The 72,089-nt window shown below is 34.1% G+C and overlaps 7 protein-coding genes and 1 long non-coding RNA gene across 9 annotated transcripts; 4 read left to right on the forward strand and 4 right to left on the reverse strand.

Moving 5' to 3' along the window:
• The first annotated feature begins 6,422 nt into the window (after positions 1-6,422).
• Positions 6,423-8,887, forward strand: LOC141685984 (protein FAR1-RELATED SEQUENCE 5-like). The gene is made up of 4 exons (XM_074491053.1): positions 6,423-6,582; positions 6,730-7,696; positions 8,244-8,502; positions 8,603-8,887. Exons 1-4 carry the CDS (start codon positions 6,555-6,557, stop codon positions 8,885-8,887), a joined length of 1,539 nt encoding a protein of 512 aa, XP_074347154.1. The 5' UTR covers positions 6,423-6,554.
• Positions 8,888-8,916: 29 nt separating this feature from the next.
• On the forward strand, positions 8,917-10,160 carry LOC141685985 (protein FAR1-RELATED SEQUENCE 6-like). The gene is made up of 2 exons (XM_074491054.1): positions 8,917-9,159; positions 9,573-10,160. The coding sequence occupies exons 1-2, from the start codon at positions 8,917-8,919 to the stop codon at positions 10,158-10,160; spliced, it is 831 nt and encodes a 276-aa protein (XP_074347155.1).
• Positions 10,161-11,466: 1,306 nt separating this feature from the next.
• On the reverse strand, positions 11,467-11,929 carry LOC141684104 (uncharacterized). The gene is made up of 3 exons (XR_012560541.1): positions 11,842-11,929; positions 11,591-11,758; positions 11,467-11,500 (listed from the first exon to the last, which is right to left on the reverse strand). It is a non-coding gene; the product is annotated as an uncharacterized LOC141684104 (long non-coding RNA).
• A 61-nt stretch (positions 11,930-11,990) lies between these two features.
• LOC141685986 (uncharacterized) lies at positions 11,991-13,012 on the reverse strand. Its single transcript, XM_074491055.1, has 4 exons — positions 12,889-13,012; positions 12,693-12,782; positions 12,053-12,579; positions 11,991-12,003 (listed from the first exon to the last, which is right to left on the reverse strand). Exons 1-4 carry the CDS (start codon positions 12,982-12,984, stop codon positions 11,991-11,993), a joined length of 726 nt encoding a protein of 241 aa, XP_074347156.1. The 5' UTR covers positions 12,985-13,012.
• Positions 13,013-16,646: 3,634 nt separating this feature from the next.
• LOC141683247 (putative RNA helicase SDE3) lies at positions 16,647-23,163 on the forward strand. Its single transcript, XM_074487942.1, has 5 exons — positions 16,647-16,802; positions 18,521-19,336; positions 19,412-19,585; positions 20,057-21,520; positions 22,300-23,163. Exons 2-5 carry the CDS (start codon positions 18,548-18,550, stop codon positions 22,873-22,875), a joined length of 3,003 nt encoding a protein of 1,000 aa, XP_074344043.1. The 5' UTR covers positions 16,647-16,802; positions 18,521-18,547; the 3' UTR covers positions 22,876-23,163.
• A 548-nt stretch (positions 23,164-23,711) lies between these two features.
• Positions 23,712-24,830, forward strand: LOC141684581 (non-specific lipid transfer protein GPI-anchored 5-like). Its single transcript, XM_074489622.1, has 3 exons — positions 23,712-24,204; positions 24,303-24,362; positions 24,489-24,830. The coding sequence occupies exons 1-3, from the start codon at positions 23,883-23,885 to the stop codon at positions 24,614-24,616; spliced, it is 510 nt and encodes a 169-aa protein (XP_074345723.1). The 5' UTR covers positions 23,712-23,882; the 3' UTR covers positions 24,617-24,830.
• A 14-nt stretch (positions 24,831-24,844) lies between these two features.
• Positions 24,845-27,099, reverse strand: LOC141684579 (uncharacterized). 2 transcript variants are annotated; one of them, XM_074489620.1, is made up of 3 exons: positions 26,947-27,099; positions 26,804-26,850; positions 24,845-25,657 (listed from the first exon to the last, which is right to left on the reverse strand). In XM_074489620.1, the coding sequence occupies exon 3, from the start codon at positions 25,632-25,634 to the stop codon at positions 25,071-25,073; it is 564 nt and encodes a 187-aa protein (XP_074345721.1). In that variant the 5' UTR covers positions 25,635-25,657; positions 26,804-26,850; positions 26,947-27,099; the 3' UTR covers positions 24,845-25,070. The 2 variants fall into 2 exon arrangements, with proteins under 2 accessions (XP_074345721.1, XP_074345720.1); XM_074489619.1 differs by having other exon boundaries at positions 26,804-26,860.
• Positions 27,100-27,239: 140 nt separating this feature from the next.
• Positions 27,240-28,015, reverse strand: LOC141684580 (uncharacterized). Its single transcript, XM_074489621.1, has one exon. It carries the CDS (start codon positions 27,917-27,919, stop codon positions 27,356-27,358), a length of 564 nt encoding a protein of 187 aa, XP_074345722.1. The 5' UTR covers positions 27,920-28,015; the 3' UTR covers positions 27,240-27,355.
• Between the last annotated feature and the right edge of the window lie 44,074 nt (positions 28,016-72,089).

The following is a 72,089-nucleotide window of genomic DNA, read 5'->3' on the forward strand; positions in this document are numbered from 1 at the left end:
TGTTTGTCGAAGATAGGAAGAGGAAGATGACTTAATCTCGTCTTCTTCCTGTTCTTCTTCATCCTCAGCTTTGTCAGGCTTCTTAGCTAGGACTAAGGCTGTTGATGTTAGATTTAGAAGCTTAGGACAAGATTGTAAAAGTTCTGATGTAATTTCAATTTCATCAATGTATTATTTTGATATATTAATGGAATTTGTTTTTGTCTTATGATCTTGTCTCTGAGAAATTTTGATACGCATTGATAAATCCTGATAAATATTCTGATGATCGTATAAATTGTGTCTGACTTTAAGTTCTGATAATGTTTTATCAGTACTTACTTAACTGATTGATTTTACTCATTCTCACACACAGTTTTTTTTCAGAATATTGATATTGCAGAGTAAAATATTTGAATTAGTGGGAACAGTTTCAATTTTAAATTAAAACTGATTCACCTTGATTAATGGAATCTAGGTAAGTGGAACGGTTTTTCCTTGAAAAACTGCAAGTGGGTGGTAATTATTCCTTATTTACCGTGCCCATTACTTTTTGCCTTCTCTATGTATAACAGGTGTCAAGGTATTTACCACTACTTTTAAATGCATGTCTGCCATGTGTCCTCAACGGTTACTTTTTGTGTATAAGTAAAAGAGAGCAAAGATTGTCAAATCTTTTATTTACCTTTATATTTTATCTCTCTCTTTACTTTTCAACTCTCTCATCTACTGACGATTTTCTTTTAAGAGGCATTTTCTCAAACACATTACAGGTTACCGATTTCTTTCCCAACATAATGGCACCCAAGGACATTCTCTTTGATGGAGCAAAGTTTGTTCCTAATAACTTCTCTGCGATACTAAACACTACAGAGGCACCCTCTGAACTTCATTTCATTCAGGACTTTCTCACTAGTTCTGATATTGGGTTTGCTCTAACTGAGCCTACATCCATTTCTGGAGTTCAAGTACTGGAGTTTTGGAGGAGTGAAGTATATGACAATGGTGGTGCTCAAGGGTCCCCAAGTATAATATTTTCATCAGGGGAAGATGAGTATGTTGTGACTTTGTCTACAGTTAGACAGGCATTACAGCTACCTGAGGACTGTGTTTATTCTACTGTTGATGACTCAGTTCTTCAAAACATGATGGTTAGTCTGGGATATGAAGGAACATTGACCAAGCTTGGACAGTTGAAGAGATCTTTCATAAGGAGGGAATGGAGTTTCTTCTTTGATTGCATTACCAAAGCTTTCGCCAACAAATGTTCAAATTTTGATGCAATTCCCATATTCAGCCAACAAATCGGGTATGCACTTCTAAATCACACTGATTTTGATTATGCACGAGCAGTCTTAGGTTTTATTGGGGATAGAATGACAGAAGATCGCAATACTGTATATTTTGCAAGATTTTGTCAGCTTATTTATAGTTTTTGTTGTAATCAGCCCCAAAATTTTGGTGATCTAATTCCATCTTTCAGAATAGCTAAGAGAGCTTTTACTGATTTATTATCTTCTGATAATAAAAAGGCTGTGTTAAGACCCCTCTTAATACCTTTATCTGTCAAACAAGCCTTAATCACCTATGATCCTGTTAAGTACACTGCACTTTATCCTGATGTTCAAACATCAGAACCTAGTTCATCAGCACCTACCACCTCTACTCAGCCACCTCAAACCTCTCAACCATCTCTCAGAACATATCTCAAGTCATATGTGAAGCCTACATCTTCTAAGCCAAAGAGAACAAAGACTGTTTCTCAAACACCTCAGAAGAAGAGAAGGATTACTTTGAGAGATGCATCAGATTCTGAAGAACAGATTCTTTCTTCAGAACCTGTGGTATATGAAGCTGAGAAAGCAACTTCTCAGAAGGATTCTGATATTGGGGGTTCTAAGCTTCTCAAAAGGCTTAGACGAATGACTGTTCCTGAAACTCCAAAAGAATCCAAATCAAACAAGAAATACAAGAAACAGAGGGCACAAAGGCCAGTTTCAGATGATGAGGAGGAAGCAGCTAAGGAAGGGGATCAGGAATCTCTGATCTCACAAGAAAAAGAATTTGATCCAGTTACTTCTTCTCCATCCACTCCATCTCAGGAAACAGTATCTGACAAGGCTAATTCCCCTTCTGTGTCTCTTGGTAATCAAGGCACAAGTGCTGATAATGCTGATCAACACTTAGTTGTGCCTGGAGTAATTCTCTTAGAAGCTCCAACAGCAACAAATCTTTTGCCAACACCTGTTACTGATGCTATTCAAACTCCGGAATTATCTAAGTCACCTTCTCTGCATCTAGACACTGATGATCAGACTTTAGGTGAGCATCAGGATATGGCTGTTGATCAGAACTTAGCATCAGATCAGCAACTAGAGGATGTTGAAGCCTCCATTGCTACTCACGCTGCTATTATATCAGATGATACTGATTCTATAAGTTCTGATGCTGCACATGCTGGAGATACTGGTGATGTTGCTCCAACTGCAGATACTGATGCAGCAGGTCCTTCAGGACATATTCCTCTTTCTAAGTCTGAACTAGTAAAGAAGTTTATTACAGAGGAACCACCAGTGCCTTGGAGTGAAACTCCTGCAGGTCAGGAGTGGACTAAGGAATGGAACTCAGTTTCATGTATTCCATCTGCGTTACATCTTACTGAGCACTTGACTAAAGCTGATGAAATGTTAAATTCTGATGATTTCAAAACCCAGCTTCGTGTCACTGCATTGAGTACTAAACATCTACAAGGTCTTCATTCAACCACTCATGCAGAAATACACAAGATTCAGGAGAACTTTATCAAGCAGGAACAAGTTTGGAAACTTGATAAGAAAAAGTTCTTTCAACCTTCTATTGACAGGATTGCTTATATTGAGAAGACTCAAGATCGTCAACAATAACAGATTGATCAAATTCTGCAAAATCAAGCTTCTCAGCAATCACAATTGACTGAAATCCAATCTTCAGTGGAATTGCTTATCTCTCTTCTACTTTCTGCTGATGCCAAAAAGGGGGAGAAAGTGATTAAGTCCAAATGCAAGGATGACAAGACACTGCAAGGAAAGGATGATGAAAAAGATGACCAAGGAAACTCTGGAATGGGTGGAGGTCATAGTCAAGGTAAAAGATTCTCATCAAGAAATGCTGAAATTGCAAGTCACAGGATAAGTTCTGATACTGGGAAGAGAATAAGTTCTGATACTGGTAAAAGAATAAATTCTGATGAACTTCTAGATCTTGATGAAGAAATGTCAAGACAGTTATTTCTTCAAGAAAATCCAGGAATGGACTTGGAAAGTTTAAAGGAAGAAGAAGCTAGACTTAAATCAAAGAAAGCCACATCTAAATCTGAAGCTTCTGGTAAAAAGTCACTTCCAAAACTGAAAGGTATTGTGATTAAAGAAAAGGCCCAAACTGAAGCAACATTTGCTAAATCACAACCAAAGATAGATCCAAGATCCAAGGGTAAAGAAAAGGTTGGTGAACCTGTTAAAGTTTATGTACCTCCTGTTGATGAAGAAATTACTGATAAAGAAGATAATCTTACTCTGACTTCAAGAAAAGTTCTTAAAACAACCTCTGACACATCTCAAGTTGTTCAGAGTCAAGAAATTATAACTTCTGATATTCAAAAGAAGCAAGTAACCTCTGACACAGCTCAAGTTAACTTGATATCAGAAGGAAGATCAAAAACACTCCTACCAGGATTTACTAAAGCAAAACAAACTCAACCTTTGAAGACTACTGCAAGTCGTTTTGAAGCTAGAGTAGTTACTGGAAAGGAAGCAAGAGATAAAACTGGATTGGGAAGTGCTGATGAAAGAAGAGTACACAACACTACCAATGATCCAACTTCCTTGAGTGAACCAGGAATTGGAGCAACTCCTGAAAGATTGAATCAACTGGAATCTGTACAAATGGTTTACCATACCTACTTGAAGGAACACATCTTGTTGTATTTCATGACAGATGGTAGGGTATATCATATAAGACAAAATGCCATTCCATTGAAGTATTTTGAAGAATTGGAGCATGTATTATTCTTACTTCAAGTGGATGACAGATTGACAGGGACTGCTGCAAACTATTTGAAAGAACAGATTCAGAGACAGAAAAGACTTTATTCTGTTAAGTCTGACAGCATATATGTTCCAAAGTACAGAAATCACAATGGTGATATTGTTGATATGAAGCCTAATACTGCACAGATCAGAACATATCTTGGTATTAAGGGGCTTGAGTTTAATCTAGAGTCTGACAAAGCCTATGTCATAAGACTAGATCAGGAGTTGAGAAAAGCAAAGATTAATGATCTCAGAGCTGCAATATTTCAAACTGGTGAAGATACTGTAGAGCTTAAAGATGTCAAACGGAGAATGATTGATGAACTCAGATATGCTGAGAAATGTTTGTTGAAGAATTATCTCAGAATAACTCCTGACATCAGAGAGATCAGAAAATGATGAAGCCAAGTCGAAGATCTACAACTGCTTAAATTCTGATGTGTATACAGACTAAAGTTGTTATCAGAAGTTGAATTGGTAAAAGCTTTAAGGACTTTAAGTTGTAGTTATCTTGTCTAATTCTCATGCATTTGTACTTAATGTTTTTGACATCATCAAATATCTGTTAAACTTGTATATTTTGCTAATTTACAAGTTGGGGGAGATTGTTAGATATATTTGATAATGTCATGGCTAATATGTTTTATGTTTAGATTTCAGATCTTATTTGAACAGGACAAATCAGTACTTAACTATTGATCAGTACTTATACTGGAAGTCAGGACTTAAGGGATATCAGTACTTATGTTATCAGGAGATAAGCATCAGGAGATAGATATCAGAATTTAAGTGCTGAAGGACGATCAGATAAGGACAGTAGCTGATTAAAGTTAAGAAGATCAAGATAAACATAAGAAGAGATATGCATGAATAAGGAATTCCGTAAAGAATGGAATACTTGGAAGAAAAGATATCTGATTGATATATATTAGGAAGCAGAATTATATTCCATATCAATTAGCGATTATCTTGTAACTGTGTAATATATAAACACAGACATAGGGTTTACACTATAAGTGTTATCATTATCGAGAATATTATTTACTGTAACCCTAGCAGCTCTCGTGATATTTTGTTCATCACTGAGAGATAACAGTTCCAGATTGTAACAGAGTTTATTGTTTCAATAAAGTTTGTTTTCTGTTACTTAAGTTCTTGAAGTTCGATTTGATTGTAATAAACACTGTATTCACCCCCTCTACAGTGAAAGTGTGACCTAACATAAAAAGATTGAAGGACTGCAAGATGAATATTTTCATGAAAGTCTCAAATTTGTTAATGTGGAGATGGTTAGTGATAATAGTGATGATGAAAGTGATCTGGAAACAGTGAATAAGGATAATGCAGAAAAATCCACAACTAATGAAGCACATAATTCAACATCTTTCGAGTTGCAAGGACATTATTTCTACAGAACAAGGACATTATTTCTACAGAATCTCCAAAGAAAAAACTTAACTTTTGCTGGAATGTTCAAATTCCACAGGCGTTTCCATCCTACATACTGTTGAATTTAAGACTGAGAAGAAGAAACTCCTGTCACATATGATAACCAGATTTTTACTGAATAACATTCATCTTTACTAAACATCCATGCTAATCGATCGTTTGTAGCATACTGAGGTATACGCATCTGCAGAATAATGGCAACATCAGTGCTAGAAAAAAGTCTACGCACCTTGTCCTCATCCCGTGCCCTTTAATTGAGTTTAAACAGATGACAGACTTTAATGTCACTACTCTGTTCCCTGCCCACGCTATCCACCTTAAAATCATGTTTATTATTTAACCATGGATCTGTAGTAGCATTTATACTTCTTACATTGCCCATAACTTATCGATAGCCCTTCTTTTAACTCTTCTTAAGCAACCCGAATTCCAGACCAAATAAAACTGCCCCAATCCTAGCAGCATCTAAAATAGTACTAGTTGGAAAATACTTTACTTTGAACACACGAGCAACAAGCGTATTTGATTAATTTATGAAACTCCAAATGTGTTTTCCCAAATAGCAATATTATAACCATGAAAACTGTGGAAACCCAGTCCTCCCTTTGATTTGGCCATATTCATCTTGTCCCAAGAAAGCCAAAATATGCCTTTTGAGCTGGATGAGTTAAATTTTTCACCAAAGCTAAAGCGTATTCATCATACATTTAAATTGAACTTGTAATATATATATAGAGGAAAGTTCAATGGAGTCCTAGTTTAATTGGAGACTTGGAGTCCTTAATCCTGACCATTCATTTCTGCTTAATCCTACGGTCATTATTTATAGTGTTTTTAATTCTTAATTAATAATTATAGGATTATAAAGATTCAGTATTGTCGTGACAGTTACATCAACGTGGTTATGGGATTCACTATTTTGTTTGTAGATATGAACTTACCTATCCGACTTTTTAGTATCCCACCTATTCTTATTCAACATCTAAACACTGGACTGGTTTTGCATTCTCCATTCTTTTACTCCTTGATTAAACCGTTGGTTTTTTTGGTTTAAAAAGCATGACTATGACTAACGTTGAAGAATCAGGTAAATCATCAGTAATTGATTTAAGCATAATCGTTTTTGATATACTATATTTTGAATGCAACATTCAAATGTTGCAGTATCCTAGTGTGTTTCAATTAAAGAACCATTTATAGTGTTGTATTAATTAATTTTTTGGTTAAATATTAGGTTCTCAATCCCATCCTCATATTGAAAGCTCTGACTCTGAACAATCGGAATGTGAAAAAGATTCCGAAGAATCAGAATGTGAACAAGATTCTGAACAATCAGAAGGGGAGACCAGTAGTGAAAGCTCAGATGAAGATTTGGAGGAATCAAATAATGAAAATGGGTGTGAGTCTACATGTTTTGTTTCCGTGGATGGTAGAGAACTTTGGACAACAAAATGTGACAACAAGCACAAACCACAAACAAATCAGTATTTTTCAACTTTTGAAGAAGCTGTTAAATTTTATAAGGAATACGGCCGCGCTTGTGGATTTGCTGTTCGAAAGTCGACTAAGAGAACTAATGGTCGTGGTACTTTATTGGCCAGACATGTTATTTGTAACCGTGGTGGCAATCCAGATAGGAACACTTGTAAAGTATCAAGTGAAACTATTGGGAACGGGCCGAAGAAAACCAGACGAACAACATCTCGTAGATGTAATTGCAAAGCTCGGATAGTTTTGAAACCTGTAGGAACCGGAGGTTTGGTTATAATGGGTTTTAACGAAGAACACAATCATCCTCTAGCATCTGGAGCTGAGAAAATGTTTTTAAAATGCAACAGGAATGTATCTGTTCCTCACCAGAACCTTATAATGGATTGTGCAAGAGTCAATATAGGTGCAACAAAAGCATTCTCTTTAGCAAAAGAACGAGCTGGATCATATGAAAAAGTGGGTGCTACGTTAACCGATTTTAAGAATTTTGCTAGAGACGTAAAAGCTCGTATTGGAAAGCATGATTCTGATATGATTTTGGCCAAGTTTAAATTAAAGAAGGAGAGCTCTCAAAATACATTTTACTATGACTATAAGGTTGATAGGAAGGGCCACTTGACCGGTCTTTTTTGGACAGATGCAATTGGGCAAGCAAATTTTGATGTGTTTGGCGATATAGTTTCATTTGACCCTACTTTTCGGACTAATAGGTACGTACATATATTTCTATCTTTTATTTACTTGCCAATGTACAATTTTATTAAATGAAAGTCTATACTAGTTTGTGAGGTATCCATTTCATTGACGTGTTTTTGTTCCTCAATTAAACTAGTCAGTGTAGTACGTTATAATAACTTGTACATAATTATGTACGATTATAACTTAGAACTTGAAAAGATTAAATTCTAAATATCCACTTTAATTTATATATCCTTCTTTAAATGGTCATCTATTCTTATGCTTCTTACCAGGGACATCATACATTAAAAAATTTGAAGGTTAGTAATATATTAGTGGAATGTTTGATGCTAGTTATTATCTTGGCAGATTTATATAACAGAATATTGTTCTATATGTGAATTATAAAGCATAAATACCCCATGCTCGCATACATATTTACATTTTAGCAGTACATGTGATTACAAACAATTGTACTTAGAATTATGTAATATTATAGAGTTTATTTTAAATGCTCCACTTGAGATGCACATTATATAGTATGATGTCTGATTTGTGTTGCTTCTGCTCATATGGCAGATATAACATGGTATTTGTACCTTTTACCGGTGTTAACAATCATTGGAAGAATATTACGTTTGCTGCTGGTCTATTGGCGAAGGAGAATTATAAAAATTTCAAATGGCTCATTAATACTTTTAAGAAAGTAATGGGTCGTGCCCCCCGTTGTGTAAGTACAGATCAGTGTGCTGCCATTAAAAAGGCTTTAAATAAGTGGTGGCGTCAAACAAAACATCGACTTTGTATGTGGCATATCATGAATAAGTTACCGACAAAGGTAAATTAAAATAATAAGTATGCATCTTTTAAATCATATGCTCATACATAAGTCTTATGTCAAGTTTTTTCATTATTTTTTTTTATTTTTTTTGATTAAGGTTGGTCCTGCTCTAGCTTCAGACAAGAAATTTATCCAGAAATTGAAGTCTGCAGTTTATTCAGATCATTTAACGCAAACAAAGTTTGTGGAACGTTGGAATGATGTCATTGTAGAATATAAATTAGAGTCTAATCCTTGGTTGACTGAAATGTTCAACAAACGCAATGAATGGATTCCAGCTTATTTTTCAGACATAGAAATGGCTGGTTTACTAAGAACTACTTCAAGGTCTGAGAGTTCTAATAGCTTTTTCAGCACTTCCATGAAGGCGGTCACACATTAGTAGAATTCTATTCTAGTTTTGAGAGTGCCATGGACAAGCAACGTCTTAAGAATGCCGAAGATGACAAGAGATCTGATCAAATACCTTTCACTGATACCTCAATGAGCATTGAAGTAGATGCATCTAAGTTGTATACACTTGAACTCTATTATCTTGTCAGGGAAGAGATCAAAGCAGCTTGTTATCATACTAGTATGCCAGATATTACAAGAGATAATGAGCATCGTTATTTTAAAGTTAAAGATGATCTACTACATGATAAAATTTTTGAGGTATATTTCAGAATAGTCATTTCTCTATGGAAATATCGTAATATACTTAAGTTTTCCTGCATTATTATATGAATCTTCAATCTTATTTATAATTCATAATTTTGAGTTTAATGTCTATGACCTATAGTATGTGTTCGTGCTATATTTTTGGTAGTTTTGTGAAATCTTAGGTCTTCACTCTTATTCATGTTTCTCAGTGGTTCTGATGTCATTCGACACTGCCTTAGTATAGCATCTGACAACACGTGATGCTATTTCTCACTTAGTCGACACGTGATATAGCTCTCTTCTGGCAAATTTGTTATGATATTAGTGTTTGAGCTACTTTGTTCCTTATTGTGAATAATAGAAAACAATTTTTTTAGAGTTTTGAATAATAATATATATCACCTCAAAGTTTGTCCCCTTCTCAGGTTTCAGTTAGACTAAGTGACAAATATGTGCAATGCAACTGCAAATTTTTCTTTCAAAGAGGTTACCTATGCAAACATGCATTTGCTGCTTTGCATCAGTGCGGTGTCAAGCAGATACCTCGTGAATTTGTAAAGCCACGCTGGACAAAAAATGCCTTGAAGCGTCACTCATTTCTCGGATCATCCCAAGTTGATGCTCTTTTGGAAAAGAGGGACAAAAAGAAGTTAAAAAGGACAAGGGCATGGTTTGAATTTCACAATTGTATGAATCATGCTGAAGAAGATGAGGAAAAGTTGGATTCAGTTATCACAGGCTTGCAAACAATTGCTTCTTCAATAACAAAAGATAGTGATAATAACATGGATCAGGGTAACGCTGAAAGAGTTGATAAGTTTATTGGCCCTATTCCAGATACGGAAATATCTGTTCAAATTCCACATGTAAGCAGAAACAAGGGAAGTGGCAGCCGGATTAAGAGCAGTCGGGAGATTGCAATTGAAGCAGGGAAGCGGAGGACGTGTAGTCGTTGTAAATTAGCAGCAGGCCACAATGCACGAAGTTGTCCACTAAACAAAGAATGTACTTAATAGATAAAAATTTGTGTTTGTACCGATGTTCATATGGAGTTTGGATGATTTTCAATATTGACTATTTCCTTTTTTTATTCATGTGCACACCAAAATATTTTCGGTAACTTTTAGTAATACCTAATTATTTATTGTTTTTGAATTTGATGCGATAATTGTTCAAAAACACAGATAATTATTTAACTAAACATACCTCCTCCTCAAAATGCTTATCAATTTCTAGCTCAACACGTGTTTGTGTGTTCTGCACCATATCAATTCCAAGTCCAAACATCTACAAGTATAGACCAGGTAATGTTAAATTTAACATGTCCCCCCATGAATTATATAATATATTTAATTTCTTAGAAATGAATAATGGATTAAATTTTAAATTTCACCAAATCTGTATTCTTTCTTGTCACTATCTCGATGTCCTCGCAATCACTTCTTTCTAATACAACCTATTTGCAAGTACGATAGATTAGAATATTAATCCCAATATGATAAATGATGTAAAAAATGTAAAGAAAAAATACAGTTATATCATTATCATTCACCTCTGGCTCAATGTCCTTCAAGATTCCTGCTCTTTCTAATTTCTTCTCATCATTCAAAATTACCTCATTTTCGAGTACAACATCCACTTTCCTGCCTTTGTACTGTAACACTTGTTCCTGCAGTACAATAATTTTACAAATCAAAAAAATTATATGTACGTTAACTACGAGGTTTATGTATAAATAAATAAGTATGAATTAATACTTAAATTGTGAAAACCTTATCATACATACATAAACTAATGTGTTTAATCAGTAAACTAAGTTGTGCTGGTGCAAAGAGATTAATATTTGGAAATCAATTTACAAAACAAGTGAACAGATTTTTCTACTCAAACATGATAAGAGGTTACCCCAAAATCCATGTCCATAATTTGTTCCTCTATATAAAAATTATCCGTGTCATTAAAAAATTCATCATTCTCAGCATTTGCCATCAAATTTACACCATTAGTGTGTACTGTTTGTTCCTGTAGCAAGATTTATTAAGAAACAAATAAATCAATTATCTGCACAGTACATAATCAGTATGTGCATTACGTAACTACGATATTTAATTTACATCAACATTTTTTTTAGAACCCATTGTATAAGCTTCTTCAATGTCAGTCATGTATTTCGTCCCATTATCGTTCTCCATATTATCTATGACAACCAAGTCTTGCATCGTCAACCCAATATTTTGTCCAGAATCCTGCAACTTGTTTTTACAAAGTGAATTTAAATTTATTTCAAACCACCCTTTAATAACATTATTTAATTTATTACCTCCCCTTCACTGCTTATCTTGTTATCTCTGACCTGCGTGCATGTAATTTGAAACAGGTTAAAAACATAACATTAACATAACACATATATTGAACCAAATAAAAGAATGACTTGCTTCCTTACATTTGTCCCATCACATAATTTAAGTAATATACCCTCTCCAAAACATTTTTTTTCTGTATCAACTTTTTGACGTTCGCGTATAAGCATGTCTGACCAAGCACGGTAAGCTGGATAGGTTGTAGGAACACGAACAGTGTCCCTGTTTCGTATTTTGCACACATACAAATACTAAAAAGACAAATAACTATTATTATCATATTACTACCATTTAACGTACACCATGTATACAATTTCAAACAACTGTAACTTACAATCAGAAAAGCCAATGGTCCTGCAAAATGCCTCTTTGTATTTGCAGCCCAATAAGTATGTGTCTTTTTTAACTTCTCAACTAGAATCTGACACCAGTTATATTTGCCACAGTTTTCAATATTTCCAGAAAATCTTAGTATATCTCTCTTTAGAAATAGATTCTGATTTGATTCGATGAAAAAATTATAAAGCATGACCAGGAAATTCCACTTGAAGTTTGTATCTGCTTGGCGATTTTCAAGAATCTTGTCTCTAACCATCAATGGTGAAATTTGGGAACTTACAAAACCAGAAAACTGTTCAGCCCAAATGTCACATACTGCGCTATCCTCATTGCATATAATTATTTCATCCCCAATTGGCAAACCCATAACACTATGCACGACCCGATCATCTATTTTAATAACCCCAGCTTTTAGCTTAACTGAACAAGATTTACCATCGAATGACTCAGCAATATTATAACCAAGATTGTGTGCATAATGCTCCATTCGAAAATGCAATAACTCACCAAATCCCGTTGATTTCACCCATTCCACTTGCGATTTTGACAAATTTCCTATAACATCTCTCATTATAGATGGAGAGAACTTTTTTTGAATATACCGCTTATATATCCTTACCTTTTTTTTCTTCTGGTTTGTCTTTGGTGTAATGCTCTTTGCCCTCCTTCCTACAACCTCCTTTGCTCTTTTTGAAAACAAACTTCTCTTCCTAACATTAGCACTTGCTTCAACCTGTATAGCCGCCAAATAAAAAAATACATTAATTTATATACAATACAATTTTTTAAAAAAATACTTCTATTTATTTTAAAAATAATGGTAGTTCAAACTTTTGAAGAACTTGCCTTATCTTTCTTTTTCAATGCATGTAAGTGTACCCCACTCCTAATTTGATCTTCCGTGTTTATTATACACAAACTTCTTTGATTAGTGTCCTGCATCACATCAAAAATATATCAAATTAGAACATTGAAGCTTAATTAGATTTGTAACAACATGCAATTTATCATTTCTGCAACATATCAGAGATGAAGTGAAAACCTCCTCTCCCCTCGTCCTTTTTCTACTTTTTAATTTAAGTCCACGTATGCCTTGGGGTACCTCATTTATACGTCTGTTCATACCGGTCTTCATCATTATTCGTGTCAACGTCAACTTACTGCCCCTAATACAATCATCTGCTGGAACTGATTTACATCTATTGTCAAATATTTCACCGGGATAACAAAACCATCATCTTCATCACTTAAGTCAAAATTTTGCTCATGTCTAAAGATTTTTCTTTCTCCTCCCACATCTATTTTATCTAGAGCATCACTACTGTTTCCTGCAACTACATTCTTACCGAATACACATGCATTACTGTCACGACTACTGCGGTACATGGACACCTTATTAGCTCTTTGAACAGTTCTTTTGCTTGATCCTGAACTTAAGTCAATGTATACATGCTTTTTCTTTGGCCCTCTGTACAGCCAAGGGCTTTTAATTAATCTCCCACTCCTCCTTTGCCCTGTAATGGAAAGAGTATACAAGTGTTAGTCTACAGTTTTTATAGAGAAAACTAATCACCAAACTTTCCCATATGTCCAAAAAAAGTACTGCAAGACTAAAATTTTGCTAAACTCGAACTACAATACATAATCAATTACGTATAAGGGTGCAGTACTTCTTTACACCCAAACAAAACAATGTTTAACAATTTTGGTTTACTAAATCTCACTAAACTCACTTAAAAGTACATTAATCAAATTAAAGTAGATTGGATTAACAATATAAAGGTGCAGGTGCAGTACGTGATGGGATATTGCAATTAATTGTGTACATGAATACTAAAATACCTTCGCTCATGCCTGCTCCAGTTCTGCAATTCAGTTTTGTTCCACAAAGAAATTAGTTATGCACTCTCTTTCCATCTCCAAGAAGAAGCTGTATAATGGGTTAGTGGATAAATTATAAATTGTAACCGCTATATGACATGAGCGCGGGGTTTTCTATAGAAATTGATGGTTATGCAGAACACTGCCCCAACATAAAATACATTTTTTACAAAAATTAGAATTATTTTCATTTAATCTGAACCATTGATTGAAATGTTAATCCAACGGTGTTTAAGCAAGTCTCCAAGGACTCCAAAAACATTATAACTCCATAGAACCCAACTCTATATATATATATATATATACTTGCCTATAACGTGCCATGCACGTATTACTTTTAATATTCAAATAAATTTTAATAATATATTTTATCTTGATGAACAGATTGTTTTTAACATTTGAATAAATTTTAATAATATATTTTATCTTAAAATTATTAATATATTAATATAGATTTCCAGTAACTGAAATATAAATTGAAAAATATAATAAGTTATAATAATAAATATTTTATGATAATTTGAGACTTCACTGAAAATAAATAATATAATATATAATATATAGTTCACGGGACTCGAACTTTGAATATGTAGAAATTGCTAAAATTAATGAATATAATTTTTTTAATAATATACGCTGTTGACAGAATTCGAACCCTGAACGTTTGAGAGCAGTTTATATATCAATATAATATTATTTTATTATTACACTCAACGGTTTTCATCTATCTATCTTTAGATTTGACGGTTGTTGTTTACTGTACCAAACAACCAACTAACTAACAAATAAAGAGTGCTTATAATAGTGTACTAACCTATAACCCGTGCCCGTGCGATGCACGAATTATTTTTAAATAACTTTTAACAATATATTTGATCTTAAAATTATTAATATATTAATATAAATTTTGAATATATGAAAAATAAATTAAAAACATAATAAATTATAACAATATATGTTTTATGATAACTTGAGACTTGACTGAAAATAAATAATATAATATATAATATGTTGTTCACATGACTCGAACCTGTAAAAATTGTTAAAAATAAAGAATATAAAAGTTTAAATATAATACACTGTTGACAGGATTCGAACCCTGAACCTATGAGAACAATTTAAATATTAACATAATATTATTTTATTAGTGTATCCAACTGTTCTCATTTATCTATCTTTAGATCTAACGGTTGTTATTTACCGTACCGAACAACCAACCAACAACCAAATAGAAGGTATTCTGCTTATAATAGTATATATATATATACATATATGTTAAGTTCTATAGAGATCACTTTTTTTTGGAGATTTTGGAAACCACTTATATTCTTTAAGTAAAATATTGCATAAAAATATTACAAAACATATTATTTTGTGAATCATGCTTTACAAAAATCCTTATTTAATTCAAAATCTTGAATATATATATATATGTTAAATTTTATGGAGATCACTTTTTTTGGAGACCTTGGAAACCACTTATGTTCTGTAAGTAAAATATTGCATAAAAATATTGCAAAACATATTATTTTGTGAATTATACTATATTTTATTCTGCAAAACATGTTAAGTTTACAGAACATTTTCTCCGCTTGCAAAATATACACTTTCTACTTATTAAACTTGAATGATCTTCAACAATTTTAATGAATTAGTGATACACGTAAAACATACTTCATAAAATAATATATTTTATAATATTTTGATTGCAGAACATATGTGGTCTCCAAGGTCTCCGATGAAAAATTGGTCTCCATAGAACTTCCCCCATCTATATATATTTGTATATATATATATAATATTAAAATGTCAAATCACAAACCACATTGCACCACGATTTATCAAAAATTTAAACCGCAACCATACCACTAAAAATAAAAATTGCATTTTGTGGTATAGTGTGAGGCGGTGTGGACGATTTTTGCGATTTAATGATCATTCCTAATAATTTTTGTTCAAACTGTATTCAATTGGGATTTTAAAGATTTTTTTTCGATTTAAAAATCTTAGGATATTCAGTTTGGATTTTAAAAAGTTTGATGGTATTCAATAGGGATTGAATTTTTGTTTTTTTAAAATCCAGGGGTATTCAATTTAGATTTTAAAAAGTTCATTAAAATCTTGTGGTATTTAATTGAGATTTTAAGAACTCCATTAAATTCTGATGATATTCAGAAGTCCATGGATTTTTTATATTTTATAAAATTGTAGATTTTGGTGGATTTGTTAGTGTATTTTATGATTTCGGAATCTTAGCAAATCCAAGAGATTTTGATGAATTTGTAGAAACCGCTAATCAAATCAGCAAGAGTTTACGAGATTTATTCAACAATTACGCTAAAATTCATATACAATTAAAATCAGTCAAAATCAGTAATAATCATTTAAAATCAATAATAAATTATTATAAATCCTCCAAATAATACACCATTTTTCAATCTCTTATTGTGTTGAGCATCGAGTGGGACGGAGTCATGAGGATCATTTTACTTACAATTTTTTTATATGAAAAAATACCGAAAATAAAAAACATTTAAATTTGGGTTTAATAGACCCCTCGAATTTAGAAAAAATGACAAAAATAGCTGATTTTTGAAAAAATTTAACAAAAATAGTCATTCTGAAAAAAGTGGCCAATTTTGGCCGATTGAATACTCCACTGTCAGTTGGGTATCCCAATTTGTATAGGATACTCCACTAGTAGTTGGGTATTTCATATATGGATACTCCTCTGCTTGGGTATCTTATATAAAGTGGATAGTCCACTGACAGTTATGTATCCCATCGGCTAAAATTGGCCAACTTTTCAGAAATTGGTTATTTTTATTAATTTTGTGTAAAAATAGGCTAAATTTGTCTTTCACCCTATAATTTAACGTTTGTACTTTACCCGCAAAATATATCTGTGCCTATATACACAAACATATGTGTGTGTCTATCTATACTTTAGTGTGTGTTTCTGAACTGACTGTCTGTCTGGGATCAGGTGGTTTGATGGGTTTCAGCAATTCAGCATACCTTTAAAACCCTGCTCTCAAGAAACTCAATTTTAAAGGCTTCAATTTCACCATAAAGGTGAAATCTTTACTTCAATTCTTTTCTTTTTTGCTTCAATTTTTGTACCATGATTATTGTATGTGCCAAAATCAAAACAATCTCAAGGGGGTTTCTGTTCTTTTTTGTTTATGTTGCTGCATTTATCTTTTGTTGCTTCATTTTTTTTGTTGTTGTTTATTGGGGATATGAGAGTGATAAAGTTTGTATCTTTATGTTTTTAAAGCTAAGTAGTGTATTTTTTTGTTGAAGATCCTTTTTTGTTTTGTGAAGGATGAAGAGGGTTAGCTGAATTTTTATTTAACGTGCTGCATTTTTTGATAGATGGGTACAATTGTGATCAGATTTTGTTGTTTAATGATGTGGATATTTTTTTGGGAGTTTTTTGATTTGTTGGTTGTGTTTCTTGTTTTGATTTTTCGTAAAAGTTGAAATGGGATCTTTGGTATATATATTCAAACATATACAGTTAGAGGGTTTGTCGGGGCTTGGTGGTTTCATTTGGTTGTGATAATTGATGAATTAGTCATTTGTCATATGTTTGCAGAATTCGGGTTTGATTTGGTAATTAATGTTTGTTGATTTGTATAATAATAATGGTAATGGTGTTCTTTGATACCATCATAATGTTGGTTGTGTTTGCTTGCTTTGATTTTTCGTGAAAGTTAAAAATGGGGGTCTTTATTCAAATAGATATCATTAGAGGGTTTGTTGGGGCTTGACGCTTTCATTCAGTTGTGATAATTTAGTCATTTGTCGTATGTTTGGAGAAGTCGGGTATGATTTAATGATTAATGTTTGTTGATATGTATATTAATAATGCTTCTCTTTGATACCATCAGAAGTTTTGTCGTTTAATAGTCTGTGATAAATTAATCATTTGTCGTATGCTTGCAGAATGTGGGTCTAAATGGATAAATTTATTTTTGTCGATTATATCTAATAATAGTACTGCTCTTTGATGCCATCACAGGGCTAGTTGGGGCTTCAAGATCTCTATCACTTGTGATGAATTATTAATTATTTTTGTTGTATGTTTGCAGAATTTAAGTTTAGGGTCACGCTCCTATTAGAACCCTTAGCCTAAGAACCCTTAGAACCTATACATCTTAGGTAAGAGTTCAACTGCAGAACTTTGCCTTATTTGTTAGGGTTCTGCAGCAGAATTTCACAATTATATTTTGAAAACATTTTGAAAATATTTTTTAGCATACACAACGATGCAAAAAATATGTATATAGGTTTAGATCATAATAGCCTATTTGAAATTTAAGGTTCTGCACCAGAATTTGCCTTATTTTGTACTGGTTCTAAGGTTCTATTTTAAGGGTTGGCTCTAAGTTGAGCGCAACCCTTTAAGTTTATTATATTTGGTTTGTCGAGGCTTGACGGTTCATTCAGTTGTGATAAATAAAAAAAATATTTGTCGTATATTCGCAGAATTTGGTTTTGATTTGATGAATAATGTTTGTTGAGATGTATAGAATTACAGTATTGCTATTTGATACCATCAGAGGGGTATGTCCGGATTTGACCGTCAGCGAAGAATTAATTTTTTGCTGCATGTTTGCAGGATTTGGGTTTAGTTTGATTAGATATTTTTTTACGATATATCTAATAATAGCACTGCTCTTTGGATAAATTATTCAGTTGCACTGTAGGAATATGAGTGAAATAGAGTCCAACACTAACATTCTAGCAAAATTCGTACACTCATACTTTCCAGTTGAGACTTGCAGGTTGGCTTCAAATTATCATCATTGGTGATGGGTGGTTCAGTTTATGAGTATGGTGAGGAACGGTCCTTCATCTCAGACAAGGGTAATATTGGATTCATTGATTTTGATAATGACATGGCAAGTTGCAAATACGATGTTAGTGCAGAAGGCCCGGTCAAAATATCAATCCCATTTCCATTAACAGATAATAAACCTCAATCAGGATATGTGGGAGATACCATTGTTGATAGAATCACAATTCTAAACACCACCAGCAATTCTTTAGAACTTTTTAGAGCTGAGATTTATGACTCAAAACCTGAGGAGTCCTTCACTCTTTCTCTGATGGAACCTCCTTCTAAATCTTCGGATGTTGAATATATCCAGCAATACATGGAGTCATTTTCACTGGAGGATAGAGTTCTACAACCTGGTAAACCTTTAACCATTTGGTTATCTTGCAAGCCTAAGGAACTGGGCCTGCACACAGCGGCTGTGCATATTACTACCGAGGACGACACGATAGAGCGGCTGGTATTTGTTCTTGCAGTAGATAAAGTTGCAGTCTCTTTGGCTGGTAATAAGACATTTAGGAGAGAAAGGAAGAAGAAGCAGTGGCAGAATTTGGTTACTAATGAATTTGTTCCTGGATCACGGCCTCCTAGAGCTTCCATCCAATATTTTAAAAATAAGCTTCCTGTTTACCCGATACCAAATGATGTTCGAGAGATTTTAGAACAAAAGCAGTTCCCAGAGCTTATTCAAGAAGGTCTGACAAAGGAGAATTATACCTCATACTTTAAGCATTTGGTGATTATGGAAGAAATACAAATGGAGGTACATTTCAAATTTAATGAAATAACCAAGTATGTTAGTGTTACTATATAAATTGAGCTTGGATTTGTGTTGCAGGATGACATGAGAGGTTATGACATGGAGCATGTCAGTATGAAAAGTAAGGGTTTCCGATTTTTGACCCTTGAGGTCCCAGGGCTTGCTGAAAAACGGCCATCACTTGTTTATGGAGATTCTATCTTTGCTAGACTCGCGTCTGATGATGAATACGACACCTCTCAGACGTATCAGGTTTGTCATACTGCTGGATTTTACTTCTTTAAAACTTGAACAAGATTGTAATAAGGCTTTAGTAGCAACTGATACCTTGAAGTATTTGTGCTTAGATCTTTATGCATACATATACATCTTAGTGACCTTGATTGTATATCATCTTATAACTTTGGTTGTGTCCTTAATCATGACCATCACCTCTTAGACGGGGTAACATTTTTGAAACTGTTGACGGAAGGAATTCAGTTTGTTTAAGGTACCTCAGTTTTGGAGGTTTACCGTGTATGTAGGTACAAATTATAACAATTTAGTTTTACTTGTGAGTTGTAATGGTGTTTATTAATGTGAATCATTACTAGTGTATTGCAAACCGATATTGTTGTGTTTTTCTCCTGAAAAACACTTTGTATTCTGTAGTTATGTATTATAGATGAATTAGTTTGCATTTTTCTCTGTACAGCATTGAACATCTTATCTTTTTTGGAACAGGGTTTTATCCACCGTGTAGAGGCTGAAGTTGTGTTCTTGAACTTTGAACAAGGATTTCACTCACGCTTTCGGGATAGCAATCTCTACAATGTACAGTTCACATATAATAGATTAAACATGCGAAGATTGTATCAAGCCATTGAAGCTTCCCAATGTTTAGAGGCGGAGTTTCTATTCCCGGATGATTCTCGTAGAAACAGAGTGATACAGACTAATCCTTTGGTGCCTATATCTCCTGTGTTAAATGAAGAGCAGAAAAGTGCTGTTCAGATGATTCTTGGCTGCAAAGGAGGAGCTCCCTATGTAATATATGGTCCTCCTGGCACAGGTAAGACTATGACTGTTATAGAAGCAGTTCTGCAGTTATATCAAACTTCAAAGAGTGCAAGAATTCTTGTTTGTGCACCTTCAAACAGTGCAGCAGATCATATACTAGAAAAAATCCTGGGCCAAGAAGCTGTTCAAGTTCAGAACAAAGATATCTTACGGCTGAATGCCCTTACGCGTCCTCTTGAGGATATTAAGCCTGACTATTTCAAGTTCAGCTATTATGATGAGGCAGATAGACTATTCAAATGTCCACCACTTATGACTCTCAGGCGCTATAAGATTGTAATATCTACATATGCAAGTTCCTCACTTCTTTTTGCAGAAGGCATCAAGAGAGATCATTTCTCTCATATATTTTTAGATGAGGCAGGCCAGGCTTCAGAGCCTGAAACAATGGTTCCTTTATCGAACCTTAGCAGCAGAAAGACTGTCGTTGTTCTAGCTGGAGACCCTAAGCAACTAGGTCCTGTAATCTATTCAAAAGATGCTGAAAAATATGGATTGGGAAAGTCATATTTAGAGAGGCTCTTTGAGTTCAAGTTTTATGACCAAAGTGATCATAATTATGTCATTAAACTTGTTAAAAACTATCGTTGTCATCCAGCAATATTGCATCTTCCTTCAAATATATTTTATCAAGGTGAGTTGATTGCTTGCAAAGATGATGATGCGAGGTTTTCCGTAGTTTCAGAAGATCTCCTTCCAAACAAGGATTTTCCTGTCCTTTTCTTTGGCATCCAGGGTTTTGATGAGAGGGAAGGAAGCAATCCTTCATGGTTTAATAGGATTGAAGCAAGCAAGACAGTAGAAATCATCCGAAACCTCACAGAGACAAAGGGGCTGAGCGAGGAAGATATCGGTGTAATTGCTCCATATCGTCAACAAGTCTCCAAAATAAAGAAAGCTCTTGAAGGTATTGGCCTGTCCAATATCCAAGTTGGAAGTGTTGAACAATTTCAAGGACAGGAGCGACAAGTTATTATTGTATCTACTGTCCGGTCGACTATAAAGCACAATGACTTTGACAGAACTCACTGCCTAGGATTTTTGAGCAATCCTCGAAGGTTTAACGTTGCAATCACCAGAGCAAGATCGTTGCTCATTGTTATCGGGAATCCTCATATTGTTTGCAAGGTAAAAATGTTACATTATGTAGGGTTACTTTTTTCTTATGTTCTACCGGGTCACTGGATATAGGGATATAATATTAATAAGTCTATTTTTGGTCATAGCTTGGCCCATATTGTTATGTACCATGTAGGTCTGAGTCGGTCAAAACTGCTATTCTGCTTATATAGAAGATCTGCCATAGCTTGGCCCAAATTGTTATTTACCATGTAGATCTGAGTTGGTCAAAACTCCTATTTTGCTAATATAGAAGATCTACCCTTGGCCCTGATAACAGACTGTTGGGTGCCTATTCAATTTGAACTAGAAATTATAGGAGTAAAAATTAGGTGGCCGTACGAGGGGGTAATAATACCAGTAAAATGGCAGGTCGATTTGTTTTTGAGTCACTAGATAGATCTCTTCATGAATGATTTTTGTAGGCAAAGGGTTGTGCAACCCTGTTAGCAAGAGGTAATGAAATTTTTTAGTGCTTCAAAGCTGTTGAAGTTTTCCGGTTCAATTTTGTAGTAGCTGATTCAAGTTCCTGCCTCTTGGGCGTAATCAGCACCCAGACACTGGTCGCTTTTGATGAAAACAATAATCATGGTTGGCCACTTCTTGAAATTAATAATACCATGAGTTACTCTAAATTCTCGAATAAAGAGTGGTTCCCTTGCAAGATATTCCCTTTTCTTGTTTTTATCAATTATATTTCACAAGCCTATTTTGCTGCACTATGAGATAAGCCAATCTTAGTTATATTAACAAATTACTGTGTGTTATCGTGTGATATATTATGATAGGATCCATACTGGAACAAGCTTCTTTGGCACTGTGTTGACAATGGTTCCTACAAAGGCTGCTTTCTTCCAGAAAGGGAGGACTTGCTTGACAATCAAACAGCCCAAGACAATTTGGTCGATGAGCCGTGGCAAGGAGAATGTTGTGAGCTTGGTAAACAGGAAGGGTTCGCCGAACTTTCTCAGGAGAATGAATGGGGAGAATCCTCACAGGGAGGAGGATGGAATCAAGTTAGTTGTGATCCTCCATGGGAAGGAGAATATTGTGAGACCCGGGACGAAACCTCTCAGGGAGGAGGATGGAATCAAGTTGATTGCGATCCTCCCTGGGAAGGAGAATATTGTGAGACCCGGAATGAAACCTCTCAGGATAGAGAATGGGGTGCACCCTATCAGGGAGCAGGATGGGATCAATCGACCCAAGTAATATGTGATCCGCCCTGGGAGGGAGATGGTGAGCCTGGCGATGAACTCTCTCAGGAAAAAGGACTGGCCGAACCCTCTGAAAAGGAATCTGGTGAAGCAAAATTGAAACCCGGTGAAACATCTGAATGGTCGGATGGTTGGACAATGCCTTAAGTAGAACGCTATCAGTCCTCTGAAGTATATTCTGGAACAGAATTATGGTTGGCCAATAGAGTAACGTGGACAGACTTGGCTACGTATAAATCGTTTGGTGTATGAAATGTACTTTAATCATGCCTGAACATAGATTTTACTTTTCAGATTTGTACTCTTTTCACATCCTTGCATTTGATAGATAAGTTATTATCTGACATTTGAAAGAACCGTGGTTTACTTCTGGTTTATGGGACTCATGGTTTGCTTGTGGTTTGATAAAATAGGATGAGCCTGGTTCATGGTTTATTAGTCTGGTTCATGGAACTTGGAACCACAATTCCATATGTTTGGATTAACATTTCGTGGTTAGGAATGAAAACTTCATTCCAATTAGATGTCTAACCATTCTCTCTTAATTCTTGAGATACTATATCATTCTCATTCCTCTTAAACCGCATTCTCGTACCCTTCATTGACTTTCCGGAATCTCATTCCATCAACATTTAAACACCTCCTATAATTTGATATTTCATAAATTATGATCTGATATTTAAAGTGTAAACATCAAAAGTTTTGTTTAGCATCAAAATTTAATCAGACCAGCCATATACTAATTTAAAACAGATAACAAATTAAATGACACATTTCATTAACTGAAAGTAGAGTATGTTAAGAACATCATATATCCTGATGTACTAAACTATCTGAAGACTTGGTGTATGTTGTTGAATTTGGTCACCTACAAACCAAATACTTGGTCATCAGATTAATATTTTTTTCAGGAGAAACACAACCAAAATGTCAATGTCTAAACACCGAGTCACTTCCATCGATCATATTTGAAGTCTCATATTATGACGTTGTTAGATTGCCAAATATGTTGGTCACCTACAAAAGGCCCTCTTGAAAGTTGATTTTTCTTCTCGAAAATCCCCTATTAAAACTCGCCCTCAATACATTTCTTTCCAACAATTTCACTGATCCAAAGATTCTACACTCCATCTTCATATATACATAATTGTCGAATGGCTCCCAGCAAAACAAGTTTTGCGCTGGCTATGGTCCTTATGGCCATTCTCTGGATTGGATCAACAGCTCAAACGTCGGACTGCACCAACACGCTAATTAGCCTGTCCCCTTGCCTCAACTACATTACAGGAAACTCCTCCAAGCCAGATTCAGGATGTTGCACGCAGCTCAGTAGCGTTATCAAGTCTAAGCCCGAGTGCCTGTGCCAAGTGCTCAACGGTGGCGGCTCATCTTTCGGTGTTCAAGTTAACCAAACTCAAGCTCAGACCTTACCTGCTATCTGCAATGTTCAAACTCCACCACTCAGTACCTGCAACAGTAAGCATCTTTTACCCCAAACAATTAGTTCCAACAACTTACTTATGTGCACTAAAATTGTTAAAATTTCTAATAAATTTGATCTTAAACATTGCTAGGCATTTCTCCAAATGGCGCCCCTGCAGGATCACCACAGTCTCCAACTAATACGCCTTCAGGTACAAAGGATACTAGTCGATCTGACCATGTTGATCATGAAAATGACATAATTAAGATATATTCAATTGATTCACTTTTATCTAAACATTTAGTCAACTTCACTTCTGTTTTCCATGATGACTCAGGCCCTGGATCCAACACCACACCATCAACAGATGGCGGTTCCTCATATGGAAGCTCTACTAAAGTGGCAATGCCTCTTCTCTTCTTCCTTGTTTTTGCCGCATCATATGCGTCTACCTTCACCGTATGATGAAGTCACCCCCATCTTTCCAGTACAATTGATAGGCGATCGGCCAAATTTTATATGATTTATTCTCCTCTTTTTGTTATGACCGATACTTGGAGCTGCACAGAGGATTCATATCTGTCTAAGATCTCCGCACATTTCTGTATAATGTATTATTTAATGACCCTCTTCAGGTCATCGTATTTTTTGATAATTACATGGCTGGTTTGTTGTTTTTTTTCTGGTCTACTGTTAGCAAGAAATGTGGCATCTTCCTTGTTATACAAGGTCAAATAACAAAGAACTACAGTTTATGAATATAAAGTACAGCTTAACCAGGCAAATAACAGAATAAAAACATATCGTATCCCTGGCACCACGATGAAGATAAACCCAGATCAAGAGTACAGATTGAACTAAGCAAAAAGAAAAAAAAAAGGATCATAGATTGCATTCGAGTCCAACTCAGAAAATGTAGTTAATTAACTTTGGGATCAGTTGAGAGAAGACTAAAAACGACCATATCTCTTGGCTTTTCCTTTATAAGCATATACTTTCTGAGAACACCTTCCTTCTGAAATCCAGCTTTCACCAACACTCTGTGCGAACCCACATTCTCTATATCAGCCCAAGCATCAAGCCTCTTCAAATGTGTCCGCTCGCGAAAAACAGTTGAAGTGACCATTTTCAGTGCTCTTGTGGCAATCCCTTTTCCCCAGTACTTGGAGGCTAGCACATATCCAACTTCACATCTACATGCATCATTTCCTTCAAACTCTGTCAACAGAATGTAACCAATGGCACGGTTGTTGAGACATATCGCTCTCATCCACGGATGAGGAATGACAGATTTAATCATGTAAGCCAGTGCCTCTTCCTTGGAGGTGCAAGTTTTCCATGTACAGAACTTGCTCACCTTTTCGTCTGTAGCCCATACCATAAAATCGTCTATGTCACTCAGATCCATCAACCGGAGAGTTATATCCGAATTGTCATCGTTTAATGCTGTCATTTCTTTTGAACTTTGTTGGTTCTCCTCCATTCAAATTTTGTTTACTTGGTATGCTGCAACATGAAGCCTACTTATAAATTTGCAAGCTGAGTTCCAAAGAAATTTCTAGGAACTTTGGCGGTATACAAAGTTGAACTTGAGGACCAAGTATTAGATATTATTAATAATAATAATAAAGATAGTCAAGCTATATGGCTGTATGACTATTTAAATATCAAGATATGCTAGTTCTCTTGCAACTTGGGGATCAAGAAATGGATCTGAAAGATGAGCATCTATGCTAGATGGAGAAATGGATTTGATAAATACAATAATTAAGCTAGATGGCAATATTTGATAATTTCTAGTTGACCAAGGACAGCATAGACAATGACGAAAGATCTTTTAGGTTAAGTATGTTGGTCGAACTTGGGTAAGTGAGTATTAGACATGGCATAAATCCGAGAGTAGAACTCGATATTTTTAACAATTTGCGATACAGATCCAAGAGATGGACTCGATTTTTTTTAACAATTTACGACAAGGGGACTCCGTTCTTATTTTGGGCAGAGTAGTAGAGACATGTTGTAAACACCCCAGTATCAATCAAGAAAAGTGGAGACTTGAGTTTAGTTCATAAAAAATACTACCACCAAGTTATGCATGATCTTTTACCAAGTTGTTCAATACGCATCTCAACTTGGAGTACTCTTTTTGTTGATTCTATTTACTCTAGTTTAGTACAGATCTGATATACTACTTCATTTTGAACTCCACTTCAGTAAAACTAAACAACCAATAGCAATCCAATGTTGCCATTCATTCCAAAATATCCGCTAATAGCACCCAAAGATCAGAACATGTAACTAATGTTGATTACTACAGCAAACTGCAGGGACATAAGGAGCTAATTTAGCTAAACCTCTCAAGCTTTACTGTTTGCATTCAATTTATTTCACCAGATTACTACAATTTCAAGAATGCAATCGTAGTATGAGTAATACTGGTAGGTGAACTGAAAGAACAAGTAGTTGCAGGACCACACACCAATATGAAGATCTCAACTTCACACTATTCCAACTTCTCATTTATAAAGCAAGCACTCAAACAAAGGCAGCTAGCTACAGGTAGAAATTATTCATGTTTAAGATTTCAACTTCAAATCACACACAATCACACAACAAAAATAATAAGGCTAAAGTTCAAGATCAAGATTTCACCTGTCAAGAAGAAAGTTCCCAATTCAGAAGAGCTGAAACCCCACCAGCTGAGAAATACTATATTTTAACAAAACTTTATAAAGCCCAAATATTAAGAAAAACTCCAACAGGAAACAAAGAGGAAAGCACACAGACAGACCAACCTGCTTTTTATTTCTCTGACAGAGAGGAAAAAATTGAGTCTAGCCTTCAGACAGACAGACTTGATTGCCTTTTCTAATGAAGATGCAGTGCTTTTTTTCTCAACTGACTAATGTTTTGTTCTAGCATTACTCACTGTCTCACTTGAAAATATACTATTATACTACATTTTGATATTGGATCCCAAATTGTCAAAAGTTAATAAGTGATGGTGCCTTTTGTTTTGCTCTACAACTTGTATTATCATTTCAACTTCATTCCACTACTTCAATTATAATTCTTGATATTGCAAACAGATAAGAATCTTAAGCCCACTGCATCCAAATCTTACAGAATATAATAACACAATCATCAGTTTCAATAATTCAATACAACCCCATAAAAATTACTAAAACAACAATAATACAAGAATCAACTTTGAGTGATTTCACTAGCAAGAATACTAAAAATAACCATATCTCTAGTCCTCCCCTTCAAAACAACATATTTCCTCAGCACACCTTCCCTCGTAAACCCAGCCTTCTCCATAACCCTCTGTGATCCCACATTCTCAACATCAACCAAAGCCTCCAATCTTTCCAAATGTGGCCACTCAACGAATATCATCGATACCACCATTTCGACAGCCCTAGTGACAATTCCTTTTCCCCAGTACTTTGAAGCCAAGACATATCCAAGCTCGCCTCTACAAACATCATTTCCTTGGAATGGCGTCACAGAAATGGACCCGATCGCGCGATTCTTGAGACAGATAGCTCTCCACCAGGGATGGGGAGTGACAGTGTCAGCCATGTAGTCTATAGCTTGTTGTTTTGAAGTGTAAGTAGGCCATGAACAATATTTGCTCACCCTATCATCAGTAGCCCATAACATCATATCATCTATGTCATTAACATCCATTAGCCTTAGACTTATATCTAAACAGTCTTCATCTTCTGCTAGCATTTCTTTTAAGTTCAACTGATTCTCCTCCATGTTGTGTATGTTTTTGTGGAGTGTGTCACCAAGTGAGGCCTAGCTACATAAATATAGAGCCACCGAAATTGCCAGGAAGCTTGGACTTGATTATTACACAGTACACTGATTGCTGCTTTTTTTCAATAACTTGTAGACCAAGCAGAAAATGACATAATATACTAAAGATTGACCAAAATATTGTTATTTATATTACTGGACTATGACGATATCACTCATGCGCGATGAAATAATTATTTCAAATGATAACCGAATATCTCATTCTTGTCCATTATTACATCACACCCAAAATACATGTACTCAACTTTTTTTTCCAGAATAAAAATATAAATGTTAAACAAAATTATAACTTTTATCTATACTATCTGTAACACCTCAGTCCCACATCGAGGAGATTTGTGACTTCTGTTCAGTTTATGAGGCAAAATACTACTACTATGTGCACCAACAAATCATCATCTTTTGGGGGCCTGTGGTGGGCTTGTCATAACCCAGGTTGGCTGCACTTGGGACAATATGCTTCGGTTTATTTCGGACTCGTAATCGAGACTTGACCCGGTTTTCGAAAAAGACTCAGGATTTGACCCGGGTTGTCACATATGGTATCAGAGCCGACTCTCGAAAGCTTGATGCGTCAAGTTGCCGAAGGTGGGGACACGAAAGCTGGTGGTATTATCCCACAATGGCAAGAGGTCCGGAGGTGGGGACACGAAGGCTGGTGGTATTATCCCACAATGGCAAGAGGTCCGGAGGTGGGGACACGAAGCCAGCCGGTATCATTTCATAATGGCTAGAGAGGCGAAGATTTGGACCTATGGGCTGTCTGTTCTGGTGTGACGAGAACGTCAGGAGTTTAAGTGGGGTAGTTTGTAACACCCCAGTCCCACATCGAGGAGATTTGGGACTTCTGTTCAGTTTATAATGCAAAGTACTACTACTATGTGCACCAACAAATCATGATCTTTTGGGGGCCTGTGGCGGGCTTGTCGTAACCCAGGTTGGCTGCACTCGGGACAATATGCTTCGGCTTATTTCAGACTCGTAATCGGGACTTGACCCGGTTTTCGTAAAAGACTCGGGATTTGACCCGGGTTGTCACATAACTGTAAACGGCCCGCACTTCCGGACCATTAATTCTAAATCGAATACTAATACAATTTACTAATCCAAAATTCTATTACAAACGCGCAGCTGAAAGCGGAAGTCCAAAATCAATCTACTCCAAAACGAAGTCCTCGAACTGGAATACTATCCAACTTGAACTCTAAACGAAACCTGAAATATTAAAAGAATGAGCGGCGAAGCCCAGCAAGTACAAATTGACTAACTATTTAACCGGAAAATAATGGGTGTTTTAATAAAACGATTTTTCTCAAAACAATAATGATTTTGTAAAATAATTTCTAAAAAATAGATCCAACCCAAAGTTTTATATTTTAAAAGTCAGAATTTAAAACAGAGCAGAATTTATAACAGAGTAAAACAGAACGAAACATAAAGGAACGATAATTCTTATAAATACCACAGTCTTGATCTACGGCCACACTTTCCCAGTAGTCGGCATATAATTCTTATTCTTATTTATCACACTTTGGCAGTGGTCGACATCTAAAGTTCAATAATTACGCGCCCTTAATAGATATCTAAAATTGCACATTTGTGCGCCTAATAAGGGTATCTAAGGCTAGTTCCGCAACTATAGCGTAAATTACGAACAAGTTCGAAAACGTAGAGACTGGGTTTCAAAAGATTCTCGTATTTTATTTCTTATATAGTTCGAAACAGAATTTTTATATCTTATACAAAAATCGAAAATCAGAGTATCAAAACTTTTCCGAAAATAAAAGTAAGTCAAAAAGTACTTGCCTCAAAACCTGATCAGATCTGAATTTACTCTTTTTGACCATCTAAACGATGTTATTTTGAAAAACCCCGAAACACGAAAGTTGTAGAGAACTAAAAGACCTCTCCGAAAAGTCTAGAATCATCGAATTCTGACTTACGATGAATTTTCTACGAATTTTACAAGATTGCTGATTTTTGTGAATAAAGCCCTACGAATTTTAATGATAAAAAAGGAAGATGAATATGATCTATTTATAACGATACAAAACCCTATATTTTAACCTACAAGTTATCAATATTAGAATCTGATCCAAATTTTAGGCCTGTTATTCTAATTCAATTTTAAATCCTAATCTTAATCAAATTTTAATATTTTTTTCTATTATTCTATTATTAATCAATATCTAAAAATTACATGATATTACATACTACTCTCCTTAAAAGAATTTGGTTCCCAAATTCACAACAATCCTAAAGTTCGTGACACATCTACTCGTTGATCAACCAAAGGTCAAACTATGGTTCACAAGATCGAATCCTAGGGAATGTATTAGTCGCATACCTAATACACTCTGAAGAATAACCTGCTCTTGATACCAACTGTAAACGACCCGCACTTCCGGACCACTAATTCTAAATCGAAAACTAATACAAAATACAATTTACTAATCCAAAATTATATTACAAACGCGCAGCTAAAAGCGGAAGTCCAAAATCAATCTACTCCAAAACAAAGTTCTCGAACTGGAATGCTATCCAACTCAAACTCTAGACGAAACCTAAAATATTATAAGAATGAGCGGCGAATCCCAGCAAATACAAATTGACTAACTATTTAACCGGAAAACAATGGGTGTTTTAATAAAACGATTTTTCTCAAAACAATAATGATTTTGTAAAACAATTTCTAAAAAATAGATCCAACCCAAAAATTTATATTTTAAAAATCAGAATTTAAAACAGAGCAGAATTTATAACAGAGTAAAACAGAACGAAACATAAAGAAACGATAATTCTTATAAATACCACAGTCTTGATCTACGGCCACACTTTGCCAGTAGCCGGCATCTAATTCTTATTCTTATTCTTATTTATCACACTTTGCCACTGGCCGGCATCTAAAGTTCAATAATTACGCGCCCTTAATAGATATCTAAAATTGCACACTTGTGCACCTAATAAGGGTATCTAAGGCTAGTTCTGGAACTATAGCGGAACTATAGCGTAAATTACGAACAGGTTCGAGAACGTAGAGACTGGGTTTCAAAAGATTCTCATATCTTATTTCTTATATAGTTCGAAACAGAATTCTTATATCTTATACGAAAATCGAAAATCAGAGTATCAAAACTTTTCCGAAAATAAAAGTAAGTCAAAAAGTACTTACCTCAAAACCTGATTAGATCTGAATTTACTCTTTTTGACCATCTAAACGATATTATCTTGAAAAACCCGAAACATGAAAGTTGTAGAGAACTAAAAGACCTCTCCGAAAAGTCTAGAATCAACGAATTCTGACTTACGATGAATTTTTTACGAATTTTACAAAATTGATGATTTTTGTGAATAAAACCCTACGAATTTTAATGATAAAAACAAGGAAGACGGATATGATCTATTTATAACAATACAAAACCCTATATCTTAACCTACACGTTATCCATATTAGAATCTGATCCAAATTTTAGGCCCGTTATTCTAATTTAATTTTAAATCATAATCTTAATCAAATTATAATACTTTTTTCTATTATTCTATTATTAATCGATATCTAAAAATTATAGGATATTACATGCTACTATCCTTAAAAGAATTTGGTCCCCAAATTCACAACAATCCTAAAGTTCGTGACACATCTACCCGCTGATCAACCAAAGGTCAAACTATGGTTCAGAAGATCGCATCCTAAGGAATGTATTAGTCCCATACCTAATACACTCCGAAGAACAGCTTGCTCTTGATACCAACTATAAACGGCCCGCACTTCCGGACCATTAATTCTAAATCGAAAATTAATACAAAATACAATTTACTAATCCAAAATTATATTACAAACGCGCAGCTAAAGGCGGAAGTCCAAAATCAACCAACTCCAAAACGAAGTCCTCGAACTGGAATGCTATCCATCTCGAACTCTAGACGAAACCTGAAATATTAAAAGAATGAGCGGCGAAGCTCAGCAAGTACAAATTGACTAACTATTTAACCGAAAAATAATGGGTGTTTTAATAAAACGATTTTTCTCAAAACAATAATGATTTTGTAAAACAATTTCTAAAAATAGATCCAACCCAAAGTTTTATATTTTAAAAGTCAGAATTTAAAACAGAACAGAATTTATAACAGAGTAAAACATAACGAAACATAAAGAAACAATAATTCTTATAAATACCACAGTCTTGATCTACGGCCACACTTTTCCAGTAGCCGGCATCTAATTCTTATTCTTATATACCACACTTTGCCAGTGGTCGGCATCTAAAGTTCAATAATTACGCGCCCTTAATAGGTATCTAAAATTGCACACTTGTGCGCCTAATAAAGGTATCTAAGGCTAGTTCCGGAACTATAACGTAAATTACGAACAGGTTCGAAAACGTAGAGTTTGGGTTTCAAAAGATTCTCGTATTTTATTTATTATATAATTCGAAACAGAATTCTTATATCTTATACGAAAATCGAAAATCAGAGTATCAAAACTTTTCCGAAAATAAAAGCAAGTCAAAAAGTACTTACCTCAAAACCTGATTAGATCTGAATTTACTCTTTTTGACCCTCTAAACGATGTTATCTTGAAAAACCCGAAACACGAAAGTTGTAGAGAACGAAAAGACCTCTCCGAAAAGTCCAGAATCAACGAATTCTGACTTACGACGAATTTTACAAGATTGCTGATTTTTATGAATAAAGCCCTACGAATTTTAATGATAAAAACAAGGAAGACGAATATGATCTATTTATAACGATACAAAACCCTATATCTTAACCTACAAGTTATCCATATTAGAATCTGATCCAAATTTTAGGCCCATTATTCTAATTCAATTTTAAATCCTAATCTTAATCAAATTTTAATACTTTTTTCTATTATTATATTATTAATCGATATCTAAAAATTACGGGATATTACACTATCTCCACTGTAATATAATAATCGAATTGAAATATATTTTGGTTCAACGGTTATCCTTCTATTTTGATTACTAAAAATAAAAAAATAATAGTATATACATCCTAAACTACTAAATTGCTAAATTACTAGAATTACGACCAAAAATTTATCCTACTAAAATACGAACAACTTATTCCTTATTCTTTTATTATTTTGATTAAAAAACTCTAATTAATATATAAATATATTAAAGTTATCATATAATTGAATAAACAAAATTTTAAAATTATTTGAATATTAACAAATCAGTACATCGCACTGGATTTAAGTTATTAGTATATATTAAAGGACATACAAAATGTTGAACGTCTAATCAATATACTTCGTAATATTCTCCTAAAATTTCTGTAAAATCTTTCATTAAGATTTTTGAAATCAACTTATCATTATATTCTCCTAAAACTTCAACTTTCTATTTAAGGCTCTGTTTGAGATTGCTGTTAAAAATTGTTGTGATGTTAGAAAAAGTGCTGCTGAAAAAAGTGCTGTCATAAAAATCAGATGACTGTCTGGTATTTTTTTTGATACGTATATGTTTTGATGCAAAAAATTAAAAATAATGATGCTTTTGGTAATGTTTGATGGTGAAATTAGCATCTGCTTCCCGCAACAGTTGAAAAACATTTTTTTTCTAAAAGTACGGGGGGCTTACTTTTTCTAACAACAGCTTTTAGGCCAAAAACACTTTTCCGAAAAGCAGTTTTTAAATTTTACTAAACAGTTTTTTAATTGTTTTTCAGCGAAAAGCTCCTGTTGCTGTTTGCAACAGCAATACCAAACACACCCTAAATCAACTTATCATCTTGATATTCTCATAAATTTTATTTTTACTACAATTTCTCCTTTTTATCCTAAAATCAACTTACTATATTCTATTTTTTAATCTCTGAACTATTATAATATGGATACTTATAAATATTTATCAGCATCATAATATTCTCCCAAAGTTTATACAACATCTTCCATTTAGATTTTTTAAATCAATTTTGTCATCATAATATTTTCCAAAAACTTCTACTTTTTACTTAAATCAACTTACCATCTTCATATCATTTCTCCTATTTTTCTTAAATTTAACTTACTATATTATATTTTCCTGATTTTTCTTTTTAATTTTTAGCCTATAAAATATTATAAAGATAAGTATCTGTAAATACGTTTTCTCAATATTTTTTTTTAAAATCGTTATATAAGTATATTATATATTATATATGTTATAGTAAAGGACAACACGAGCGCTTGCGCCTCTAATATATATTGTTGTAATTTTCTGAAATTTTTATATTATTAAATAGAAAAAAATATTATATTAATTATTGACTAATAAATAATATAATTTTATGATATTATATTTATGAATAATGAGAGAGCGACTCATTGGAGTAAACATGTTTAACAAGAGAACGACCTTTTAAACTTTTTGATTTATTATATTTATTTATCATTCATTATTCCATATCAGATAAAAAATATAAAAAAGAAAAAAAATTAGAATATTATTTTAGAAGGTCGCCGCGAAACGCGCGTTTGTAAATTAGTTTGAAATAAAGGAATATAGCAGGACACTTTGAATAGGTCAAGTTAGGCTCCTGCTACGACCCAGGGCCCAGATAGGCACCAACTCACAAATATCATATTTGACGTTTTGCAATAATTTGGTAAAAGGCCGGCCCACCAATTACGGCCCCCTAAAGTCTAAGCCGCTTCACCCCTAAGCCCTAATTGCTACACTGCCCCTACTCTTCTTTCTATCACTTTTATTTCGTCGGGTCATAAATCAAATCATAGATTATGAATTTTAATAATTTCTTATAATCGTTTGTTTTAAAATTCATACTTATTCCGTTTTCATATGATTACATTTCTGATAAGTAACTGAAGGTGACATAAAAAATAATTAGATTTATCAAAATGTCAATTTTGTATCGATTACAAATTCAGATCTGAAATTTTCATTTGATATAAAAACTTTTGAGTTTTATAATCATTATAATTATATATTTGTACACCTCAATATACTTTTATAGAAATTTAATCCATGGTTATTAAGAGTGGTAAGCTTAATTTCTATTTTACTTAAATAATTAAGATATTCGCTCGATATACTCTTATTTTCTATGGTTTCAATATTTTCTCAAAGTAAGCTTATATCTATATTAATATTCATTTTCTATATTGGCTACAATAAAAAAAAAGATTATTTAACTACCAGAAACCAAAGATTTAGTTAAAGCTAGATTGTGCGATGAACGGAAATAAAAAACACCACAATTTGCATTATAAATGTTTCCGTTATGCAAAATTTTCAAATTTATCACACGGTGATATAATTTTCTTTTTGCAGCCACATTTTTAACACAAGTTTACAAGACACTCGAAATAGGGCTGCTCATGGGTTACGTAACTCGCAAAATTCAACCTAATCCTAAACGGAGCCGTTTAAATTTATGGGTTACTTGAGTTATTTTTTATTTTGGCCGTTTATAATGAGTTGTGTCAGATTTTACCTATTTGAAACCCTAAATCAATCCAACCCGGTTTTATTATTAAGCCCAGCCCATTTCAAATTTATTACACCCCTTGCCATTTCAATTTTATTACATCCCTAAAAAACCCTTGGAAAATATCCATATGTTAATAATTACAATATACAACTTATAAATCTAACAGTGACAACCTTACTTCTCACCTTAAAATGCTTAAAACTATATAATTCATACAATCAATTTTATAAAACTCTACTTGAAGTTAAAAGAAAATCAGAATAATACATATATGTCCGGAAATATTTAGAAAAAGAAACCTGAAAACGTTGCAAATAATTATCAACTAATTAGGTAATTATAAATTATATCATTCTGTTTAAGATTCATGAGAATGGTTTGGTTTAACTTTACTTGTATATCCATACATATCTTTGGTTATATAATTATATTCGCGTCCTGAGTTTATATAACACAACAAATATAGTTGCATATCGTTAAAATGATTATCGTCATTTTATTTATTTCTCCTACAAAGATAAAGTGTTTGGCATGCTACTATCTTTTTTAGTTGTGTTTACAATGTGTATTTTCACCTTCACTTAACGTGTAACAGAATAATGGAAGTACTTCCCTAATGCAGACTGTTGATAAACACAATGCGAAAAAGACACTTGCAACCTGATCAACCCCAACCCTAACAAACCCAACCCATCGCACAATTAATAGAGTTGAGTTTTAATTTTTTTTTGAGATTGATGGTTTGATATTTTATAACCCGTACTAAATGGGTGAGGTTACTAAATGGGTGAGGTCGTTAAAATGTTCAAATCAACCCAATCCAACCTATGTGCAACCCTAATTCTAACCCGGGCCCGTCATAAAGGGCGAATAGATATATTATCAAAGAGTAAGTACAGGTTGAAATTAAAAATATTGTGGTAATAGTTATAATTAGAGATTTAAAAGTATGTTTTTTATGTTATAAATTAAATATTTTATTTCATGATTCAAATATTTTCAAATACTTATTTTTTTTTCTCTTTTAAATTTTATTTTAAGTAAACTAACATTAATTTAATATATGATTATTTAATAGTATGATAAGTATAGCTATAATTATCTTTTGTACTAAAAATGTGATCAACTATTCATTTATACTAGTATATAATCCGTGCGATTCACGATGATATTTATCATTATATATTATAAATTATAATTTTAACATATTTTTAATGGAATTCGAATCTTACACTGTATAAAATATTTTGAGATTAGATAATAAATTTAATATGTTGTTGGTGAGATTCAAACCTTGCATCTCCTTATACAATTTTTTTTAAGATTATATTCGACGGTTCTCCTCAAGTGAATCTTAAATATTTAATGGACACTGAATTGATAACTTGGACAATTTGATGAATTCGGAGAGTCTATCCAAGTGTTTGGGAACTTGGGTAATTCGTTGATTTTAGATAGTTGATGAAGGCAGTTAATGCAGGCGATTGATACAATTGATGGAGATTAAGTTGTATGAACACAACACGAGTAAACGTTGAAGACAAATGATATGTGAGAGTTGTGCGGCCACATGTGTTTTGTGTCCGGCTACAATTTGTTTCATGTTCTAAATATAAAGTTATTTTTTATTTTTAGGTATCTTTTTAAAATATAATAAAGGAATATAATATAAGTGCCCTATTTTAAATATAATAGAATGACCAAGTACCAAAAACCAAATTTTAAATGTTTCGTCTTTAATATAATAGTATAGATATTTAGTTAAAAAATTTATTCATTTATATATTATATGATTAACTATATTTAAGCATCGGGTCTATGATTTTACAAAGTTAATCTTTTCTATATATATAATATTAACCTATAACATGTGCGATACACAGGCTAAATTATAAGATTTGTAATTTAATTGTTTATATAATAATTAAAATATATGTATAAAATATAATAATTTTTATTAAAAAACATTATAATAAAATTAAATATATTATTAAATATGTATGATTGAAATTATTAATATAAACATTATTTATATTACGTTATTGACATATAAAAATTTTAAGTAGTTAAAATATTAAATTTCTATTTTTCATTTATCTCGAATCGAACAATTCTCATATATTTGATTTAAAATTTAAGACTCCTATCACACATCTATACTATCTTTTTACCAAAGCACAAAATTACTATTTTCAACTAAAATTCATTATCCTTTTCAAGTTTGGTAAACTAAAATAACTCATTTTTTAAATATATAATGGGAAATTAAATTTAATACAATCATTTAAATAATATTTAAATTATTAACACTTAAAAATTCTTTTTCAGCTAAACTATGTTGCATTTTTCAAAATTTTCTAACAAAACCCCTTTTTTCGAAAAATAGTTCTATCAAATAATATAAGTAATAATTTTATAAATATTAATAACCAACTAATTACCATTTTGAGCTAAAATATATCATCAATTTATTTCAAATTAATAAAATTATATTAAATTTGCAATTCAAATTATATTAAAAACTATTTAATTTTTTGTGGATCACATTGGTTCTAACCTAGTCTATATTATATTATATATTATAATAGACGAAATATTAAAAGTTTGGTAGTCGGTCGGTCGTTACTTACTGAAATTACTTAATTAGCCTTAATTATTTATTCTATTTGGTAAGTTAGTCGACTGGTCAATTTCAATTTTTATTGATATTGGAGTCAACTTCCTCTTTCGATTTAAATTCTATTTCATAAATATCCAACTCTATATTATTATTAATCGATGTTAAAGTCAACTTATTCTATCAATTAAAAACTCTAATTCATAATTCATATTTAGGTATATATTATTCTAATTGATATTTTGAACTAAAATAAATTTAAGCAAAATAAATATTATTAGTTGAATTTAGTCGATATAATGTGCATCGGGTTAAGAAAAAAAATATCACTGATCCATCTAAAAAATTATACTATTGAACTAGGATAAACGTAATAATACATATCAGTCATCCAAGATAATTAAAATATAATTCAACCAACTAAAATAAAATCATATATATTAATTATTCGGACTAAAACAAAATTATCTTATTAATCCGGACATAAAAAATTAAAATTACACTAAATTTAATTAGTTGAATTCGGTCGGAGTAATGGGCATCGGGTTAAAATAAAATAAAGTAAGCCAATAATACGAGATAAATCAAATTAATATCAGAGTAAGCATAATTCGTATTTTATTGATATGAACCAAAAATTAACTTTTAACTAAACATAATAATTATTATTTTTAAAACACATATCAATAAACTATACCGTTAAATCAGTACTATTGTCTTTTTCAAATAACTCTTATAGTTTATCAATTTAGTAATAAACTTTCTAAAATAATATTTTTATTAAAGTTCCAACACAATATGAATATTGTATTTTTATTCCCAAAAAATTATTAAATCGCTATAATATTTTAAAAAACATATGAACATATATGTGTATTAATATAATTATCATGAAGTCATATTATTTAAAAAGGTATAAATAAAAAAAATTAATGAACAGATTTAAAAAATTCAAGTCAAAATATTTTTGCTTAATTTTTTTATAATTTTAAAAAATATTTGTATATTCATGCATCGCACGGGTTTTAAGTTAGTATTATTAAAACTGAAATATTAAAATTTTTATAATACAATACACTTATGGTGTAATACTTGCACCTTTATTATATAATTATATATGTATATAAGGAGGGTACCGAACATCTACTTTTATTTTAATGTTATTGGTGTTGCAAAGAGTTTATCGTGTTGCATGTATTCTGAGTCGTGCACGAGCACGAGTTTTTAATAGTTATGTGTATTTCTTATTTGTTCCTTTTTTTTATTCGTGTGTTTTTATTAATTACGAAATGGGGTTGATTTTTTTAGAAGGGGTATCCAACCAATCAAATTATTCCAAGTTTGCTTATAAGAATAGATTACAGATAAAAAAGAAAACTCGTAATTTTATAAATCGATTAAATTTAGGGAATTTGACAAATATACCAATTTTTAGATATTTAATTAAATTGTAAAAATATCATCTCATCACAATTAAACATCTATATGTGTTTGTAAAGAGACCTGCCTTACACTTTTTAATCAATCTTCACTTTCAAGGTACACTAATCAATGCATATCTACTGATCTCCCCTCTTTCTATACACCTTAATTCTCTTCAAAATGTCTGAAACGACGTCGCGGGGAGACGATTGGACTACCTTCATTCCCGACGGCGTCGAAATATGAGTTGCGGCAGCACCTCCGGCGACTCCGACGGTTCTGGCGGTTCCGTACGGCGGATATGATCGGAATTGGATGTTTCACGCGGTCGAGTTTTGGAGAGGCTTCGCAGAGATTAGTGTGGAGTTTAGAAAAGGTGTGAGAGATGTGGTGAAACAGAGTGTGATGAGAGATGGTTTGTTTCTTGTGAAGAATTTTGGACCGTCTGTTATGAAAGTGAGAAGGGAGTTGAAGTAAATATTGCGGAGATGTCGTAGTAGATGGAGGTGGAGAAATGGATGTAACGGGTGATGATGGGGGAGTGTTAGTCGCTAAACACGCGCTAATAATACACGCAAGTTTACGAGTTCACAAGTAGTATAAAATCTTTTCTAGTTCGTTCCCACAGAGACTGACTTTGGTTAACTAATTAATTAAGGCACTTAAACAACAATGTATGGTTATTATTCAATGCTAAGACGATAACAAATTGAAGTTGATTATAACTAAGAATTAAACTAACAATTTTAGCTTAGAGAATTAAATTGACTGAATTAATATATATGACAAACATGGGATTCTAACTTCATTAAATACTTCATTCTATAGCCTTATTGTTCTCAACCTTAGCATGCAATGGTGATGACACTAATCAGATAACACGAAATTGATAAACGCCAACTTTCGTTGCACGGATATCATACTACCAGGCATCCACAAAAGAGATAGAAGCTAAATAGACACCAATTATATTGAGACCCTATATGTTTATAGAATTTTATAATATAACGGTTTAATAACAAGTTATCTATCTTGGTTACATAGGGCAAGTAAGATGGTTAAAATTACCCACGCATCATGCATAACACATACATGAACCTATGCTAGCATGACAAGTTCTAAATCCTTGAATTCACTTTCGCTTCATTAAGAATTAACACACTATCTTATAAGTTCGCGACGCTCATAAGACGAATATGCACAACCAATACTAGGTTATCATACAATCACTACACACTAAGGCATCGAAACAAATTAACTAAAGAAATCCATAAATAAATCCGTTGGAACCCCACGATAACGATTAGCCCATAATCAGACTCATCATCAACGTGGGTTCCGATGAAAGCATGGTATAACAAACGTAGTCTTTATAACGAATAAATAAAACTAAGTACAAAACAAGATTAAGGTTCACAAATAAGAAAACTAGCATCCAAGTTACAACTTAGAACAAAGATTCACAAGTAAAAACAAGATCTTCTCCGTCTCCGTTGAATCGTGCTAACACGGTCTTCTTATGGCTCTCCTTGATATGTCTCTGGATTGATATCTTATTAAAAACGACTTAAAGTTGCTTATATAGCAGCCCTAATCAGCAGAGAAGTCTTCCAATTCAAATTAGAAAAGAATCAGAATTCTGCACCCCGACTTGGCGCAGCCGCACGCTTGATCAGCGCAGGCGCGCTGGCTTTCTGAACTTCGAGTGCGACCGCATGCTTGATCAGCGCGGGCGCACCGGGCTTCTGCCAGAAATTAACTTTTTCATTTTTCTTGCAGATTTGAGCTGGCCTTCCACGAGCTTTTATTCCAACGCCACCTTAGACACCAAATTAGCACCAAAACAATGCTAATTCACCTGATTACCTAGATAACGCCTGAAATGCAAAAACACTAGAAAGCACGTTAAAACACTTAACAACTTGAGTACAAACGCATCAATTCAAAGTTTTACGGAGCGTAATAGAGTGTCATAAATGTCACTCAACAGGGAGTGGTGGGGGTCGGAGGTGGCTTTGTTGAGTTAGTGGTGAGTGAGTTTGATTGTTTTTAGTTGATTTTGGGGTTGTTTTGGCCCCGCAGGGGCATTCATTTTTAGCCATTTGCAACCACCTGGACAACATTTTTTACAACTAAATGTAATTTTTAACAGATTTTTTCAAATTTGCATTTGTGGTTGCATATTTGGTTACTAGCAGTTGCAGATATGGTTGCAAATGCAACCTCCGTATTTTTGCAAATATTTTTTGAAAGATAGTATTTTTACAATTTATTTTAAAAAATGACAATATTTTTACAAAAAAATTGTAAAACTTGGGTATTTATGAAAAAAGCCCTTAAATTCTACCTAATCCAAGTAATTGTATTTACCTTGCTTTTAATATATTCTAGTATGAATTTAATATTATTTTATTTTAGTCCAAAAGAATAATAAATGTTATTTTATTTTTTCCCGATATTATTAAATTGACCAACAAATTAGCTTTCAATTATAATTTTATTTTAACCGTGACCCACAGTCCATTATACTTACAAACAAATTATCCTTTGATATTAATTTGCTTAAAATTAATATACTAAAATATAAAATACTGAAAACACCATACTAAAAAATCTTAACTAGATATTCATTACGTTTATTATATGTAAGGATATAATTGAGATTAATATATGTTTAAAATAAATAGATCATAAAAATAATTAAGTAAGAAATATTAGGTAAAATTAACATTTATAATTAAGTGAGGGTAATCAAGTAAATGTACCGAACAAAACTTTTAATATTCCGTCTCCAATATAATAGTATCGATAGATACCGATACTATATAATTAAAATTGAAATATTAAAATTTTGATAGTTGTTCAATTGTTAGACACGGTACTCATATTTCAGTTCCTATACTTTACTCCGTTTATTTGATAATTAGAATTTATTTAACTCTTTTTTGTTACTTGAACTTGATACTTAACTAATTTACAAATCTATTCTAATCAAATAGATTTAATTGTTTATTTAAACGTAATTCTCTTCTATATTTATTAATCTTTTGTTTTAAATACCACGTAATATAACATTTCTTTATTTAAATTAGGTAGGTACTTAAATTTGTTTTAAATTTGTGCACGACAAATGCTGTGTTATTTGAGTCAAAAACCTTTTTTTTCTTATAAGTAGTTAGGCAAAAGAAGTTTTCTTTAATTTAGGACAATGTTAACATATTTTTTAGAAGATGTTTATCAACCAACCAAATTATCCTATATTTTGCCTATAATAGTATATCTCTTCTATATATATTAGGAGAACATGAGGATAATATCGATGAGATTAAAAAATTTCATTGAAAAGACTAAATTACCCCTGATTTTAATATTTATATAAAAGATGTGATTTGTGGTAATCGAACTCGAGATATTTCAATCACCTGTATAACCTCATACCACGACACCATATTGTGACATGTGTTTTTTATCATACACATAATATGTAAGTGTGCTAAATAAATATTTTATTTAACTTTAAAGATAGTTACTTGATTTCCGCAAAAAAAGGATAAAACTTAAATATTTGTACAGTTAATTTTAAAGAATTGAATTCTAGATATAAAGTTATGCATAGTACATAAATGGATTATTATCTTATTTGTTAATCATTTTTTAGTTTGAAAATATATCTCATATATTTTGAACATATTTTTTACTATAAAAAGTAATTAAAATGTACATATATAATTTTTAAAAAAGTATTAAAAATAGAATATCTTATATATAAATAAGCTATATTGGTATTACATATTTATATAAGTTCGAATTATAAAGAGTCAATGCAATTTAGTTTATTTTGAATTTGAAATCAGAACTTGACCCATTATTTAAAAAATATTCAAAATTTGACTACATGGACCGACCGAAAAATATCGTCAAATTCTATATTCAGTAAATTTAAATTACAAGCTCGGCGTGTATATTTTACCAATAATGTGAATTTTTTCAATATCTTATGTTAATATAAATTAATGTGTTTGAGGTCTTTATAAGATCAAGTCAATTGATCATTTATATTAAAATTACTAACTTCACTGATAACACATTATTATTTTTGGGATTTGTCCCGATTTTAGGAATATTCGAAATTTGATATGAGATCTCATGAGATTTGTTAAAACTACGATGATATATTAAATCTATTTATTTTTTATTTTTCACTTAAAAAAACTAGCTTTTTAAAAAGAATTCTTTTAGATAAGCAATATTCATTGATAAAGATAATATTGTACACATATTTTGAATTATTTTAATATTTTAAATTATTTAAATAAAAGTTATATCTATACTATATTGTAGCATTTGATTCAATGTATTTTATATTATTTAAAGAAAAAATTATATATTGTTCAATAATTTGAAGGAATTAACGAGTTCAACTGATATTTATAAAATTTTATCGAATTAAAAAATATTTAATATTAGGAGAATAGTATACAATGTTATCAAATTATTATATAAAGAAATATAAGAGTCGTACTGAAAGAAACTTAAAAACAGTTTAAATAACGATATAATTACAATTTTTCCTTCGAATTCTTGAAAAAAATCATGAATATCAATAGTGAGTCTTAAAAATATATAATTTATTTTATGTTAAAACCATGATTGATACTCGGTTGCGTAAAAAATAGATATGGATTGTTTGTCAGTGATAATGTGAATACCATATATAAATTATGTTAGATATATTTGAGATGTCATCTCAAATATGATTTGTGTTTAGTTTTCAGAACTTAACAACATGACATATCAGGACTTACTGAAATCAGAACTTACTGAAATTAGAACTTACTGAAGTCAGAAATTAATATCAGAACTTAAGGTGTCAGAAGATACATATCAGTACTTAAGTGCGGGAAGGCTTTCAGATAAGGAATGCGGCTGATTTACAGGAGAAGATGTGGACTAAAACAAAAGAAGATATGCATGAAGAGTTAGATGACTAGAAGACTTGTAGAAGATATCTAATTGATATATTTTAGGAGATAGAATTATATTCCATATCAATTAGAATATATCTTGTAACTGTGTACTATATAAACACAGCTTAGGGTTTACACTATATGTGTTATCATTATCGAGAAACATTATTTATTGTAACCTAGCAGCTCTTAGTGATATTTGTTCATCACTGAGAGAGAACAACAGTTCATATTGTAACAGAGTTTATTGAATATACTTGATCTTTGTTACATACTTATGTTCAAATCGATTTGATTGTATAAATACTGTATTCAACCCCCTTCTACAGTGTTGTGTGACCTAACAAGTGGTATCAGAGCTTTTCTGTTAACACACATACAGTAAAGATCCAAACAATCATGTCTGAAGAAACACAAACCCCAACTAAGCCCATCAAAATTCAAGAAACTCAAAACACTCAAACCCACAGTCGATATGAGACTATTAGGGTTCCCATACTGAGACCTTCTGAGTATCCCATATGAAAAGTGAAGATGACTATATTTCTGGAAGCTACAGATCCAGAATACCTCGACAGAATTAATGAAGGACCATATAAGCCTACCAAGCTCTCTGTTGCAGTTGCTGATCAACCAGCAAAGTCCATACCAAAGGAGAAAGGTGATTACACAGCTGAAGATATCTCATTTATTGCCAAGGATGCAAGGGTAAGGCATTTGCTGCATAGTGCCATTGATAATGTCATGTCAAACAGGGTAATTAGATGCAAGACTGCAAAGAAGATATAGGATACTTTGGAGACAAGATGCCAGGGAACTGATGTAATCAAAAAGAACAGGAGGAATATACTCACTCAAGAGTATGAGCACTTTGACTCAAAAGCTGATGAGTCATTAACTGACTTATATGACAGGTTTATCAAACTCTTGAATGCTCTATCACTGGTGGACAAGGAATATGATCTTGAAGATTCAAATCTAAAATTCCTTTTAGCTCTTCCTAAAAATTGGGATTTGAAGTCTACTACCATAAGAGACAACTATGACCTTACTGAAACTACTCTTGATGAAATTTATGGTATGCTCAAGACTTATGAACTTGAGATGAATCAAAGGAGTAAGATGCATGGAAGAAAGTCAAGGACAGTTGCTCTTAAAGCTGAGGATGAATCTCCTAAAGTGGTTGCCTCAAAGAGGGGCAAAGGAAAGGCTCTAATCATAAAGTTTGATTCAGAGTCATCATATTCTGATGATGATGATTCAGAAACTGAAAGTTTACCTGAAATGGATGTTGATGCAGAGATGATACAACTGTGTGCTCTTATGGTAAAGGGTATCACAAAGATAGCCTACAGAAAATTCAGAAAGGGTAAGAAGTTTTCCAGGAAAGGTGGAAGTTCTGATAAGAAAGGATTCAGAAAGTCTGAAAGCAAAGGAGGAAAGTCTGACAGAAGAGACAACTCAAATGTCAAATGCTACAATTGTGGTAAAAGCAGCCACATATCTCCTGACTGCAAGTAAGGAAAAAGTGACAAAGGTAAGGCACTTGTCACAAAGAAGAAAAGCTGGACAGACACTTCAGATTCTGAAGATGAGGTGAACTATGCCTTGATGATAAATGCTAATAGCGGTACTGAAACTGCTGAATTGAAGGTACCTTAAACAACTTATGCTTTTCATACTGATGATATTACTGAGTTGAGATTATATCTTAAAACCATATTCATTAGTTATAGAGATTAGACTTTAACATGTGAAAGATTAACATCTGAAAATCTTGCTTTTAAAAATAGAAATGACTATTTAGAAAAAGATTTAGTTTTTCTTCATCAAACTAAGAAAGAAAGAGATGAGGGTTTGTATGTTAGAGATGAAGTACTAAAATTGAATGAATCTTTAAAAACTGATTTAGAAAAGGAAAGAGAGATCATCAGAACTTAGACTAACTCTGGCAGAACAACTCAGGATATAATACGTAGTGGAAACTGGAAAGAGGGCTTAGGGTATGGAGATGATAAAAGTGAGAAAGGAACTGCGCAAATTGAGTCAATTATTGTTCAACAAACTGCTAAGCCAAAAGTTAATCCTGTTAAGTTTGTAGCAAAAACTGTAATGTCTGATTCTGAAAAGATGAAAGACTCTAGGACAGAAGTAAAAGAAAAGTCAACTTCTGACAAATTAAAACAGGATAAACCAACTGAAGTTAACATAGGCTTAATGATAAAGAAGCAGCTTAAGTATAAGCTGAATGAGATTAGAAATGTGAACAAGGTAAAAGAAGCTAGGAAAAATAGGAATGGAAAGGAAGGTGTGAATAAAAGAAATAATTATATGCCTGTTCCTAATGCTCCTAGAAAGAAATGTTATAACTGTGGAAACTCTAACCATCTTGCTTCTTTTTGCAGGAAAAATAAAGATATAAACTCTTTACCTCCTAGATCAGGATTTAAGAGTCAGTCTGTTAGGTTTAAACCATAAAATCCTTGTTTTTATTGTGGTAGTTTATGGCATTCCATTTATAGTTGTAAGGAATATCATATTTTGTACTATGATTATTATCAAATAAAACCTTCTTTGAAGAAAGTTAGTATTATTCCTTCTAGTGTAAAGTCTGATGCAAAGTCTGATATAAATTCCGATAAACAGAATGTTAGCATAAACTCTAAAATTAAATCCGCTGCAAATGCTAACAAACTTAAAAAGGCCAAAGGATCCAAGCAAGTCTGGGTCCTTAAAACTAACCAATAGTGGTCTTTGTGATTGTAGGGCAACAGGAAAAACATCCTAGTTCTGGACAATGGATGTTCATGATATATGACTGCAAATAAAGCCCTGCTATCAGACTTTATGGAGAAAGCTGGCCCAGGAGTTTCTTATGGAGATGACAACATGGGAAAAACTCTGGGGTATGGCAATATCAATCTTGGGAATGTCATCATTGAAACAGTAGCTCTTGTCTCAGGACTTAAACACAATCTGCTAAGTGTAAGTCAAATCTGTGGCAGAGGTTATCATGTGGATTTCTTTGAAGAACACTGTAAAGTTATAAGCAATTCTACATGTAAAGTGGTTTTAAAAGGTTACAGACATGGTAACATATATGAAGCCAGACTTTCAACAAGTTCTGATGGTTCTGCAATCTGTCTGTTGAGTAGAGCATCAATTGAAGAAAGCTGGAATTGGCACAAATGACTCTCTCATTTAAATTTCAACAACATAAATGAGCTAGTAAAGAAAGATCTTGTAAGAGGACTGCCAAAATTAGTATTTGCTCCTGATGGCCTTTGTGATTTATGTCAAAAGGCAAAACAAAGAAAATCTTCATTCAAGAGCAAAACCGAATCTTCAATTCTTGAGCCTTATCACCTACTGCATGTTGATCTATTTGGTTCAGTCAATGTCATGTCTATTGCAAAGAAGAAATATGCTATGGTTATAGTGGATGAGTTCGGAAGATACACTTGGGTGTATTTCTTGTATAAGAAGAATGAAACTGCATCTACTCTAACTAATCATATCAAATAGCTGGATAAATTGGTCAAAGATTCTGTTAAAATAATAAGAAGTGATAATGGCACTGAGTTCAAGAATTCAATCATGGAAGAGTTCTGCAAAGAGCATGGAATAAAACATGAATTTTCTGCACTTGGAACTCCACAGCAAAATGGAGTTGTAGAAAGAAATAACATGACTCTCATTGAAGCTACACGAACTATGCTTGATGAAGCAAAGCTGCCAACCTACTTTTGGGCTGAAGCTGTGCAGACTGCTTGTTTTACACAAAATGCTACACTTTTAAACAAGCATGGAAAAATACCATATGAGATGGTGAAGAAAAAGAAGCCAAATCTGAAATACTTTCAAGTTTTTGGATATAAGTGTTTTGTTCTTAAGACTCATCCAGAACAGCTGTCAAAATTTGATCTAAAAGCTTATGAAGGAATTTTTGTTAGATATCCACTTTCCACAAAAGCCTTCAGAGTCTACAATTTAAGAACAAGGGTTGTCATGGAATCTATCAATGTATCTTTTGATGATAAGAAGATTACTGGACTTGAAGATTTCAATGACCATGATCAACTGAGATTTGAAAATGAAGATTTAAATTCTGATTCTGTAAATTCTGATGGCTTAAATTCTGATCCTGTAAGTTCTGACGGATTAAATGTTAGGTCACACACACTGTAGAGGGGGTGAATACAGTGTATAATATAATCAAATCGAACTTTAATATCTTAAGTAACAGAAAACAAACTTTATTGAAACAATAAACTCTGTTACAGTATGGAACTGTTACCTCTCAGTGATGAACAAATATCACGAGAGCTGCTAGGGTTACAATGAATAATCTTCTCGAATATGATAACACTTATAGTGTAAACCCTATGTCTGTGTTTATATACTACACAGTTACAAGATAATCGCTAATTGATATGGAATATAATTCTGCTTCCTAAAATATATCAATCAGATATCTTTTCTTCCAAGTATTCCATTCTTCACGGAACTCCTTCTTCATGCATATCTTTTCTTATGTTTATCTTGATCTTCTTTCCTTTAATCAGCTACTGTCCTTATCTGATCGTCCTTCAGCACTTAAGTTCTGATATCTAACTTCTGATGATTATCTCCTGATAATATAAGTACTGATATCCTTAAGTCCTGACTTCCAGTATAAGTACTGATCAACGGTTAAGTACTGATTTGTCCTGTTAAGTAAGATCTGAAATCTAAACATAAATTATATTAGCCATGACATTATCAAATATATCGAACAATCTCCCCCAACTTATAAATTAGCATAATATACAAGTTTAATAGATATTTGATGATGTCAAAAACATTAAGTACAAATGCATGAGAATTAGACTAGAAAACTACAACTTACAGTCCTTAAAGCTTTACCAATATTCAACTTCCTTCTGATAACAACTTCAGTCTGTACAAATATCAGAATTTAAGCAGTTGTAGATCTTCGACTTGGCTTCGTCATCTGATCTCTCTGATGTCAGGAGTTGTTCTGAGATAGTTCTTCAACAAACATTTCTCAGCATATCTGAGTTCATCAATCATTCTCCTTTTGGCATCTTTAATCTCTGCAGTATCTTCACCAATTTGAAAGATTGCAGCTCTGAGATCATTGATCTTTGCTTTTCTTATATCCTGATCCAGTCTGATCAAATAAGCTTTATCAGACTCAAGATTGAATTCAACAGCCCTGTACCCCAGAAAGGTAGTTATAATCTTAGCAGTGTTGGGCTTCATTTCAACTATAACACCATTGTGATCTCTGTACTTTGGAACGTATGTGCTGTCAGACTTAACAGAATAAAGCCTTTTCTGTCTCTGAATTTGTTCTTTCAAATAGTTTGCAGTAGTTCCTGTTATTCTGTCATCCACTTGAAGTAAGAATAGTACATGCTCCAATTCTTCAAAATACTTCAATGGAATGTCATTTTGTCTTATATGATAAACCCTACCATCTATCATGAAATACAACAAGATGTATTCTTTCAAGTAGGTATGGTAAACCATCTGTACAGATTCCAGTTGATTCAATCTCTCAGGAGTTGCTCCAATACCTGGTTCACTCAAGGAAGTTGGATCATTGGTAGTGTTATGTATTCTCCTTTCATCAGCACTTCCCAATCCAGTTTTATCTCTTGCTTCCTTTCCAGTAACTACTCTTGCTTCAAAACCACTTGCAGTAGTCTTCAAAGGTTGAGTCTGTTTTGCTTTAGTGAATCCTGGTAGGAGTGTCTTTGGTCTATCTTCTGATATCAAGTTAACTTGAGCTATGTCAGAGGTTACTTGCTTCTTCTGAATATCAGAACTTACAATTTCTTGACTCTGAACAACTTGAGCCATGTCAGAGGTTGTTTTAAGAACTTTTCTTGAAGTCAGAGCAAGATTATCCTTTTCATCAGTAATTTCTTCATCCTCAGGAGGTACATAAACCTTGATAGGTTCACCAACCTTTTCTTTACCCTTGGATCTTGGATCTATCTGCGGTTGTGATCTAGCAAATGTTGCTTCAGTATGTGTCCTTTCTTTGATCACAATGCCTTTGAGTTTTGGAAGTGGCTTTTTACCAGAAGCTTCAGATTTAGACGTGACTTTCTCTGATTTAAGCCTGGCTTCTTCTTCCATTAAACTTTCCAAGTCCATTCCTGGATTTTCCTGAAGAAATAATTGTCTTGACATTTCCTCATCAAGATCTAAAAGTTCATCAGAACTTATCCTTTTACCAGCAGCAGAACTTATTCTTTTCCCAGTATCAGAACTTGTCCCGTGACTTGTGATTTCAGCTTTTCTTGATGTGAATCTTCTACCTTGACTATGACCTCTACCCATTCCAGGGTTTCCTTGATCATCTTTTTCATCATCCTTCCCTGTCAGTGTCTTGTCAGTCTTGCATTTGGACTTAATTACTTTCTCCCCCTTTTTGGCATCAGCAGGTAGTAGAAGAGAGATAAGCAATTCCACCGAGGATTGGATTTCAGTCAGTTGTGATTGCTGAGAAGCTTGATTTTTCAGAATATCATCAATCTGAGCTTGTTGATGATCTTGAGTCTTCTCAATATAAGCAATCCTATCTATGGTAGGTTGGAAGAACTTTTTCTTATCAATTTTCCAAACTTGTTCCTGTTTGATAAATTCTTCCTGAATCTTGTGTAGCTCTGCATGAGTAGTTGAGTGAAGACCTTGTAGATGTTTAGTACTCAATGCAGTGACTCTAAGCTGAGTTTTGAAATCATCAGAATTTAACATTTCATCAGCTTTAGTCAAGTGCTCAGCAAGATGCTTTTCAGTTGGAACACATGAAACTGAGTTCCATTCCTTAGTCCACTCCTGTCCTGCAGGAGTTTCACTCCAAGGTACTGGTGCTTCTCTGGTAACAAACTTCTTAACCAGTTCAGACTTTAGAATAGTCTGTTAAGGAGCATGTCCTGAAGGACCTGCTGCATCAGCATCTGCAGTTGGAGCAGCATCACCAGTATCTCCATCATTTGCAGCATCAGAACTTAAAGAATCAGTATCTTCTGCTAAAACAACAGTGTGAGTAGCAATGGAGGCTTCAGCATCCTCTAATTGCTGATCTGGTTCTAAGTTCTGATCAACAGCCATATCCTGATGCTCACCTAAAGTCTGATCATCAGCATCTTGATGCAGAGAAGGTGTTATAGATAACTCTGGAGTTTGAACAGCATCAGTAACAGGTGTTGTTGAAGGATTAGTTGCTGTTGGAGTTTCTAAGAGAATTACTTCAGGCACAACCAAGTTTTGAACATCAATATCAGCACTTGTGCCTGGATCAACAGGAGACACAGATGGTGTGTTAGCCTTTTCAGAAATAGCTTCCTGAGATGGAGTTGATGGAGAAGAAGTGACTGGAGCAAATTCCTTGTCTTGTGAGATCAGAGATTCCTGATCCCCTTCCTTAGCTGCTTCATCTTCATCATCTGAAACTGGCCTTTTTTGTGACGCCCTCCAAACCCGGGGTCTAGATTTGGGGGTCACTTGCCACTAAATTATAATAAAATAATCACAGCGGAATAATATAATAAATACGACCCCTTTACCTGCACTAGATCGATCACAGGTTATAGTATGGAACAGGCACTACTACAAATCAAGTGTTATTACAACCATAAGTCTAATTAGTTTTACAGATTATTCAAATTTTATTACAAACCTCTAGACTATCCAAGCGTCCCAAAACAGTCTACCTGGAATACACACCACTATTTACAAGCACTCGACTTCTGGTCAAACTTGGGACTCAGGCCTGCTCTGGCTTAGCTGAAATATTAGAATAATAAACAAGTATGAGCGAAAGAAATGCTCAGCAAGCAGTATCAAGTTTGTAAATGAACAACAATAACAATATCTGAGTAAAATCAGAAGCTGATATAAACTTTAAAGTTTAAGCGACAGTTTAATAAAACATAATTATGCACTATGCTGTTCCTGATGATCAGTCATGAAACAACACCGGTATCCCGCAGCCATACCGTAAATATAGGTATCGATATCCCGCAGCCATACCGTACCTATTGGATATCCATGAAGAAGGCATATATTCGCCTAGCAAGATATTACACTTTCGTATAATAACTCACGCTGGACCGGTGCCTCGGCCCCTTATGCTAACCAAGAATCAATTCACGAAACAATTTTTGATTAAAGGAGTCGAATCAATGACATCCTTATCTATTCAACTCCCCATGTCACATGGTTCGGAGTTGTCTAAACAACTGATGGCGAAATAACTAGAACAATTAGTTATTTGCTAATCTCAATTCAATGTTCCACTGTATAGAGTGATTTATAGCGAAATACATAAAACGTTTAACTATTCTAAACTGAGAATAGTATGGGAATCGAAGGAATAAAGTTCGGAGTCAATATCAATTGAATGATAAATGAAAATAAAGGTACTTGCATAATATAATTCAAAATAAACGTCACTTGAAGGATAAGTGAGGTTAATGTACTTGCCTGGTATGCTCAATAACCTCTTACTTTAACTCTGTTTCTAACTGCTGGCTACTATCTCCGTCTAACAATTGACTGCGCTCCTTGCTACTCGATTCTATAAACAAAAAGACTATCTTAAGTGACAGAACTAAACTCAATCGACGTAACTATACGTCTTGACATCTACCCGACCGTTTATAATTAACATGGCATTTTAAAACTGTAAACAAATAGCATATATATCACGTAACACATAATCATGGTATTCATATAACACGTACTCACATATTTTTCATGTAACACATAAGTCAGATCATTAAGAGGTACGTCTCAGTGTGTTCAGAATGAAAATCAGTTCAATATTAGCATTTACCGATCAAATATCGACTCAAACTGATGCATAAATCAAATGACATTGCAATACAAAAGAAATTAGGTCTCAAAAGTATTTTTATTGAAAGCGCAATATTTTTCTGAGTCTGTACGCGTTCGTTTCATGTTAAACGGATGAACGGTTTGTTTATAAAATATCTTGTCCCAACAACACGTAATTAGGTTTTGTAAAATTACATATCCTCGTTCGACGTCTCCGATAATTATAGGTTACGTTCCCGTATTTTCGGAATTAATTTCCCGAAAATCGGGCAGCGTCTCCTTTGTTTATCGGCCTGCCCGTCGAACATCCCGACGTCGAATCAATCACAATCAAGTCCAAACCAACTACAATCCAATTCATATATTCTCCAACACAAATTAAATATAATTAATTATATTTTATATTTTTATTCATATTTTATAGTTATTTATAGAATTTAGGACTCAGAACATCGTCATCACCGTCCACCGTCGGCTCGCCGAGGCTCATCGCCGACGGCGGAAAAATTCGTCGGTACCCGATAAATTCGGGTTTCCATACGAACTTCTCCGATAAATAATTAATTTAACAGTACCAACATAACAATTAATTTCATCACTAATTTCACTGAAATCAGAAAATTCTGAAACCACAACACGCGGCTCACGCGCGGCTACGGCTGGAAAAATACAGCAAAACCAAGCAATATTACAGCAACTCCCTACCACCACTCGCACATACGCGCGGTGGCCGGAAATTTGCACAACAACAGAGTTGCAGGTCACAATCACAGAACCAAAACAGGATAGGCCGGAAAGAAGAAGCAAACAATAGCAAACTGGAAGAACAATCGAATACAACACCATCTAACACCACAGCCATTCAATTGATACACACACACGCGCAGACACAGCATCGCCCAGACCACCCAGCCGGAAAAGAGGCCGGCGGCGGCTGGAAAGAAATGACAGAGACAATAACAAGGACCCCAACATCAACCAATCCAGGCGCATATACACACATAATAATATGTACATACAACAGAAACCACCAAGAAGATCTTTCCGGCGGCACTTTACCGGAATAGGGGCGGAGTTCGGCGAACGCAGAAGAAACCCGAAGCAAAGAACCGAAATGGGGGTTTAATAATTGTATATATTTGTTTTTATTCCTCAGCCCACTAAATTACATAGTACACCTGCTAGTACAAGTAGTACAATTTTCTATTAGTCAAGTACGTACTATTGGAAATTACGAAAATTCTGAGACTTGATTCGTTTAGAAATTCGAATTTAACGGATCGAGGTGCACGTAAAATAACTTCAGGAATTTACAAAAATTGCTTTATAAGGTTACAAATATCCCGAAATTTATCGAAACATAAATTTCGAAATTTAAAACAATTTCTGAAACGCAATTTATAACCACTTTTATCAATTATACGAATCGATGCGCGGGTAAAACTAACTCCGAAAATTCCAAAAATAATTTTAAAACTCTCGGAATATTCCAAACATAAATAAATATTAGTTTCATAATTTTTGAAGAATTTTGGAATTAAATACGGATTTTACAAATAAATGAAATCATAAAATCATTTAAAATTAAATACTCACTGAAATATTGATTTCTAAATTTTATAAACTTTTAAAAATAATAAATAAAATTATGAAGTATTAAAAATAATTTTAGAGATAATCAAATATTTATGAAAGTAATTCTTTGACAAAATCACTTTTAATTATAAAACAAAATAACACAACTAATTACACCAATGATACTCGAACACCAATAATCTCATCTAATTAATAAAGATATTAACAAAAGTAATATCCAACTGACAGAACCCATACACATAGTTTATTTTGTAATTACTGGGAAAATAATTAATAAATCCATAATGCATTATAAAATCATACACCGGTCCAAAAATTACCAGAAAATCCCGAAAACACGTAAAATACAATCACACGTATAAAATCAAATAAAACAGGTATCCTAATGAAGATGCTGATAATTACGCGTCCCGATTGCAGATAGATTCATATAATTGCAGTTTAAGCATATTTTAATCAACCGAAAAATTTTCTGGCCCATACAGAAACATACATAACAGTTATAACATCTCATATCATAGCAACAATTACTTTAAATTTATAAAACACACAATATTTATTTATTTAACATATAATATTCACATAATTTTCCGGATATTACATCCTTCCCCCCTTAACAGGATTCTGTCCTCAGAATCAGCCTAGGAAAACAAATGAGGATACTTGGATCGCATTTCACTTTCCAATTCCCAAGTCGACTCTTCAACCTTGGGATTTCTCCACAAGACTCGCACTAAAGATACAGACTTATTCCTAAGTACTCTTTCTTTCTTATCTAAAATTTGCACTGGTTGCTCTATAAAAGACAAATCTGGCTGGATCTCGATCGGCTCGTATTCAATCACATGATTCGAATCAGACAAATAACGCTTCAACATTGACACGTGGAACACGTTGTGAATATGCTGCATGTGAGGTGGTAACGCTAATTCGTAAGCAACCTTTCCTACACGCTTCAAAATCTCAAAAGGGCCAACATAACGCGGACTCAGCTTTCCTTTCTTTCCAAATCTTGATAAACCTTTCCAAGGAGAAACTTTTAATAACACTGCCTCTCCAACTTCAAATTCCATATCTTTTCTGGTAGGATCAGCATATTTGCGTTGACGATCTTGAGCTGCTGTTAATCTTTTCCGAATGAGTTCTATTTTCTCCTTCGTCTGTTGGATCAATTCTGGACCCAAAATCTTTCTTTCACCAACTTCTTCCCAACATATTGGAGATCTGCATCTTCTACCGTACAAAGCTTCGTAAAGCGGCATTCCAATACTGGCATGATAGCTGTTGTTGTAGGAGAATTCAACTAATGGTAAATGCTCGTCCCAACTACCTTCAAAATCTAGTGCACATACCCTTAGCATATCTTCAATAGTCTGAATCGTTCTTTCACTTTGACCGTCTGTCTGCGGATGATACGCGGTACTCATGTTCAGCTTCGTTCCGAGACAATCTTGAAAACTTCTCCAAAATCTTGAGTTAAATCGAGGATCTCTGTCTGAAACTATGGATACTGGAACTCCGTGTCTTGTCACAATTTCTTTAAGATATAACCGTACCAATTTATCCATTGAGAATCTCTCGTTGATAGGAAGAAAATGCGCTGACTTCGTCAATCTGTCGATAATAACCCAAATAGCATCATGATTCGCCCTGGTCCTCGGTAATCCAACTACGAAATCCATCGCTATATGCTCCCATTTCCATTCTGGAATGTCCAATGGTTGTATCAGTCCACTGGGCCTTTGATGTTCCGCTTTGACTCGCTGGCAAGTGTAACATTTACTTACCCATTCTGCAATTTCCTTCTTCATGCTTGGCCACCAAAAGTTTTCTCTTAAGTCTCTATACATCTTCGTACTTCCGGGATGAATTGAGTATCTGGAGTTGTGAGCGTCTCGAAGAATTTCATCTTTCAGCTCGGCTATATTGGGTATCCATATTCTAGAAGAAAATCTTAATATCCCTTTATCATCCTTTTGACTTCCTATTTCTTCTCCTGTCAAACTGTCTCGTTCATGGCTCATTACTTCTTCTTGACATCTTCTTATCTTCTCTAATAATTCTGGTTGAAAAGACATTACACACAACACCTCTGTAGACATACTTGGAATACTAACCTCTATTTCCAGCTTCTCAAATTCCCTGATTAATTCCTCGGATGAAGTTATCATGTTCAATCTTTCTTTTCTGCTCAGCGCGTCGGCTACCACATTTGCTTTGCCTGGATGATAGTTAATAGTACAGTCATAATCCTTGATTAGTTCTAGCCATCAACTCTGCCTCATGTTCAATTCCTTCTGGGTAAAGATATACTTCAAACTCTTGTGGTCCGTGTAGATCTCGCACTTTTCCCCATAAAGATAATGCCTCCAAATCTTCAATGCAAATACTATAGCTGCCAATTCCAGATCATGCGTTGGATACTTCTCTTCGTGTGGTTTCAACTGTCTTGAAGCGTAAGCTATCACCTTGTCATGCTGCATCAGAACACATCCTAATCCTTTGTACGATGCGTCACTGTAGATCACAAAATTTCCTTGTTCATCTGGCAAGACTAGTACTGGAGAAGATACTAATCTATTCTTTAATTCCTGGAAACTTTCTTCGCATTTCTCATCCCATTCAAATTTCTGATTCTTCCTGGTGAGCTTTGTCAATGGCGTAGCTATCTTTGCAAAATCTTGCACAAATCTTCTGTAGTAACCTGCCAATCCCATGAAACTTCTTACTTCCGTTGGTGTTTTTGGCCTCTCCCAGTTGATTATGGCTTCAATCTTTGCTGGATCCACTTCCACTCCTTTATTGCTAATCACGTGCCCAAGAAATCGTACTTCTTTTAACCAAAATTCACACTTGGAAAACTTTGCGTATAACTTCTCCTGTCGCAGTATCTCCAGAACTATCCTCAAATGTTCTACATGCTCCTCTTCTGTTTTTGAATAGATCAAGATGTCATCTATGAACACGATCACGAATTTATCCAAATACTTCTTAAATACTCGATTCATTAAATCCATGAAAGCTGCTGGTGCGTTGGTTAATCCAAATGCCATCACTAGAAACTCATAATGCCCATATCTGGTTCTAAATGCGGTCTTCGGAATGTCTTCAGGCTTGATCTTTAGTTGATGATATCCGGATCTTAAATCAATCTTAGAAAACCATACAGCGCCTCTCAATTGGTCAAACAAATCATCGATCCTTGGTAACGGATACTTGTTCTTAATGGTTAGCTTATTCAGTTCTCGATAGTCGATACACAGTCGCATACTCCCATCCTTCTTTTTGACAAACAGTACTGGTGCGCCCCATGGGGATACACTGGGTCTTATAACTCCTTTCTCCAAAAGATCTTGCAGCTGAAATGCCAATTCTTTCATTTCCACTGGTGCCATCCGGTACGGGGCTTTAGAAACTGGTTCTGTTCCGGGTGCTAGATCAATTGCAAACTCAATTTCTCTGTCGGGAGGTAATCCTGGTAGATCATCTGGGAAAACATCTGAAAATTCATTGACAACTGGAATCGCTTCTAGTGCTGGAACTTCTTTACTGGTGTCTATCACATGGGCCAAATATGCTTCACAATTCTGACACAATAACTTTTTCACTTGAGCGATCGCTAAGAGCTTCTTCTCTTGCCTATTTCCTCGAAATATTATCTTCTTCTTACTATCCAAAGTCTGAAGTCTCACTTTCCTATTCTTATAATCAATCTGGGCGTTATTTTCTGACAACCAATCCATTCCTAAAATAACATCAAATTCTCCCAACTTAAAAGGTATTAAGTCGGCATAGAAATGATGTCCTCCTATCTTAATATCGCACTTCGGGCACACTCGGTCGACGGAAACTTGATCCTTATTAGCTAACTCTATCATTAATGCTTGTTCTAACAACTTAACTTCACAATGCAGTTTATCGACAAAACTTTGAGAAATAAATGATCTTGTAGCTCCAGAATCAAATAAAACTTTAGCATCTATGGAGTTGACTGGAAGCGTACCTGCCACCACGTCTGAACTCTGAACAGCATCCTTCATAGTCATATTGAATGTCCTAGCCTTTGACTGGTCCTTTGTTGGTGGTCCTTCAATCCTTGGCACACCTTGAGATGATGGTCCTGCAATCCTTGGAACATTTACACTTTGTACTTGCTCTTTGCAGTTGTTGGCATAATGTCCTGTCTTCCCACATCGGAAACACGTAACTTCTTGCATCTGATTGCGGCACTCATAGGCATGATGTCCCTTCATATTACACTTGTAGCACACAGAATTAGCTTTACAAATCCCAGAATGTTTCCTGCCACAAAACTTGCAATCTAGCATGGGTGGACGATTGGACCTCTGCTGATTTGAATTCTGAAAACGGTTGACTGGTCCTCCATTTCCTGATTGTGGTCTCTTGAATTCCACATTCCTATTACCCTGAAATCCTGGCCTTTTGTTGAAACGGCCCTGAAAATTACTTGACTGCTGACCTCCCTCTGAGGTTTCTATTTTCCTTTTCTTCCCATCCTTTCCTTTCTGTGACATATCACTCCTACTCTCAATCACCATTGCCTTCTGAACCACTGCCACATATGAAGTCAACTCAAACATGGCCACTCTGTTCTGAATCCAAAACTTCAATCCCTGTTCGAATCTTCTTGCTTTCTTTTCATCTGTATCAACCTGGTCTGGCACGAACCTTGCTAACTCAGTAAACTTAGCCTCGTACTCAGCCACGGTAAGATCACCCTGGGTCAGATTCAAGAACTTAATCTCCATTTGATTCTTCATATACCTCGGGAAATATTTCTCCAGGAACAACTCTGTGAATCTCTCCCAAGGTATAAACTCACCTCCTTCCAATGCTCGCACGGATTCCCACCAATAGTTCGCCCCACCCTTCAGAAAGTAACTTGCAAACTTGGTCTTTTGCTCAGTCCCTGCTCCGACCAATTCAAAAGCCTTTTCCATTTCCTTGAGCCATGCATTGGCTTCCACAGGATCAACACTTCCCTTGAACTCAGGTGGCTTCACTGCTTGAAACTGCTTAAAAGTCACTGTAGGTGGTGCTACTGCTTGCTGCTGCGTAAGATGTAACATCTGCTGCTGCATCAGTCCCAACATCTGGATAATCGCTGGATCTGTACGACTCTCGGTATGATCCTCTCCTGAATTATTCCTTCTCTTTGGTGCCATTATTCTGGTAAGAAACAAGCAATATATATAATAATCTGTCAAGCATTGTGTCAAATATGTAGCAATTCCTTAGCATATTAAAGTTCGCAAACACTATCTCTTCTCAAAATATCATAAACTTGCTACCATATTAACACAAGCGACATAATTATCACATAATCCTTCTTATTATCTCGAGAATAATAACATAAAGAAAATTTACTCCGAATTATCCAAACCTTTTAAATCCTTGCTCGAAATCTTAACTAACTCAACAAAATAGCAGGGCAATGACACAAGGCCTAAAGCTAAACGCAAAACAGGAAACCTAAACAACTTAACTATAACCCAGCCCAATAACCTAAATTTAATCCTATAAAAGCTAAACTACACGCGCCTATCTTATGTGATCTTCCTATGACTCGTCTATGACAATCCTACGCCTGTTTCAGTGACCATAACCTGTAGCTCTGATACCAACCTGTGACGCCCTCCAAACCCGGGGTCTAGATTTGGGGGTCACTTGCCACTAAATTATAATAAAATAATCACAGCGGAATAATATAATAAATACGACCCCTTTACCTGCACTGGATCGATCACAGGTTATAGTATGGAACAGGCACTACTACAAATCAAGTGTTATTACAACCATAAGTCTAATTAGTTTTACAGATTATTCAAATTTTATTACAAACCTCTAGACTATCCAAGCGTCCCAAAACAGTCTACCTGGAATACACACCACTATTTACAAGCACTTGACTTCTGGTCAAACTTGGGACTCAGGCCTGCTCTGGCTTAGCTGAAATATTAGAATAATAAACAAGTATGAGCGAAAGAAATGCTCAGCAAGCAGTATCAAGTTTGTAAATGAACAACAATAACAATATCTGAGTAAAATCAGAAGCTGATATAAACTTTAAAGTTTAAGCGACAGTTTAATAAAACATAATTATGCACTATGCTGTTCCTGATGATCAGTCATGAAACAACACCGGTATCCCGCAGCCATACCGTAAATATAGGTATCGATATCCCGCAGCCATACCGTACCTATTGGATATCCATGAAGAAGGCATATATTCGCCTAGCAAGATATTACACTTTCGTATAATAACTCACGCTGGACCGGTGCCTCGGCCCCTTATGCTAACCAAGAATCAATTCACGAAACAATTTTTGATTAAAGGAGTCGAATCAATGACATCCTTATCTATTCAACTCCCCATGTCACATGGTTCGGAGTTGTCTAAACAACTGATGGCGAAATAACTAGAACAATTAGTTATTTTCTAATCTCAATTCAATGTTCCACTGTATAGAGTGATTTATAGCGAAATACATAAAACGTTTAACTATTCTAAACTGAGAATAGTATGGGAATCGAAGGAATAAAGTTCGGAGTCAATATCAATTGAATGATAAATGAAAATAAAGGTACTTGCATAATATAATTCAAAATAAACGTCACTTGAAGGATAAGTGAGGTTAATGTACTTGCCTGGTATGCTCAATAACCTCTTACTTTAACTCTGTTTCTAACTGCTGGCTACTATCTCCGTCTAACAATTGACTGCGCTCCTTGCTACTCGATTCTATAAACAAAAAGACTATCTTAAGTGACAGAACTAAACTCAATCGACGTAACTATACGTCTTGACATCTACCCGACCGTTTATAATTAACATGGCATTTTAAAACTGTAAACAAATAGCATATATATCACGTAACACGTAATCATGGTATTCATATAACACGTACTCACATATTTTTCATGTAACACATAAGTCAGATCATTAAGAGGTACGTCTCAGTGTGTTCAGAATGAAAATCAGTTCAATATTAGCATTTACCGATCAAATATCGACTCAAACTGATGCATAAATCAAATGACATTGCAATACAAAAGAAATTAGGTCTCAAAAGTATTTTTATTGAAAGCGCAATATTTTTCTGAGTCTGTACGCGTTCGTTTCATGTTAAACGGATGAACGGTTTGTTTATAAAATATCTTGTCCCAACAACACGTAATTAGGTTTTGTAAAATTACATATCCTCGTTCGACGTCTCCGATAATTATAGGTTACGTTCCCGTATTTTCGGAATTAATTTCCCGAAAATCGGGCAGCGTCTCCTTTGTTTATCGGCCTGCCCGTCGAACATCCCGACGTCGAATCAATCACAATCAAGTCCAAACCAACTACAATCCAATTCATATATTCTCCAACACAAATTAAATATAATTAATTATATTTTATATTTTTATTCATATTTTATAGTTATTTATAGAATTTAGGACTCAGAACATCGTCATCACCGTCCACCGTCGGCTCGCCGAGGCTCATCGCCGACGGCGGAAAAATTCGTCGGTACCCGATAAATTCGGGTTTCCATACGAACTTCTCCGATAAATAATTAATTTAACAGTACCAACATAACAATTAATTTCATCACTAATTTCACTGAAATCAGAAAATTCTGAAACCACAACACGCGGCTCACGCGCGGCTACGGCTGGAAAAATACAGCAAAACCAAGCAATATTACAGCAACTCCCTACCACCACTCGCACATACGCGCGGTGGCCGGAAATTTGCACAACAACAGAGTTGCAGGTCACAATCACAGAACCAAAACAGGATAGGCCGGAAAGAAGAAGCAAACAATAGCAAACTGGAAGAACAATCGAATACAACACCATCTAACACCACAGCCATTCAATTGATACACACACACGCGCAGACACAGCATCGCCCAGACCACCCAGCCGGAAAAGAGGCCGGCGGCGGCTGGAAAGAAATGACAGAGACAACAACAAGGACCCCAACATCAACCAATCCAGGCGCATATACACACATAATAATATGTACATACAACAGAAACCACCAAGAAGATCTTTCCGGCGGCACTTTACCGGAATAGGGGCGGAGTTCGGCGAACGCAGAAGAAACCCGAAGCAAAGAACCGAAATGGGGGTTTAATAATTGTATATATTTGTTTTTATTCCTCAGCCCACTAAATTACATAGTACACCTGCTAGTACAAGTAGTACAATTTTCTATTAGTCAAGTACGTACTATTGGAAATTACGAAAATTCTGAGACTTGATTCGTTTAGAAATTCGAATTTAACGGATCGAGGTGCACGTAAAATAACTTCAGGAATTTACAAAAATTGCTTTATAAGGTTACAAATATCCCGAAATTTATCGAAACATAAATTTCGAAATTTAAAACAATTTCTGAAACGCAATTTATAACCACTTTTATCAATTATACGAATCGATGCGCGGGTAAAACTAACTCCGAAAATTCCAAAAATAATTTTAAAACTCTCGGAATATTCCAAACATAAATAAATATTAGTTTCATAATTTTTGAAGAATTTTGGAATTAAATACGGATTTTACAAATAAATGAAATCATAAAATCATTTAAAATTAAATACTCACTGAAATATTGATTTCTAAATTTTATAAACTTTTAAAAATAATAAATAAAATTATGAAGTATTAAAAATAATTTTAGAGATAATCAAATATTTATGAAAGTAATTCTTTGACAAAATCACTTTTAATTATAAAACAAAATAACACAACTAATTACACCAATGATACTCGAACACCAATAATCTCATCTAATTAATAAAGATATTAACAAAAGTAATATCCAACTGACAGAACCCATACACATAGTTTATTTTGTAATTACTGGGAAAATAATTAATAAATCCATAATGCATTATAAAATCATACACCGGTCCAAAAATTACCAGAAAATCCCGAAAACACGTAAAATACAATCACACGTATAAAATCAAATAAAACAGGTATCCTAATGAAGATGCTGATAATTACGCGTCCCGATTGCAGATAGATTCATATAATTGCAGTTTAAGCATATTTTAATCAACCGAAAAATTTTCTGGCCCATACAGAAACATACATAACAGTTATAACATCTCATATCATAGCAACAATTACTTTAAATTTATAAAACACACAATATTTATTTATTTAACATATAATATTCACATAATTTTCCGGATATTACATTTTTGCCCTCTGTTTCTTGTATCTCGTTGTTGATTTGGATTCCTTGGGAGTTTCAGGAACTATCATTCTTCTAAGCCTTTTGAGAAGCCTAGATCCCCCAATTCCAGAATCCTTCTGAGAAGTCTCTTTCTCAGCTTTACTATCAACAGGTTCTGAAGAAGGAACCTGTTCCTCAGTATCAGATTCATCTCTCAAGGCAATCCTCCTTCTCTTTTGAGGTGTTTGAGGAACAATCTTTGTCCTCTTTGGCTTGGAGGATGAAGGCTTCACAGTAGGTGCTGAGGATGAGGGTTGAACAGTCTGTGAAGTGGAGAGATAGGATTTGAGATATTTCCTGAGGGTAGGTTGAGTAGAATGAGTGGTAGGTACTGAGGATGATGGTTTTTGGGTGTTTGTTGTTGGTTGGACATCAGAGTAAACAGATTTATAAGTATCAGGATCAGCATTTACTAGGATCTGTTTTACAGACTGAGGAATCTGTAATGGTCTAACCACTGATTTCTTAGTGTCAGCATTTACCAGGTCATTAAAGTAGCGTTTTGCAACTTTAAAAGGTGGGGTTGAGGAACTGACTAATTGAGGTTCATCAGTACAAAAAGTATAAATAAGTTGACAGAATCTAGCAAAATAGACAACATTCCTATCCTCTGTCATCCTATCCCCAATAAAACCAATTATACCAGTTACAAAATCAAAATAAATTTGATTGATAATAGCATACCCGATGTGCTGACTCAGAATTGGGATAGCATCAAAATTCGAACATTTGTTCCCAAAAGCTTTGGTGATGTAGTCGAAGAAGAAACTCCATTCTCTTCTGATATGAGCCCGTTTCAACTGCCCAAGTTTTGCCAAACTCTTTTCATATCCCAAATTAGCCATTAACTCCTGAAGAGCTGATTCCTCTGGAATTGAAAAAGTACACTCTTCTGGGAGATGTAGAGCCCTGCGTATTGTACCAGGAGTAACTGCATAAGATGAATCACCCACTTCGAAAACAATACTGGGAGTGCCATGTTTACCACCATCATCAAAGTACCCAGTCCGCCAAAACGTCAGAACTTGTTGGTTCGAAAAGACTGAAGGCTGGGTTAATGCATACCCAATCTCACTGTGTGCAAGAAGATCTTGCACAAAATGCAATTCAGATGGAGCTTCAGCATGATCAAGAATTGCAGCATAGTTGTTTGGAACAAACTTAGCTCCATCAATGATTAAATCCTTAGGTGCCATGTGAAAAATTTAGATGAAAAAGTGCCTGTTAGGTGTTTGATAAAATGTCTGTATGAAGAACCAACGTGAGAAGAAGAGAGAAAGTGAGAGTAAAAGCAAGTAGAGAGAAAAAAATATGAAGGAAATAAAAGATTAAAGAAATCCTCTCTCTGTCGTACTTATACTCTGAAAAAAATGTTACCGTTTGACACCTGTCAGACATGCAGTAATAACGGATAGTTACTGAGCTCGAGAAAACAGTAATTATTACTTACCCACTCGCCTGTTTTCAAGGAAAAAAAAACCGTTCCACTTACCCAGATATTCCATTAATTAAGGTGAAACAGTTTTAATTCAAAAGTGAAGCCGTTCCCACTTATTGAATTATTTTTCACTGCAACATTAATATTCTGAAAATAAATCAAGTGAAAATGACCAAGATAAATCATATGAGTAAGTACTGATAAAGGAAAGTCAGAACTTAAATTAAAACAGAATTTATATGGTCATCAGAATATCAATCAGGATTTATCAATGCATGACAAAATATCTTAGAGACAAAATCTTGAAACAAAAACAAATTTCATTAATATATCAAGTGAATACATTCATGAAATTGAGATTACATCAGAATTTATACAAGATTTCCCTAAGCTGCTAAACCTAACATCAACAGCTTTAGTCCTAGCTAAGAAGCCTGACAAAGCTGATGATGAAGAAAAACAGGAAGAAGACGAGATTAAATCATTTCTTCTTCCTACTCTCGACAAACAGAATGGCGAGTCGGATGATTCGCTCTTGCTGGCGGAGAGCTTCCAGCCTTTCCTCCTCCAATCGCTCCAGATGGCGATGGTAGTCCATATAGAAGAACAGGAGGTGGGTCAGTACCTCCTGTGGGACAGAGTCCCATATCTCCTCAGGAATGGCCGTGACGTGCCATTCTTGCTGCCAGTCGGCACAGCTTAGCTCCATATTGAAGTTTTGGTAGTTCAAAAACATGTTGTATCTGACCATTGTGTTTTTGAAAGAAAAAGTATAAAGGTAAGTTTGTGAAAAAGAATTTGATGGGAAGGCTGATGTGAAGTGGCTGCTTATATAGGCAAGAGAATGCCAGGAGACGTAAAAGTATTTAATGCTGACAGGTAGAATTAATTCTACCTCATCTCCCCAGACTTGGAAAAAGAATAACATTCATTGGAAGGAGAAAACATGGTTGAATGCGCACAAGAAACAAGTAATAGTGGGCTGTTCAAGTACAAATACCATTAACTCTAACCATAGTGACTATTAATTTTCCACTTCAACATATTCTAGTTTGAACCGAGACTGTTATCAAATTTTATCCACAGATAAGTCAAGTAAAGAATTAGACTATAATATCAGAACTTAACAGTCATCAGAACATAATTTCTTAACTCGTAAAGGAATGCCTATCTGAGTAAATCCTCATACAAGTTCTGAGTTATACTCTTCAGAACTTAATCATCAGAATATGCAACCAGAACTTGTCCTCAGAGTTAGTGCAAAATGACACAATGACTGTTTATCTAAAACAACATAGACCACCACAGTAATTTTCATCATTCAGATGGAGTGATTAGTGTGTGCATTAAGCTAAATTTCAGACAAGGAGTAAAGTTTTGATTCACTTCAGTACATCTTAGAAATAAGGCATAACTAAAATTTTGCTAAAGAGCTGTTATTATCCTGAAACCTACTGATGAATGAGTTCATGCTTGAGTCCACCTCAACTGTTTTGTGCTAATTTTATGCATCTTTTTAAATTCTATTTTACAGTGGCTTCTCAGTGTAAGTGAGTCACGACTGCTTATCATAATTTATGCTATTATCAGAGTATTTCTCCAGTAATCATAGAGTGTGAAAAGTCATCAAGAAAATATTTTGCTTTTCTAATGCATATTTACTTAATACCATCAATGCACTTGGGTCGTCCCTTCCACATTTTTACTCTGGATCTCAAAGGAGTACCTGATTTTATTCTTTGATCTTTTTGCTTTTTCTTTTGATAATTGAGGTTTATCAGCACTTAGTACATTCAGCAGATTTACTAGTATCAGAACTTAACAGATGAGTAGCATTATTTTAATTTGTGACTTAGTAATAAGATAAACAAAGTAAACTCAACTAAGCTCAATTATCAGAATTTGCTTGTGTCATAAGATTTCCACAGAAATAATTACTTCTTATATGGGATCATTTATTTATTGAAGACTACTAGGTCAGTATCTAGCACAGTTATCCTTATAGGATTGAATAGTTACTTAAACAGACATATCACTTATCAGAGTTTAGAAACATATATCAGACAACAATCAGTACTTGAACGCATATTGCAATTAATCACAGAATACACAAAGAGATTACATTCTGTAAATACTGATCATAAAGTCTAATGAAACAGAACAAAACTAGACAGATTTAGAAAAAGAACCTGAAACCATTCCAAGTTCATTTACCAATCTTGTAAAAGTGGCTTCACACAGTGGTTTTGTGAAGATATCTGCTAGTTGTTGATCTGTTGAAACAAAGTGCAATTCCACTGTACCTTCATCCACATGTTCCCTTATGAAGTGGTACCTGATGCTGATGTGCTTTGTCATAAAGTGTTGAACTGGATTACTTGTCATAGCAATAGCACTTTGATTATCACAGTAAATAGGGATTTTGAAATAAGTTAACCCATAATCCAGTAACTGATTCTTCATCCAAAGAATCTGTGCACAACAGCTTCCTGCAGCAATATACTCTGCTTCTGCAGTTGATGTGGAAATTGACTTTTGTTTCTTGCTGAACCAAGAAACCAATCCGCCTCTAAGAAATTGGCAGCTTCCACTTGTGCTTTTCCTGTCAATTTTGCAACCTGCAAAATCTGCATCTGAGTAACCTATTAGTTTAAAATCTGATTCTCTAGGATACCACAATCCCAGATCAGCTGTTCCTTTAAGATACTTAAAGATTCTTTTCACAGCTGTTAAGTGAGGTTCTCTTGGATCTGCTTGAAATCTTGCACAAAGATAGGTAGCATACATGATATCAGGTCTACTAGCAGTTAGATAGTGTAGAGAGCCAATCATACCTCTATAATCAGTAATATCTACTGATTTACCAGTATCCTTATCCAGTTTTATTGCAGTGGCCATGGGAGTGGATGCACTTGAACAATCTTGCATTCCGAATTTCTTTAGCAAGTTTCTGGTGTACTTAGTTTGACAAATAAAAGTGCCTTCTTCATTCTGCTTGACTTGAAGGCCCAGAAAATAGCTAAGTTCCCCCATCATACTCATCTGATATCTTGACTGCATCAGTTTGGCAAACTTCTTGTAAAGTCTGTCATTTGTAGACCCAAAAATGATATCATCAACATAAATCTGGACGAGAAGTAAGTCATTTCCATGGTTGAGGTAGAACAGTGTTTTGTCTATTGTTCCTCTATTGAATCCACTTTCCAGAAGAAACTGAGCTAAAGTCTCATACCATGCTCTAGGAGCTTGCTTAAGTCCATAAAGTGCTTTATCAAGCCTGTAGACATAATCTGGATGTTTGGAATCTACAAAGCCTGGAGGTTGTTCAACATATACTTCCTCCTCCAATTCTCCATTGAGAAAAACACTTTTCACATCCATTTGAAAGACAGTAAACTTTTTGTGAGCAGCATAAGCCAAAAATATCCTTATGGCTTCTAACCTAGCAACTGGTGCAAATGTTTCATCATAGTCAATTCCCTCCTGTTGAGAATATCCTTTTGCAACCAGCCTTGCCTTATTCCTTGTAATTATTCCATCACTGTCAGTTTTGTTTCTGAATACCCACTTTGTACCAACAACAGATCTATTCTTTGGTCTTGGCACTAGGGTCCAGACTTTGTTTCTTTCAAATTCATTTAACTCTTCCTGCATTGCTTGCACCCAATCAGCATCTTGAAGAGCTTCTTCCACTTTCTTTGGCTCAGTCTGAGAGAGAAAAGAATTATAAAGACAGTCATTTGAAGTACCTGTTCTAGTTCTGACACCTGCATCAGGATTTCCAATTATCAAATCAGGTGTATGTGACTTTGTCCACTTCCTTGCAGATGGAAGGTTTTCTCTAGAACTGGATGCTCCCCCATGATCCATGCTGTCTTCATTTTCATTTTCTGATGCTCCCCCTGAAACTATGCTCTCTGAGTTGGATTCTTCAGAATTTATATTTTCAGCACTATCAGAACTTGGCTTATCAGAACTTGACGAATCAGAACTTGAAGAGCCAGATGTATGTTCTGATGTTTCTTGAGATGTGGTAGGATCTTGAGTATGCTCCCCCTGCATTGGTGCATCTTCCATTGACGTAGTCACCACAGTTTCAATAACATCAGAGTTTAATCCATCAGAGTTTACAGTATCAGGACTTAGACTGTCAGGATTTTTAGTATCAGAATTTGAGTCTTCATTTTCAAATCTCAGCTGATCATGATCAATGAAATCTTCAAGACCAGTAATCTTCTTGTCATCAAAAGAGACATTGATAGATTCCATGACCACTTTTATTCTCAAATTATAGACTCTGAAGGCTTTTGTGGAAAGTGGATATCCAACAAAGATTCCTTCATCAGCTTTTAGATCAAACTTGAATAGCTGTTCAGGATGAGTCTTGAGAACAAAACACTTGCATCCAAATATATGAAAGTACTTCAGATTTGGCTTCTTTTTCTTCACCATCTCATATGGTGTTTTTCAATGCTTGTTAATAAGTGTTGCATTTTGAGTAAAACAAGCAGTCTGCACAGCTTCAGCCCAGAAATAGGTTGGAAGCTTTGCTTCTTCAAGCATTGTACGTGCAGCTTCAATGATAGTTCTATTCTTCCTTTCAACAACTCCATTTTGCTGTAGAGTTCCAGGAGCAGAAAATTCCTGCTTTATTCCATAGTTTTTGCAGAACTCTTCCATCATCAAATTCTTGAATTCAGTGCCATTATCACTCCTTAAGATTTTCACAGAATCTGTGAGCAATTTATCCAGATGTTTGACATGATCAATCAAGATAGATGCAGTTTTACTTTTTGTGTGCAAGAAATACACCCATGTGTATCTGGTGAACTCATCCACTATGACCAACGCATACTTCTTCTTTGCAATAGACATGACATTCACTGGACCAAATAGATCAACATGTAGTAGATGATAAGGCTCAAGAATTGATGATTCAGTCTTGCTCTTGAATGAAGATTTTCTTTGTTTGGCCTTCTGATATGAATCACAAAGACCATCAGGAGCAAATACTGACTTTGGCAATCCTCTCACAAGTTTTTTCTTGACCAGTTCATTTATATTGTTGAAATTTAAATGAGAGAGTTTCTTGTGCCAATTCCAGCTTTCTTCAATTGATGCTCTACTCATCAGACAGATTGCAGAACCATCAGTACTTGTTGAAAGCTTAGCTTCATAAATGTTACCACGCCTGTATCCTTTCAGAACAACTTTGCCTTTAGATTTACTCACAATTTCACAGTGTTCTTCAAAGAAATCAACATGATAACCTCTGTCACAGATTTGACTTATACTCAGCAGATTGTGTTTAAGTCCTGAGACCAGAGCTACATCTTTAATTATGACATTCCCAAGATTGATATTTCCATATCCCAATGTTTTTCCAATGTTGCCATTAAGTTTGTTAACATTTGCAGCGGATTTAGCATCAGAGTTTATGTTAACATTTTTCTTTTCAGAACTTACATTATCAGACTTTGAATCAGAATTTACACTAGAAGGAACAATGGAAACTTTTTTCAAAGAAGGTTTTATTTGATAATAATCATAGTACAAACTATGATATTCCTTACAAGTATAAATGGAATGCCATAAACTACCACAATGAAAACAAGGATTTTGTGGTTTGTATCTAACAGACTGACTCTTAACTCCTGATTTTGAAGGTAAGGAGTTAATATTCTTATTCTTCCTGCAAAAAGAAGCCAGATGATTAGAACTTCCACAGTTATGACATGTTTTCCTAGGAGCATCAGGAACATGTTTATAATCATTGCTTTTATTCACACCTTCCTTTCCATTCCTATTTTTCCTAGGTGATTTTACCTTGTTTGCATTCTTAACATCTTTCAGCTTATGCTTAAGCTGCTTCTTTGTCATTAAGCCTATGTTTACTTTAGCTGTCTTTTCCTGTTTTAGTTTGTCAGAAGTTAATTCCTCTTTAACTTCTGATTTCTCATTTTCAGACTTTACAGTTACAAACTTAACAGGTTTTAACTTTGGTTTTTGCTTAACAACAAACTTAATTTCTTCAGTTCCTTTATCATTCTTATCCTCTCCATAACCTAAGCCCTCTTTCCAGTTTCCACTACTTAGCAAATTTTGAGTTGTTTTGCCAGAATTAGTCCAAGTCCTGATAATCTCTCTTTCCTTTTCTAACTCAGTTTTTAGTGATTCATTCATTTTTAGCACTTCATCCCTAACATAGAAAGCATCATCTCTATCCTTCTGAGTTTGATGAAACATGACTAACTCTTTTTCTAAGAAATCATTTCTTTTCTTAAAAGCAAGATTTTCAGAAGTTAATCTTTCACATGTTAAAGTTTGATCTCTATAATTAACAAACATGGTTTTAAGATATCTTCTCAACTCATTAATATCATCAGTATGAAAAGCATAAGTAGTCTGAGGTACCTTTGTTTCAGCAGCTTCAGAACTGCTCTCAGCACTTTCTTTATCAGCATTTTCCATTAATGCATAGTTCTCCTCACTTT

This window comes from Apium graveolens, chromosome 9, assembly GCF_009905375.1.
Source record: "Apium graveolens cultivar Ventura chromosome 9, ASM990537v1, whole genome shotgun sequence".
NCBI classification, from domain to species: domain Eukaryota; kingdom Viridiplantae; phylum Streptophyta; class Magnoliopsida; order Apiales; family Apiaceae; genus Apium; species Apium graveolens.

What these genes read in the sequence shown, in the direction of transcription:
- LOC141685986 (XM_074491055.1), bottom strand. Translation starts at nt 12,984, where the DNA reads ATGATGAAGACCGGTATGAACAGACGTATAAATGAGGTACCCCAAGGC. An exon ending in AAAGGACGAGGGGAGAGGAG is followed by an intron (nt 12,783 to 12,888) that starts GTTTTCACTTCA and finishes GATGTGATGCAG; the next exon opens with GACACTAATCAAAGAAGTTT. An exon ending in CATTGAAAAAGAAAGATAAG is followed by an intron (nt 12,580 to 12,692) that starts GCAAGTTCTTCA and finishes GCGGCTATACAG; the next exon opens with GTTGAAGCAAGTGCTAATGT.
- LOC141684579 (XM_074489620.1), bottom strand. Translation starts at nt 25,634, where the DNA reads ATGGAGGAGAACCAACAAAGTTCAAAAGAAATGACAGCATTAAACGAT.
- LOC141684581 (XM_074489622.1), top strand. Translation starts at nt 23,883, where the DNA reads ATGGCTCCCAGCAAAACAAGTTTTGCGCTGGCTATGGTCCTTATGGCC. An exon ending in ACCACTCAGTACCTGCAACA is followed by an intron (nt 24,205 to 24,302) that starts GTAAGCATCTTT and finishes AAACATTGCTAG; the next exon opens with GCATTTCTCCAAATGGCGCC. An exon ending in TCCAACTAATACGCCTTCAG is followed by an intron (nt 24,363 to 24,488) that starts GTACAAAGGATA and finishes ATGATGACTCAG; the next exon opens with GCCCTGGATCCAACACCACA.
- LOC141685984 (XM_074491053.1), top strand. Translation starts at nt 6,555, where the DNA reads ATGACTATGACTAACGTTGAAGAATCAG. An exon ending in GACTAACGTTGAAGAATCAG is followed by an intron (nt 6,583 to 6,729) that starts GTAAATCATCAG and finishes GTTAAATATTAG; the next exon opens with GTTCTCAATCCCATCCTCAT. An exon ending in CCTACTTTTCGGACTAATAG is followed by an intron (nt 7,697 to 8,243) that starts GTACGTACATAT and finishes CTCATATGGCAG; the next exon opens with ATATAACATGGTATTTGTAC.
- LOC141684580 (XM_074489621.1), bottom strand. Translation starts at nt 27,919, where the DNA reads ATGGAGGAGAATCAGTTGAACTTAAAAGAAATGCTAGCAGAAGATGAA.
- LOC141685985 (XM_074491054.1), top strand. Translation starts at nt 8,917, where the DNA reads ATGGACAAGCAACGTCTTAAGAATGCCGAAGATGACAAGAGATCTGAT. An exon ending in TACATGATAAAATTTTTGAG is followed by an intron (nt 9,160 to 9,572) that starts GTATATTTCAGA and finishes TCCCCTTCTCAG; the next exon opens with GTTTCAGTTAGACTAAGTGA.
- LOC141683247 (XM_074487942.1), top strand. Translation starts at nt 18,548, where the DNA reads ATGGGTGGTTCAGTTTATGAGTATGGTGAGGAACGGTCCTTCATCTCA. An exon ending in TGGAAGAAATACAAATGGAG is followed by an intron (nt 19,337 to 19,411) that starts GTACATTTCAAA and finishes TTTGTGTTGCAG; the next exon opens with GATGACATGAGAGGTTATGA. An exon ending in ACACCTCTCAGACGTATCAG is followed by an intron (nt 19,586 to 20,056) that starts GTTTGTCATACT and finishes TTTTTGGAACAG; the next exon opens with GGTTTTATCCACCGTGTAGA.